The 72089-nt window shown below is 42.5% G+C and overlaps 4 protein-coding genes across 4 annotated transcripts in view; all 4 read right to left on the bottom strand.

The window, feature by feature from the left end:
* The window catches only part of LOC133136612 (CMP-N-acetylneuraminate-beta-galactosamide-alpha-2,3-sialyltransferase 1-like), a 17011-nt gene extending 7643 nt beyond the window's left edge, over positions 1-9368 (bottom strand). The window contains exons 1-3 of the mRNA XM_061254249.1: positions 9216-9368; positions 3335-3388; positions 3018-3073 (exon numbers count right to left, since the gene is read on the bottom strand). Of these exons, the coding sequence (XP_061110233.1) occupies positions 3018-3073; positions 3335-3388; positions 9216-9368 (263 nt within the window). The remainder of the gene's footprint in view (positions 1-3017; positions 3074-3334; positions 3389-9215) is intronic.
* Positions 9369-13267: 3899 nt separating this feature from the next.
* Positions 13268-27419, bottom strand: LOC133136611 (CMP-N-acetylneuraminate-beta-galactosamide-alpha-2,3-sialyltransferase 1-like). Its single transcript, XM_061254248.1, has 8 exons — positions 27267-27419; positions 23898-23908; positions 18801-18939; positions 17615-17805; positions 16551-16730; positions 16125-16170; positions 15846-15965; positions 13268-13438 (listed from the first exon to the last, which is right to left on the bottom strand). Exons 1-8 carry the CDS (start codon positions 27417-27419, stop codon positions 13268-13270), a joined length of 1011 nt encoding a protein of 336 aa, XP_061110232.1.
* A 9920-nt stretch (positions 27420-37339) lies between these two features.
* LOC133136609 (CMP-N-acetylneuraminate-beta-galactosamide-alpha-2,3-sialyltransferase 2-like) lies at positions 37340-56719 on the bottom strand. The gene is made up of 7 exons (XM_061254247.1): positions 56567-56719; positions 43422-43580; positions 42361-42551; positions 39929-40108; positions 39505-39550; positions 39229-39348; positions 37340-37510 (listed from the first exon to the last, which is right to left on the bottom strand). The coding sequence occupies exons 1-7, from the start codon at positions 56717-56719 to the stop codon at positions 37340-37342; spliced, it is 1020 nt and encodes a 339-aa protein (XP_061110231.1).
* A 3818-nt stretch (positions 56720-60537) lies between these two features.
* The window catches only part of LOC133136608 (CMP-N-acetylneuraminate-beta-galactosamide-alpha-2,3-sialyltransferase 1-like), a 28365-nt gene continuing 16813 nt past the window's right edge, over positions 60538-72089 (bottom strand). Inside the window, exons 3-6 of the mRNA XM_061254246.1 lie at positions 63775-63954; positions 63351-63396; positions 63070-63189; positions 60538-60708 (exon numbers count right to left, since the gene is read on the bottom strand). Of these exons, the coding sequence (XP_061110230.1) occupies positions 60538-60708; positions 63070-63189; positions 63351-63396; positions 63775-63954 (517 nt within the window). The remainder of the gene's footprint in view (positions 60709-63069; positions 63190-63350; positions 63397-63774; positions 63955-72089) is intronic.

Raw genomic sequence — 72089 nt, 5'->3', positions numbered from 1 at the left:
GGTCGCAGGGGGGCTGGAGCCTATCCCAGCATACATTGGGCGAAAGGCAGGAATACACCCTGGACAGGTCGCCAGTCTATCTCAGGGCACACACACCATTCACTCACACACTCATACCTACGGGCAATTTAGACTCTCCAATCAGCCTAACGTGCATGTCTTTGGACTGTGGGAGGAAACCGGAGTACCCGGAGGAAACCCACGCAGACACGGGGAGAACATGCAAACTCCGCACAGAGAGGCCCCGGCCGACGGGGATTCGAACCCAGGACCTCCTTGCTGTGAGGCGGCAGTGCTACCCACTGCACCACCATAAAAATATGTTCTTTTACATATTAGACACATAAAATAAGCCACGGCCATGCTTAAAAATTTTATTTATTTTTTTTAAAAGAAGAAAAATAACAAATTGAACGCCATATCTGGGTTAAGGGAGCTGCATCTTCACTGGGCATTGTAAGATGGAAATGAGGGTTTTTAAGAACAGGCTGTATAGACCTATGTTTGTTAATGGATTTGCGGCAAGATCCATAGCCTTATACGCGATTACGCGGATATATTGCAAAATACGACGTCTGCTGTCCAAATTCACTCTTTATTTAGTAAACTATACAAGGTGCATCTCAAAAAATTTGTATATGGTGGAAAAGTTTCTTTTTTTCTGTCATTTGTTTCAAAAAGTTAAACTTTCTTATATTCTAGATTCATTACACATAAAGTGAAATATTTCAAGCCTTTTTTTGTTTTAATCTTGACGATTACGTCTTACAGCTCCAGTATCTGAAAATATTACAATATTACATGAGACCAGTCAAAAAAAAGATTTATAATACAGAAATGTCGGTCTTCTGAAAAGTATGTTCATTTATGCTCTCAATACATGGTCGGGCAATCATGGGGAAAACTGCTGACGTGACAGTTGCCCAGTAGACACTCATTGACACCCTCCACAAGGAGGGTAAGCCATAGAAGGTCGTTGCTGAAAGGGCTGGCTGTTCGCAGAGTGTTGTATCAACGCATATTCATGGAAAGTTGACTGGAAGTTGCTTGAAGTCCAGTGTGTCCAAGTTTCCACAGTCAGTGATGATTTGGGGTGCCATGTCATCTGCTGGTGTTGGTCCACTGTGTTTTATCAAGTCCAGAGTCAACGCAGCAGATTACCAGGAGATTTTAGAGTACTTCATGCTTCCGTCTGCTGACAAGCTTTATGGAGATGCTGATTTCCTTTTCCAGCAGGACTTGGCATCTGCCCACAGTGCCAAATCTACTAGTAACTGGTTTGTTGACCATGGTATTACTGTGCTTGATTGACCTGAACCACATAGATAATCATCGAGATTCAAAATAATAAATAATTGAAATATTTCACTTTATGTGTAATGAATCTAGAATATGTGAAAGTTTCAATTAAACAGAAAAAAGTAACTTTTCCACGGTATTCTAATTTTTTTTAGATAAACATGTGTAGCGTATTAAATTGATATTCACAAAGTAGGGATTAGTAATAAGTGAATAGTGAGCCATTTCAGATACAGCCAATGGGTGCGTCCCATTATTCTGAAAATGCATACTTCACTCCACTTTGTCCCAAACGTTACGGTGCCCTGAGATGGAAGGGCTACGTATAAACACCGCTATAATTTCTACATGGGAACCCAAAGTGTATACAAAATACCCTTTAATAAAATCTGAAAATTTGCACTTTAATCACATGTTAATTGTGTGATTGCAAATCTAAAATTGTAGCAAATCAGAGGCAAAGAAATACATTCCGAGCCTTGAGAGATATAACCCATCACATTACATTACATTACATTACATTACAAGGCATTTAGCAGACGCTCTTATCCAGAGCGACGTACAACGAAGTGCAAATCAAACACAAGTATGAGTGCTAAGAGGACCTGAGAGCCCAGTACAGTTCCGAGTCTTAGTGTGTTTACAGATACAATCGGAACCCTTGAAGAATAACCCGATGTACAAGGAGGGGTTTTGAGAGACGCTATTAAACGACTAATCCTGTTATATCGGCCTCCTCCTCGTTCTCCTTATATAAAATAGTGTCAGAAGTAAAACTAAAAAAGAAATACTACAACAAAGTTAATCAAACCAGCGCCACCATTCATGTGAATAACTTACCTTGATGTCCGCTGCGGGAAAGGTGAAGTTACATTTCCATCGCCGATGAGGACTGAAAAAACAAAAGCATTTATGCATCTACACTACAGGTGCGTCCCAATAGACGGAAAGTGTATAGGCATACAGCACTCCTTTGCGCCACATTATTTCGCAGAAGTGGAGGAGTGGCCCTGGGGGAGTGGAGTAAAGGATGGTGGAGTGAAAGATTGTGGGACGCAGTCTAGCACTGAATGGAGGCGAGTCGCGCACATTAAACTATGAGAAGTTAACGAGCACACCTGCGGACGATGGCGTATGACAGGTGAACACAGCGATGCAGCTTACGCCGGCCGGCAAACGCAAATGATCGGCCGAAATGGATAAGCCGTTTATAAACGGTATAGAATTGCGTCAGGACTTGATAAGAAAAGGCGGGCCATATCAAGTTTGCGTTGGGAGGCGAAGCTGACGAAATTCTGTCAGGAAAAGGAAGGTGATTTTTTGAAAGGGCACGGTTCAACATGCGTGATGCTCACCACAGACAGTGGATAATATTAGCGGCACAGAGTCAGATGAATATGGATTTCTGGGTGACGTGTCAGCGCAAGGCAAAAGTGTATGGGCCCAAAAGGTAGAAATTAATGGGGAATATATTGAATTTAGTGGTCCATCCCCAGTGAGTCCACAGCAGCATGGAGCCCTGCGCCCTCCTTTTAAAGTCCTGTACGGTCCAGGGGATACTGTCCTTAATGTTCAGGGATGTTTCACAGCTCAACTGCAGATTTCACAGCTCAAACACAGAGCGTCAGAGCAGGACATGCATGTGGTGTCAGGTCTTTCAAAGCCACTTCTGGGTTCACCATGCCACTGAGTCACTGCAGCTAATTCAGCGCACTCACGTTGTGCCGGCTGCAGGGGAGGAGTTTGTGAAGGGCCATCCAACTGTGTTCAAGGGCTGGGGAAGATTGGAGAACCAGACACGATTTCACACTGTGTTCAAGGGCTGGGGAAGATTGGAGAACCAGACACGACTTCACACACTCTCTAACTGCAGCCAGGAGAGAGTCTGGCTGACGACAGAATGCACATGGGTCAGTACTGCGGCAGGTACAGAAGCCTCGGCCTTATCGGGTCAGAACGCATGGCGGGCTGATGGAGGAACCACATTCACCTGTGGGCAACACTGGAGCCAGAGCCCTCAGACATGCTGCGGCACCAAGCTCCTCAGACACACCAGGGGGCTGAGAATCCTGCAGGAGGGCACACCTCCCTGACCCGGAGAGGAGAGTCACTAAACCACCCCTTAAACTGCACTGCAGAGGAGAGTCACTAAACCACCCCTTCTCTGCACTGCAAAGGAGAATCACTAAACCACCCCTTAAACTGGACTGCAAAGGAGAGTCACTAAACCACCCCTTCTCTGCACTGCAAAGGAGAGTCACTAAACCACCCCTTAAACTGCACTGCAGAGGAGAGTCACTAAACCACCCCTTCTCTGCACTGCAAAGGAGAATCACTAAACCACCCCTTAAACTGGACTGCAAAGGAGAGTCACTAAACCACCCCTTCTCTGCACTGCAGAGGAGAGTCACTAAACCACCCCTTAAACTGCACTGCAGAGGAGAGTCACTAAACCACCCCTTCTCTGCACTGCAAAGGAGAATCACTAAACCACCCCTTAAACTGGACTGCAAAGGAGAGTCACTAAACCACCCCTTCTCTGCACTGCAAAGGAGAATCACTAAACCACCCCTTAAACTGGACTGCAGAGGAGAGTCACTGAACCACCCCTTAAACTGGACTGCAGAGGAGAGTCACTGAACCACCCCTTAAACTGGACTGCAGAGGAGAGTCACTGAACCACCCCTGAAACTGGACTGCAGAGGAGAGTCACTGAACCACCCCTTAAACTGGACTGCAGAGGAGAGTCAGTGAACCACCCCTTAAACTGGACTGCAGAGGAGAGTCACTAAACCACCCCTGAAACTGGACTGCAGAGGAGAGTCACTAAACCACCCCTGAAACTGGACTGCAGAGGAGAGTCACTAAACCACCCCTTAAACTGGACTGCAGAGGAGAGTCAGTGAACCACCCCTTAAACTGGACTGCAGAGGAGAGTCACTGAACCACCCCTGAAACTGGACTGCAAAGGAGAGTCACTAAACCACCCCTTAAACTGGACTGCAGAGGAGAGTGACTGAACCACCCCTTAAACTGGACTGCAGAGGAGAGTCACTAAACCACCCCTTAAACTGGACTGCAGAGGAGAGTCAGTGAACCACCCCTTAAACTGGACTGCAGAGGAGAGTCACTGAACCACCCCTGAAACTGGACTGCAAAGGAGAGTCACTAAACCACCCCTTAAACTGGACTGCAGAGGAGAGTGACTGAACCACCCCTTAAACTGGACTGCAGAGGAGAGTCACTAAACCACCCCTTAAACTGGACTGCAGAGGAGAGTCAGTGAACCACCCCTTAAACTGGACTGCAGAGGAGAGTCACTAAACCACCCCTGAAACTGGACTGCAAAGGAGAGTCACTAAACCACCCCTTCTCTGCACTGCAAAGGAGAATCACTAAACCACCCCTTAAACTGGACTGCAGAGGAGAGTCACTGAACCACCCCTTAAACTGGACTGCAGAGGAGAGTCACTGAACCACCCCTTAAACTGGACTGCAGAGGAGAGTCACTAAACCACCCCTGAAACTGGACTGCAGAGGAGAGTCACTAAACCACCCCTTAAACTGGACTGCAGAGGAGAGTCAGTGAACCACCCCTTAAACTGGACTGCAGAGGAGAGTCACTGAACCACCCCTTAAACTGGACTGCAAAGGAGAGTCACTAAACCACCCCTTAAACTGGACTGCAGAGGAGAGTGACTGAACCACCCCTTAAACTGGACTGCAGAGGAGAGTCACTAAACCACCCCTTAAACTGGACTGCAGAGGAGAGTCAGTGAACCACCCCTTAAACTGGACTGCAGAGGAGAGTCACTAAACCACCCCTGAAACTGGACTGCAAAGGAGAGTCACTAAACCACCCCTTAAACTGGACTGCAGAGGAGAGTGACTGAACCACCCCTTAAACTGGACTGCAGAGGAGAGTCACTAAACCACCCCTTAAACTGGACTGCAGAGGAGAGTCAGTGAACCACCCCTTAAACTGGACTGCAGAGGAGAGTCACTAAACCACCCCTTAAACTGGACTGCAGAGGAGGCGTCACTGAACCACCCCTTAAACTGGACTGCAAAGGAGAGTAACTAAACCACCCCTTAAACTGAACTGCAGAGGAGGCGTCACTAAACCACCCCCTGAACTGGACTTCAAAGGAGAGAGACCAGAGAGGCCTTAATCAGATACTGGGGCTTGTTTTCCTACCAACTGTGTTACTGTAAAAAAAGGAGGAGAAAGGAATGTTACAAAAGGTTGTGTAGTTCTTCTTTGCTTAACAGGGGAGATGTCCTGGGATGGGTTCATTCCAGGAGCTGTGAGAGATGAGCAGGGTGTATGAGGAGGGGGTTGTGGAGATGCTATTAAACAGCAAGTCCTGTTATATCGACCTCCTCATCATTCTCCTTACTGTATATTGTATTGTACCAGACATCTAGATTCAGGACAGTTTTGTGAAGTGTGTTTGGTCAACCCAATGTGGTGCACTCGGGTGAACCCTTTTGATTTATGATGATTCCATTACATTACATAAAATTATTGGCATTTGGTAGACGCTCTTATCCAGAGCGACGTACAGTTGATTAGACTAAGCAGGAGATAATCTGGAACAATGCAGGGTTAAGGGCCTTACTCAAGGGCCCAACGGCTGTGCAGATCTTATTGTGGCTAGACCAGGATTAGAACCACTGACTTTGCATGTCCCAGTCATTTACCTTAACCACTCCGCTACAGGCCGCCCTGATGACATCATAGAAATGTTCTTGTGTCAGGTCCATTGTTTCATGAGAAGTTTATTGTGTGTGATGATAATGTGGAAATGTTCCTGCATGAGATCCATTGTTTCATTAGCAGTTTAGTGTTTGTTTTGTACTCCAAATCAAAGAAAACACAATCTGCCTACAATGTCAACACTACCAAACAGAACATCCTCAATTGACTTCCTGAAGCGTGCCAGCCTTCAGAACAAGGAACCGAAATGACAGATGTTCCAATCAAAGTCTTTATTAACTTTGGGGCAGGTTAAGCAGGCGTAGGTTGATCGCAGGAAAACAAGTATATAGAAGACTAGACAGTTTGTAAACTATAATCCAGGCAGGGGTTCGGTTTCTAGTTCTGTCTGTTAGTTTATTCTTTTTTTTCTTGTAATTTATCATTTTTCATTATCATATCTGGTTTTCTGTTATCACCATTACTGTTCATTGCATTTCGTCTCCGCCGATGTTTTCGAGCCGTAGTCACTCCCCTGTCTGCGTGTTGCACTATTCGGGTGATTTCGGAGATTTACGGTTTCCCACGATTCCTCCCCAGTCTCGCATTTCCTTTCTTCCTGCTTTTCTCGCTACTTAATGTTGTATAGCACTATACTGACTAATAACTACTAATATAGATATTGTACAGTACTAACTGGGGCGTAGATTTAGGGGGGACAGGGGGGGACATGTCCCCCTCAATATTTAGAAGAGGTGAATTTGTCCCCCCAAAACATAATGAATGATAACCTCCTCCCTATTACAGGTATAAATAACAGCACAGAGGGTCTAAACGCTTAGATATCTTTCTTGCCTATTTTACAATTATTTCATACACCCCCACTGGACCATACCATCTTAACCTTGCTGGGTCTGCCGGCCTCGCTGACTCGCAGTTGCGATATGTCTACCGTTGCGGGAGCATGATAGTGTCGGAAATCAAGTGTAAGTAACTATCACGCTTGTTTTACCTTCAGTGTTTCTGAATGAGAGTATATGCGGATGAAACGCTAACGTTATCTAGTTTATAACTTGTGCCTGAAGTTATCTGAGGTGCGTTCAGCAAACAGGCGAACGTTTGCAAACAATTAAAGTTTTTTCCGTTAGCATTCTGTTCGCGGTGTTTGCAAACGGTCTGAAAGATTTGCGGCGAACAATGAGGAAGCTGGACTGAGGTAAATGTGAAGATAAATTGATGCAGAAGAGGAGTAAATTGGTTCATAAAAATTCACCAGAATGCAGGAAATTAAGTGAGAGATTTCCTGGGGGAGAACACCCAATGTTGAAATGAAACCTATGCCCCTGAGTACTAATATACTATATTAACACACTTACTGTCTGTCTAACTAATTAACTAACAGTCACTTATTTTGGGTATTTAGATTTATACACGTAACTTACTAACAATTATCTCCCATTTCTAGTCTGCTCTGTAACTCCGCCTCTCTGTTCTATCACTATGTAATGTCCACGTCCTAATCCGGAGCCGAATGTCTTTCATGTGGGTCTGTGGGCATCCAGTCCACGTTTTCGTTTCCTCTTTGTTATTATATCAGTACCCTATTATGTTCTCCGCATGTTGTCCGTTTGTTTAGCCCACCTCACTCCCGTGCCCCGCCTAGTTTGGTCTGGTCTTGGTATTTAAACACCTGTCTCTGCATTGTTCTTTGTCTGAACGTTGATCAATATCGGGTTGCCGATTCATAGTAAGCCTGTATTTTTTTTTGCTTGTTTGATTATTTGATTATTCGTTTTGGCCCTTTTTGTACTCCAGTTTGTGACTCTCAGATTATAGGCCCCTGCTTTGTTTTTTGACCATTATTTTGAATCTCGATTCTGGCATTGTTTGAACTCTGTTTACCTGGCTTGATTCTGGGATTGTTTGAACTCTGTTTACCTGGCTTGATTCTGGACTGATTAAAGAACAACATTTTTGCATACTCCCTGGTCTGTGTCTGGGTCCTCTGAACGGTACCTCACACATAAAATGAAAGAAAACCAAAACGTAGTCGTGGTCACAGGCAGAAGGTCGATAACAGTAAGGCAGTCCAAACAGGCAGATAAACAGAAACAAAATCCGGGATGTGAGATATAGCTCAAGTCTGGAGACATGGAACACTGGATGGAGTCAGGCCCTATGCCTGGAAGGTCGGGGTGTGATGGGAGATGGAGTCAGGCATTGAGAAGGTGGGGGGTGTGATGGGAGATGGAGTCAGGCATTGAGAAGGTGGGGGGTGTGATGGGAGATGGAGTCAGGCATTGAGAAGGTGGGGGGTGTGATGGGAGATGGAGTCAGGCATTGAGAAGGTGGGGGGTGTGATGGGAGATGGAGTCAGGCATTGAGAAGGTGGGGGGTGTGATGGGAGATGGAGTCAGGCATTTAGAAGGTGGGGGTGTGATGGGAGATGGAGTCAGGCATTGAGAAGGTGGGGGGTGTGATGGGAGATGGAGTCAGGCATTGAGAAGGTGGGGGGTGTGATGGGAGATGGAGTCAGGCATTGAGAAGGTGGGGGGTGTGATGGGAGATGGAGTCAGGCATTGAGAAGGTGGGGGGGGGTGATGGGAGATGGAGTCAGGCATTGAGAAGGTGGGGGGTGTGATGGGAGATGGAGTCAGGAATTGAGAAGGTGGGGGGTGTGATGGGAGATGGAGTCAGGCATTGAGAAGGTGGGGGGTGTGATGGGAGATGGAGTCAGGCATTGAGAAGGTGGGGGGTGTGATGGGAGATGGAGTCAGGAATTGAGAAGGTGGGGGGTGTGATGGGAGATGGAGTCAGGCATTGAGAAGGTGGGGGGTGTGATGGGAGATGGAGTCAGGCATTGAGAAGGTGGGGGGTGTGATGGGAGATGGAGTCAGGCATTGAGAAGGTGGGGGGTGTGATGGGAGATGGAGTCAGGCATTGAGAAGGTGGGGGGTGTGATGGGAGATGGAGTCAGGCATTGAGAAGGTGGGGGGTGTGATGGGAGATGGAGTCAGGCATTGAGAAGGTGGGGGGTGTGATGGGAGATGGAGTCAGGCATTGAGAAGGTGGGGGGTGTGATGGGAGATGGAGTCAGGCATTGAGAAGGTGGGGGGTGTGATGGGAGATGGAGTCAGGCATTGAGAAGGTGGGGGGTGTGATGGGAGATGGAGTCAGGACATGGGGGCCCCGAGGAGCAATGATGTGCATCCTCCACCCAGGGGAGCGAGGCCTCCCAGGAGGGCAGGGATTTCTCCACCAGGCAGCGCAGTGTCTTTGCCGACTCCTGGCTCGTCCGCTCAGTCTGGCCGGCGGTCTGGGGGTGAAAGCTAGACAGCAGCTGGGTCTTGGCCCCCAGAGCGGACAGCATGACCTCTAAAAGCGACTGGAGAACTGAGGGCCACGGCCCCTGGTCACCTCCAGGGGCAGGCCGTGCAGACGGAAGGCGTGGAGGAACAGGAGCTCCGCTGTCTCTTTCCAGGAGGGTAGTTTGGGGAGAGCAAACGAAGTGAACAAACTTCAAAAACTGGTCCACCATGATGAGGACCACGGACGCCTTGGTTTTGCCACAATGGCTTTTTATGTTTTTTTATGTTTTGGTCGAAGCTTTCTCTGTCAGAGAAACTTTTCTGGGCCTGAAAAACTCAAATTAGCGTTTCCCTAAAACTTTTTCCCTCCGTCTTGCGACCACAAACTTGCCAACTATTAATGGATGGGGAAATAATTCAGTACATCTTGTTTCAAAATGCATGAAATAAAGGTATATTTTAATGACAATCAAAATGGCAGAGATGCAGGTTGCTTAGCTTTGCAGTGGCATAGCTTTGTCAGATAGGCAAATGAGGGATTGTAACAGACATTTAAACCAGGAGTGCCCAAATTTTTGCACCCCACTGTAAAAATACTTGGAAATAAAAACTGAAATTCGGATACGAATCTCATGTACAGCTTCTGACCTCAAACCCAATTGTCTTCAGTGTATAATTGGGCTTGCTGTTCCAATCATTTTGGAGGGGACTGCATAAACACAACAAAACCAATGGTCACCATTTAAAATAAATTGTTACATTTGTGGTGTTAAATATGTCAAATATGTCAAATATGTCACGGTAGAGAATACTGGCTGTTGACAGTACGGCATGAAGCATTAAAAAGTTGTGGGGTTAGGGTCTGTGAATGTGGATTAAGCTTTCAGTCTAGAAACCCCACCCCTCATCTCCATCCTTGAGAACAATTATTTTCTTGCAGTTGTACTTGTACTCCCAAATGTTAACTCAAATTTTCTTGCAGAATATGAATATCATACTTTCTCTGTCACTCTCTCTTGCTCTCTCTCTATCTATTGGACTCTATCTATCTCTCCGACACACACTCAAAAAGAATACCCCTTGCTAGGTCATCACAACTGCTCTCCTTCATAATATTATGCCCACAGAGACAAACACAGCTTTTTATGAACTAGCCAGCTAAATTGCTTGTCATCACGCATGCACGCCATGACGTCACTTTCACGCTGACGTCTTTTTTTTAAGGTGCTGCTGCGCCGATGTTATTAATCTTGCAGAATGTGAAGTTGATTCATTTTGTAATGATGCTGATGAAACAATATCTGTATTTTGGGAAGGTATATATTGCCATGTTTTCTGGAATGATACAAAGAAACTTACAGATGGTACAATCGATTGTTTTTTTAAATTTGTGCTACTGTGTTTTCAAAAAATGAGAAGGTAAACATAAACCGTAAAATGTTTGTTATCAACCTTCTCTTAATTTGAGCAAAATCTCATATCCATTCCAGCGAATATGCTAATCAGAAACCACATTTTGTAGTATTTCAGGCCTTATTAAATCACACTTGCTTTATATAATGTGGTGTAAAGCATAGCCCCAGTTCTAAAGCCATTGAGACTGCGTGTAATGGCTATTTTCTAGCCATCCATTAAATTACATTAATCAACCTGTAATATGCTTATATCCTGTGATATTATATATATCTTTGTTGAGTTCAATAAAAAAGTGTTTTTATTTACAGATATTATTTTCTCAGAATCTTGCAATATATTTGGAGGCCCCACAAACTAAAACTGTCTACTCTTTACTTTATTGCTCAGGCAGGAAGCGTAATTGTTCAACACATGAACACGTTTTAGTTTACGGTAACATAATTCCCAAAATTAACGAGACACTCACATATACAATTATGTGCTACAGCACTTAGCCAATTTACAGTAAAAAGTTTGTTCGCCAACCCGGACGGAACAATATTCTCAGTGTTGTATAGCGCATTATCAATGTTTCTGCATGTTCACACTTCAGATTACATTCTTTGTTAAATTGCCCTTGTGTGGCATTCAACACACAAACATTAATTTGAAGGGAAGAACAATCAACCACAGAGTTTGGTCTATATTCTGGTGAACTATATTCGAGTCTCATCCTAAAACATAGACGTTCAACAAGATCTCCTTTTCTTTTTATTATTATTTCATTCATTTTTTAATCACAAACATTTATGTTCTTGAATTTCTTCTTTTCTTTTCTTTTTTTCAGTTTTAAGTAAGCTCTTGAAGTGGCCGCCTTAATTAACTGATGACGTCAGTTTTTACTTCAGGATAATGCTAATCAAGCTAATAGCAATTGCCGTTACATTGTTCAAAATAACTAGACACATTTATTATAATGGAACAATATGCACATATCCATACAGGATACGAATAGTCACTGCATCGGCGTCTGTGATATTAATTGATATAGACCACTTACTTACTTACACATTAGGAATTTCATTGATAAGGCACTTCACATATAGAGACATAGCCCTCACAGTTATTCACCGTGTGTACACCGGTCATACAGGCAAAATTATATATCTATTTAAAACTAAAAATGTCCCAATTTATTGATAGAACTTCATGATTTCATTTATCATTCATTCATTATCCTAACCCGCTTATCCTGAACAGGGTCGCAGGGGGGCTGGAGCCTATCCCAGCATACATTGGGCGAAAGGTAGGAATACACCCTGGACAGGTCGCCAGTCCATCGCAGGGCACACACACCATTCACTCACACACACACTCATACCTACAGGCAATTTAGACTCTCCAATCAGCCTAAACTGCATGTCTTCAGACTGTGGGAGGAAACCAGAGTACCCGGAGGAAACCCACGCAAATCGGCGGAAGGGGATTCAGAACCCAAGACTTCCTTGCTGTGAGGCGGCAGTGCTACCCACTGCAACATCCATGCCGCCATGATTTCATTTACTTGATTAAATTATTCCCTCAAAACAGAGCATGTTATAGATGAGCTGAAGTCAAAATGTACTTTTTCCCCTATTTAGTCAAACAAACACATGTTAAAGTATTCCAAACATTTTTATAAGACTGTTATACTTGTTTCCTTTTTTTTTTTTTCATCCACTTCTCTGATTTCACATCATTGTGGACCAGAGGGCGTGTATGTTGGTCAAAAATCTGTCAATTCTCCATTCCCCTCCAATCAGCATCCTTATCACCCAGCAGTGCGGTCCTCATTTCAAATCGGTCAATTTGACTCCCCGCCCTTCTAAAATTACCCATTTATACGTCATATTTCGGTTAACTTGTGTATATGTCATATCTAGTTTTACTTAATATATGTCATATCTATAAATGGTAAATGGTTGGCATTTACATAGCGCCTTTATCCAAAGCGCTGTACAATTGATGCTTCTCCATTCACCCATTCATACACGCACTCACACACCGACGGCGATTGGCTGCCATGCAAGGGACTTGCTCAGGGACACTTTGACACAGCCCGGGCGGGGGATCGAACGGGCAACCCTACGACTGCCAGACGACTGCTCTTACTGCCTGAGCCATGTCTAGTTTAACTCGTGTGTATGTCATATCTAGTTTTACTTGTGTATATGTCATATCTAGTTTTTCTTGTTTATATGTCATATATAGTTTTACTTGTTTATATGTCATATCTACTTTTACTTGTTTATATGTCATATATAGTTTTACTTGTTTATATGTCATACATAGTTTTTCTTATTTATATGTCATATATAGTTTTACTTGTTTATATGTCATACATAGTTTTTCTTATTTATATGTCATATATAGTTTTACTTGTTTATATGTCATATATAGTTTTACTTGTTTATATGTCATATCTAGTTTTACTTGTTTATATGTCATATATAGTTTTACTGGAAGCCAGTGCTGCTCTAACTTCAGCCTTTAAGGCCGTTCGGCAGTCCTGTTCATTTCACAGCCCTCATCTCCCTTCAAACAACTTCAATTTTTTTTCACAGGCAAGAAGCTTCATGACGATGGACTCATAGTCTCCAGCATGCACTCCGGTTGGCTTTGTACGTTTAAATTTGTTTTTCTCCCAGTAATGCTGCCAGGTTCCATCTTTGGATGCTCCAAATCCAAAAACATTCACCTGAGACCAAGAGGACGCAGATGGACAGTTTGATGTTAAATTGAGTAGATTTCATAGAGTCCAGTTGTTGGTAATGACTGTATTATCATCAACAATATCATTATGATTGTATATCCTACACCAGTGAGCACTTTATTATGTATTTTTAGACATATTTTTTGGACTTATTAAGTCTCCTGCTGCTGTAGCCTATCCACTTAGTGGTTTGATGCTTTGTGTGTTCAGAGACGCTCTTCTGCATACCACTGTTGCAATGTGTGGTTATATGTGTTACTGTCACCTTCCTGTCAGCTTTGACCGGTCTGGCCCTTCTCCTCTGATCTCTCTCATTAACAAGGCATTCCTGTCTGCAGAACTGCTGCCCACTGGATTTCTTTTGTTTTTTGCACCATTCTCTGCAAACTCTAAAGGCTGCTGTGCATGAGAGATACTGAAACCACCCTGTCTGTCACCAACAATCATTCCACAGTCAATCATTCTTAGATCACATTTCTGCATCATTCTGAAATTTGATCTGAAAAACAGCTGAACCACTTGACCATGTCTGCATGATTTTATGCATTTAGTTGCTGCCACATGATTGGCTGATTAAATATTTGCATTAAGAAGCTGGTGTACAGGTCTACCTAATAAAGTGCTCACTGAGTGTATGTGCATGGTGTGGAACTGGAACTTGATTTTGTGTGTGTGTTTTTAAAATAAATGAAAAGACGAGAACACAGATGCATACAAATGTCCATCATGGCATCTTATTTCCCACTACTGCACCTAAAACTTGTTAAACATGAATAAATAAATTACTGAAATGAAAAGCAAAACCAGGAGAGGAGGAAACAAAGGGAAGTTGGAGAAGCTTAGGGTTCTGAGTGAGGGGAATAGTGTTGGGAGAAGAGGCAGGTTTTTAGGGTACTGAGGGTAACAGTGTTGGGAGAAGAGGCAGGTTTATAGGGTACTGAGTGAGGGGAATCGTTTTGGGAGAAGAGGCAGGTTTTTAGGGTACTGAGGGTAACAGTGTTGGGAGAAGAGGCAGGTTTTTAGGGTACTGAGTGAGGAGAACAGTGTTGGGAGAAGAGGCAGGTTTTTAGGGTACTGAGGGTAACAGTGTTGGGAGAAGAGGCAGGTTTTTAGGGTACTGAGGGTAACAGTGTTGGGAGAAGAGGCAGGTTTTTAGGGTACTGAGGGTAACAGTGTTGGGAGAAAAGGCAGGTTTTTAGGGTACTGAGGGTAACAGTGTTGGGAGAAGAGGCAGGTTTTTAGGGTACTGAGGGTAACAGTGTTGGGAGAAGAGGCAGGTTTTTAGGGTACTGAGGGTAACAGTGTTGGGAGAAGAGGCAGGTTTTTAGGGTACTGAGGGTAACAGTGTTGGGAGAAGAGGCAGGTTTTTAGGGTACTGAGGGTAACAGTGTTGGGAGAAGAGGCAGGTTTTTAGGGTACTGAGGGTAACAGTGTTGGGAGAAGAGGCAGGTTTTTAGGGTCCTGAGGGTAACAGTGTTGGGAGAAGAGGCAGGTTTTTAGGGTACTGAGGGTAACAGCGTTGGGAGAAGAGGCAGGTTTTTAGGGTACTGAGGGTAACAGTGTTGGGAGAAGAGGCAGGTTTTTAAGGTACTGAGTGAGGGGAATAGTGTTGGGAGAAGAGGCAGGTTTTTAGGGTACTGAGTGAGGGGAATAGTGTTGGGAGAAGAGGCAGGTTTTTAGGGTACTGAGTGAGGGGAATAGTGTTGGGAGAAGAGGCAGGTTTTTAGGGTACTGAGTGAGGGTAACAGTGTTGGGAGAAGAGGCAGGTTTTTAGGGTACTGAGTGAGGGGAATAGTGTTGGGAGAAGAGGCAGGTTTTTAGGGTACTGAGTGAGGGGAATAGTGTTGGGAGAAGAGGCAGGTTTTTAGGGTACTGAGGGTAACAGTGTTGGGAGAAGAGGCAGGTTTTTAAGGTACTGAGTGAGGGAATAGAATTAGGAGAAGAGCCAGGTTTTGGGGGGCCACCAGAGTCCAGTGGGGAGGAGTGACTCAGTGAGGTAGGAGGGAGCCAAACCTTTTAGTGCTCTTTAGGGGGTGAGAAGGATTTAGTAATGAATATGTCAGGTGATGGGGAAGCAGTGCAGCTGACTGAGGGTGGGGGTGATGTGATTTCTTGGTATGTGTGAATATTCTGGCAGCAGAGTTTTGTATATATTACAGTTTATGGAGAGATTTATCCAGGAGATCACAGAAAAGGGCATTGCAGTAACGCGGACAGGGTTTGAGCGTCTTTGAGGGAAAGGGATGGGCAGTTGTGTAATGTTACAGAGATGGGAAAATGTAGTCTTCGTGATGGAGGTGATGCACTTTGCTTTTTCTTTTTTTCTTGGGTAAATTGGATAAAGCCAGTTTGTTTATTAGATAGTTTGTTAAAATGTGTAATATGTGCTTACCTCATCACATACGTGGATGGCGAACATCAAGGTTGAGAAGCCGGTGGAGGGATATTTCCCATGGCGTTCAAGCCAAACATCATAGACGTACTTTAAGAACGTGGGGTTGTATATTAACACCTGTGTTAAAATAAATCATAAAAGTCACAGAATGAGCACAAGAGACATACTACATGTGATATTTGTATATTCACACACTTGTACATACACACACACACACACACACACACACACACACAAAAGCATTTTGGAACAAAGTGCGACACAAGACTCTTTCACCTTATTCTTGTCTGCATTAATCTTGGCCATCACCGGCATCCGGGTGCTGTTGAAAACAGAGAGATGTCAATAGCCTGCTGGGTGGCACTTAGTCCAATGACGATCCACAAGATCACAGAGTCCACTAGTACCCCAGGGCAGGACACTTGGAGCATCCATGGCAGCACTGAACCAAGAGCTGATAAAGGAGCCCTTTTTCCCTTTCTTTGTGCATAGCTGTCTGTCTAGCTAATTTTAGCCCTCACCCGAACATTAAATGCAAAGCGTAATGATGAAAATGATGTTGCTTCTTTTTCATCCGAAAACAAAGTGAGTGAGCACTACAGCAGCTTCTGACAAGGGCTCCTGTTTCTCAGAGCTGCATTCAGCTTCTTAGATCAATGTTCAAACACAAATGCATTCCCAATGTAGCCCATGGCCACCTACCGTTTCACAGTGCCTGTGGTCAGAGCACTAGTGATCCACTCCAGATCCAAAGTCTTGAATGGTATCAGCAGCAGGCTCGTGTCCTTTTGCAGGTTTGTGGCACTTTCTGGGTACATGACACGATGGGTGGTTCTGTTCCCTACGTCCTTTTCATAGCCCAAAATGGGAGCTTTGTTCATTCTGCAGAGACAATATGTATCGCTTTTAGAGAACTGACTGCTATGTAAACTAGTCTTGACATTGATTTTAGACAATGCAATCATGATAGCTGCATTTTTGTGGCCCAAGTTTACCATACAACCAAGAAACATCATTATGGTTTCTGTAACGTGATGTGAGACTATACTATTGCCACAGAAAATACACTAACTGGTATTCAATTAACATTTCTATTGACTTAATAAATGCAAGCTTTGTAATTCAGGAGTTGGAAGAACACATGGTAGGACATTCTGGCTCAGCTTTTAATAGTTAATCAGGGTTAATCATATCCACTTTGCCCCCTTGTAGCTCAGTCGTTGATGTCCCAAATTATTGTTGCATTCATATTTATAGAAACAAAATACTGTGAAAAAATGAAAGCACAAAACTGCAATGCCAGATTGTTAAAGACGATTAAAAGTGAAAACAGCAGTTTAGATGTTTATCAGCCTCTTATTTGCAAAGCAGGGCAATAAAACTAGAACAGGCCATTCAGACCAGCAATGCTGACCTTATCCTACCACTAAAGTGTACCTACTGCTTAGTTTGCCTAACAGCTAAATGGTATCTAGCACCATATCAAGCCTGGTCTTGAAAACCCCCAGTATTTCTGCCTCCACTACATATCCACTTTTGGATTCTGTTTAAATCTTCCTGGATTACAATAGATTCCAAACTGTTAGCTAAACCTTCTAGTTTTGTATCATCTGCAAATTTAACTGACGTACTTTAAATGTCCCTGTCAAGGTAATTTATATGAATGAGGAAGAGCAGTGGTCCCAGCACCGATCCTTGTGGGACTCCACTTCCCACAATACCTCAGCCTGACCTGTTTTTAGGTCAGCTCAGGCTGAGTCTGTCACCTTATGATGAAGTCATTGGAGTCAATGAGGGCTCCGTAATCAGATCCCTTGAGGTTCCCAGAATTCCCTACTACAGCGCAAGTCCTGCAGCGATTGGGCCCTGAGTCGTTATAATGTCCCTCCCCAGGGACGACCTGGAATAGTTTCTGCACCACAGCACTGTAGTTGGCATTTTGCTTAGTCTGTAGCCTCTGGGGACACAATAAAGACACACAAGAGTGACTCTCAGCTGCTCAAGAGTCAATCAACAAGAGCAACGGTAGCTATGGGAGCAGAATAAAGCCTTTCTTAGGCAGATGGCAGGTTATGCTGTATTTACATGGTTTTTCTCCAATTACATTTGTCAACAGACCAAAACCAAAACACACACACCCACACACACACACATACACAGTTCAGTCAGAAGACTCATAATAAATGACTCCCTGTTGTAAGCCAGCCAAAACAGGGAGTGACTACCCCCCCCACCCATGGGGGTCTTTAGAAGCTCACAGTTGGATGCTGGGGTGGTGGTGGGAGAGCAACAAACTTCTGAAGACACGATTGCAATGCAAATGCAGTAACAAGCATGTAATACAAGCAACAGCAGCAGTGAAACAACAGCATGCCAAAAAGAGCAATGCAGCAGAATGAGCCAGGCAGCGCTATGGCTTTAGCATGCAGAAAGAGCCAGGCAGCGCTATGGCTTTAGCATGCAGAAAGAGCCAGGCAGCGCTATGGCTTTAGCATGCAGAATGAGCCAGGCAGCGCTATGGCTTTAGCATGCAGAATGAGCCAGACAGTGCTATGGCTTTAGCATGCAGAAAGAGCCAGGCAGCGCTATGGCTTTAGCATGCAGAAAGAGCCAGGCAGCGCTATGGCTTTAGCATGCAGAATGAGCCAGGCAGTGCTATGGCTTTAGCGTGCAGAATGAGGCAGGCAGCGCTATGGCTTTAGCATGCAGAATGAGCCAGGCAGCGCTATGGCCTTAGCATGCAGAATGAGCCAGGCAGTGCTATGGCTTTAGCGTGCAGAATGAGCCAGGCAGCGCTATGGCTTTAGCATGCAGAATGAGCCAGGCAGTGCTATGGCTTTAGCGTGCAGAATGAGCCAGGCAGTGCTATGGCGTTAGCGTGCAGAATGAGCCAGCAGGTCAGCTTTTGGATGATTTCCAGCATCATAGGTACTTTTTTGTGTGCGTGCTTACCTGCCACCATTTAAAGGTGTCGTCAGACAGCATGGCGTTCTTCTGTGACAAGAGTGGCGATATGGACGTGTTAAAGCGCTTCCTGAACCAGGGGTCTTCATCCTCAACAGAGATGCACTGGCGACAGGCACACAGTGCCCTGGAAACAGGTTTGTCGGACCACCGAGAGACAAGTTGTGATAAGTATGATGACGTATTGCTGGAGCTAAATAAAACTATGGTAGTAGCACAGAAGCAGAACAGCACAATCAAAAGCTTTCTTCTCGGATTCTTGAGGTCCACCATTTTGTAAATGATATGTGTTTACAGACTGGAAAGTTGCAAAAAGGAGGGAGAGCTTCCTCAATGGAGGGTTTGACTTCAGACGAGGGTTTGAAAGGATTGTATCAGAAACAAAGTGCATGACCTATTCAGGCAGGGAATGTTATCCTTTCAGAACAGTTCTCAGATGCACTCAAAAGCTAGATGCATGCAGTTTACACTTTGGGGGTTTTCTGCATGGTAAACTGCAAGTACGAGAGGTACTGACAGTCGTAGATTAGTAAGTAACTGACGTCTGAATAGGAGGGAAAATGTGACGGTTTGAAGTGCAAGCTTGTGCTTCCTGTTAGAGGGAGGGGTCCTGCTTTCTTCTTTTTGACTGAATGAGGTGGTAAAGAGATGGTGAAGCTGCTCTCTGCTGGAAATCACCCACCTAGAAAGAAAACAAAGGAGGACTGATTACACTCAACATATCTATGGTACATATCAGTAATGGGCCTGGAGCATTTCCCAACAGAGGGGATTGCTCTCCGTAGAATCCATTGGAACACATAAACAACTTAAATATTACCAGATTATTCAAAAAACTAAAATCCAACCTGAGACTGCTACACTTACACAAAATCTAATGTTTCTGCTTAAAAATCTGTCAAATGAACATGTACATGTAAGCTATTGTAAGTATTCACTGTTCTGCATGTAAATGAGAGGCTTAGCACAATAGACACATAGACAGCAAGGTTTATTTTGAGGGGACATAGTGCATTGAAGGTGAGTATAACAGTAGTAATTATCGATAAGTTTGGTTAATGTACTATCAATATTAATTTGTTCTGTATAAATTTATATCAATACATGTAGTCTGGTGCCACCAGGCACACACAAATAAAAAAATTAGTGTACTGTATAATACTGTGATCATATCGCGTACAGTTTATGTATATTACAAAACCAAATGTAGATACTTTGTATCTTATATTATTTGGTGTACCCCAAATATTACTTTGTCATAAAAGATGCCTTGGGTCCATACAATGCCCATACTACTTCTGATAAACTACCTACAAGGAGATAAAATAATAGGTAGATATTGCACATGATTATAGTTACATATTGCACATGATTATAAGTTGATATTGCAGTGATTAGAGGTAGATATTGTACATGATTATAAGTAGACATTGCACATGGTTATAGTTAGATATTACACGTGATTATAGGTAGATACTGCACATGATGAGTCGCGGTGGCGCAACAGGCTAAGACGCAGCAGACTTGCGGTTGCAGTTTGCTGCAGTTGCACACCGGGGTTCGATTCTCGGTCCTGCCAAAAGTTTGGCCGGCTCACGTGGGGCAGCAATAATTGGCTCGCTGCTCCAGAGGGAGGGACTTGGCAGGGTTATTAGATCGCCGCACAATAAGCACCTCGGGCGCCTCGGAATCACGGCAACGGGCACGAGACGAGACGGCTTGAAGAAGGCGTGTCGCTCTCATTCGGGCCGCCCAGGGATGGGGTACGGGCGGTACATCTAATACGACTACCTCCAATTGAATCAGACGAGGTACAATTGGCTACCAAATTGGGAGAAAAAGGGAAAAATCAGGAAAAATTTAAATAAAAAATAAAAAAAAGATATTGCACATGATTATAGGTTGGTATTGCAGTGACTATAGGGAGATATTGCACATGATAATGAGTTGAGATTGCACTCTTTAGGTTCAATCTCCCACACCAGGCAGGTTAGAGGTTCCTCATTTTATGAGAGTTCTACAGTCCCCTCCAAAAATATTTGAATAGCAATTTCTTTGTTTTTGCTATACACTGAAGACAATTGAGTTTGAGGTCAAAAGATGTAGATGAGATGACAGATCTGAAATTCAGCCTTTATTTCCTGGTATTTTTGTCTAGATTTGTTAAACAACTAAGAGCATCACCTTTTATATCAGACCACCCATTTGTGTTAGAAATGATAAACCAACATCAAGACCAGAGAGCTGTCTTTGGGAGAAAAGCAAGCCATTTTGAAGCTTAGAAAAGAGGGGAAATCCATTGCACAAGCATTGAGGATAGCTTGTACAACAACTTGGAATGACCTGAAAAAGAAAGAAACCACTGGTGTACTGAGTGTTGGTGCGTTTTGCTTGTTGTTGCGCTTTTATTGAAAACATCAGCTAATCAGAGAAAATAGTGAATTACACCCACCAGTAATGGTGCTTCTGGCAAATCGACCCTGATTGAAAAGATATTAAAATAATGTAAATAAAACATGACATGCCAAAGAAGGCGTATTGCTAGGTGGCGTAGCCACAAACCATATCACAAACCATGTATAAAAATTATATATACAGTTGGATAATTTAGTTTGTAAGTTTTTTAATGATATTAATGATGTTAGAGTGAAATTTATTTACACACACTCAAATTTCAGCCATGTTATATTATTTTTCATTAATGAACTTAATTACCATACACCTGAAGATAATTTGGGACAGCCTGAAAATAAAAAGATTTAAAGAAGGAAAAAATTATATTCAAAATGTTTTACTTTATTTTGTTGCAGTATTATCTTATACTTGATAATCAGTATCATGCATGACATTTGTATCATCTTAACAAATAAGGCCCAAATGCTACACTGTGTCCCTGTACCCTGTCTCCTGCCTACTTCCTGGGTGACCATCGCCACGCCCACGTCAATGAGTGAGTCGCAGAATAAATGTCATGTGACCACGAGCAATTTATATACACGGTATTTGAGGTGAAAATGCTGAATGACAATGATTAGCTAGTCAAGGCGAAAAACTCAAAATACTTAATGCGCCCCAAATTCTGAATCTGAATTCACCCTAATGTAGTGAATAGTAAACCAAGAAATAAACGTAATTTGTGATGAACGAGTAGGCTACATTCAGTCTATCGACTAAAAGCGGTAATAGCATTCTTCTAAACCAGTGTTTTTTGTATAGAAAGGTGTAGGGTGTGTTGTAGATATTTACTCCATAAAAATATGTTCTTTTACTTATTAGACAAAATAAGCCACGGCCATGCTTAAAATTTTTATTTATTTTTTTTAAAAGAAGGAAAATGACAAATTGAACGCCATATCTGGGTTAAGGGAGCTGCATCTTCACTGGGCATTGTAAGATGGAAATGAGGGTTTTTAAGAACAGGCTGCATAGACCTATGTTTGTTAATGGATTTGCGGCAAGATCCTGCAGTGCATAGCCTTATACGCGATTACGCGGATATATTGCAAAATACGACGTCTGCTGTCCAAATTCACTCTTTATTTAGTAAACTAAACTAAAGGTGCATCTCAAAAAATTTGTATATGGTGGAAAAGTTTCTTTTTTTCTGTCATTTGTTTCAAAAAGTTAAACTTTCTTATATTCTAGATTCATTACACATAAAGTGAAATATTTCAAGCCTTTTTTTGTTTTAATCTTGACGATTACGTCTTACAGCTCCAGTATCTGAAAATATTACAATATTACATGAGACCAGTCAAAAAAAAGATTTATAATACAGAAATGTCGATCTTCTGAAAAGTATGTTCATTTATGCTCTCAATACATGGTCGGGCAATCATGGGGAAAACTGCTGACGTGACAGTTGCCCAGTGGACACTCATTGACACCCTCCACAAGGAGGGTAAGCCATAGAAGGTCGTTGCTGAAAGGGCTGGCTGTTCGCAGAGTGTTGTATCAACGCATATTCATGGAAAGTTGACTGGAAGTTGCTTGAAGTCCAGTGTGTCCAAGTTTCCACAGTCAGTGATGATTTGGGGTGCCATGTCATCTGCTGGTGTTGGTCCACTGTGTTTTATCAAGTCCAGAGTCAACACAGCAGATTACCAGGAGATTTTAGAGCACTTCATGCTTCCGTCTGCTGACAAGCTTTATGGAGATGCTGATTTCCTTTTCCAGCAGGACTTGGCATCTGCCCACAGTGCCAAATCTACTAGTAACTGGTTTGCTGACCATGGTATTACTGTGCTTGATTGACCTGAACCACATAGATAATCATCGAGATTCAAAATAATAAATAATTGAAATATTTCACTTTATGTGTAATGAATCTAGAATATGTGAAAGTTTCAATTAAATAACAGAAAAAAGTAACTTTTCCACGGTATTCTAATTTTTTTTAGATAAACCTGTGTAGCGTATTAAATTGATATTCACAAAGTAGGGATTAGTAATAAGTGAATAGTGAGCCATTTCAGATACAGCCAATGGGTGCGTCCCATTATTCTGAAAATGCATACTTCACTCCACTTTGTCCCAAACGTTACGGTGCCCTGAGATGGAAGGGCTACGTATAAACACCGCTATAATTTCTACATGGGAACCCAAAGTGTATACAAAATACCCTTTAATAAAATCTGAAAATTTGCACTTTAATCACATGTTAATTGTGTGATTTCAAATCTAAAATTGTAGCAAATCAGAGGCAAAGAAATACATTCCGAGCCTTGAGAGATATAACCCATCACATTACATTACATTACATTACATTACAAGGCATTTAGCAGACGCTCTTATCCAGAGCGACGTACAACGAAGAGCAAATCAAACACAAGTATGAGTGCTAAGAGGACCTGAGAGCCCAGTACAGTTCCGAGTCTTAGTGTGTTTACAGATACAATCGGAACCCTTGAAGAATAACCCGATGTACAAGGAGGGGTTTGGAGAGACGCTATTAAACGACTAATCCTGTTATATCGGCCTCCTCCTCGTTCTCCTTATATAAAATAGTGTCAGAAGTAAAACTAAAAAAGAAATACTACAACAAAGTTAATCAAACCAGCGCCACCATTCATGTGAATAACTTACCTTGATGTCCGCTGCGGGAAAGGTGAAGTTACATTTCCACTGAAAAAACAAAAGCATTTATGCACCTACACTACAGGTGCGTCCCAATAGACGGAAAGTGTATAGGCATACAGCACTCCTTTGCGCCACATTATTTCGCAGAAGTGGAGGAGTGGCCCTGGGGGAGTGGAGTAAAGGATGGTGGAGTGAAAGATTGTGGGACGCAGTCTAGCACTGAATGGAGGCGAGTCGCGCACATTAAACTATGAGAAGTTAACGAGCACACCTGCGGACGATGGCGTATGACAGGTGAACACAGCGATGCAGCTTACGCCGGCCGGCAAACGCAAATGATCGGCCGAAATGGATAAGCCGTTTATAAACGGTATAGAATTGCGTCAGGACTTTCAATATTTAGAAGAGGTGAATTTGTCCCCCCAAAACATAATGAATGATAACCTCCTCCCCAGTACAGGTATAAATAACAGCACAGAGGGTCTAAACGCTTAGATATCTTTCTTGCCTATTTTACAATTATTTCATACACCCGCAGTTGCGATATGTCTACCGTTGCGGAAGCATGATAGTGTCATGAATCAAGTGTAAATAGCTATCACGCTTGTTTTACCTTCAGTGTTTCTGAATGAGAGTATATGCGGATGAAACGCTAACGTTATCTAGTTTATAACTTGTGCCTGAAGTTATCTGAGGTGCGTTCAGCAAACAGGCGAACGTTTGCAAACAATTAAAGTTTTTTCCGTTAGCATTCTGTTCGCTGTGTTTGCAAACGGTCTGAAAGATATGCGGCGAACAATGAGGAAGCTGGACTGAGGTAAATGTGAAGATAAATTGATGCAGAAGAGGAGTAAATTGGTTCATAAAAATTCACCAGAATGCAGGAAATTAAGTGAGAGATGCTCAAAATTTCCTGGGGGAGAACACCCAATGTTGAAATGAAACCTATGCCCTTGAGTACTAATATACTATATTAACACACTTACTGTCTGTCTAACTAATAAACTAACAGTCACTTATTTTGGGTATTTAGATTTATACACTTACTATAACTTACAAACAATTATCTCCCATTTCTAGTCTGCTCTGTAACTCCGCCTCTCTGTTCTATCACTATGTAATGTCCACGTCCTAATCCGGAGCCGAATGTCTTTCATGTGGGTTCGTTTCCTCTTTGTTATTATATCAGTACCCTATTATGTTCTCCGCATGTTGTCCATTTGTTTAGCCCACCTCACTCCCGTGCCCCGCCTAGTTTGGTCTGGTCTTGGTATTTAAACACCTGTCTCTGCATTGTTCTTTGTCTGAACGTTGATCAATATCGGGTTGCCAATTCATAGTAAGCCTGTATATTTGAGATTCAAGAACGACACGAGTTTGCCTCATCCTTCTGTTTTTTTTTTTGCTTGTTTGATTATTTGATTATTCGTTTTGGCCCTTTTTGTACTCCAGCTTGTGACTCTCAGATTGTAGGCCCCTGCTTTGTTTTTTGACCATTATTTTGAATCTCGATTCTGGCATTGTTTGAACTCTGTTTACCTGGCTTGATTCTGGGATTGTTTGAACTCTGTTTACCTGGCTTGATCCTGGACTGATTAAAGAACAACATTTTTGCATACTCCCTGGTCTGTGTCTGGGTCCTCTGAACGGTACCTCACACATAAAATTGAAGAAAACCAAAACGTAGTCGTGGTCACAGGCAGAAGGTCGATAACAGTAAGGCAGTCCAAACAGGCAGATAAACAGAAACAAAATCTGGGATGTGAGATATAGCTCAAGTCTGGAGACATGGAACACTGGATGGAGTCAGGCCCTATGCCTGGAAGGTGGGGGGTGTGATGGGAGACGGAGTCAGGCATTGAGAAGGTGGGGGGTGTGATGGGAGATGGAGTCAGGCATTGAGAAGGTGGGGGGTGTGATGGGAGATGGAGTCAGGCATTGAGAAGGTGGGGGGTGTGATGGGAGATGGAGTCAGGCATTGAGAAGGTGGGGGGTGTGATGGGAGATGGAGTCAGGCATTGAGAAGGTGGGGGGTGTGATGGGAGATGGAGTCAGGCATTGAGAAGGTGGGGGGTGTGATGGGAGATGGAGTCAGGCATTGAGAAGGTGGGGGGTGTGATGGGAGATGGAGTCAGGCATTGAGAAGGTGGGGGGTGTGATGGGAGATGGAGTCAGGCATTGAGAAGGTGGGGGGTGTGATGGGAGATGGAGTCAGGCATTGAGAAGGTGGGGGGTGTGATGGGAGATGGAGTCAGGCATTGAGAAGGTGGGGGGTGTGATGGGAGATGGAGTCAGGCATTGAGAAGTTGGGGGGTGTGATGGGAGATGGAGTCAGGCATTGAGAAGGTGGGGGGTGTGATGGGAGATGGAGTCAGGCATTGAGAAGGTGGGGGGTGTGATGGGAGATGGAGTCAGGCATTGAGAAGGTGGGGGGTGTGATGGGAGATGGAGTCAGGCATTGAGAAGGTGGGGGGTGTGATGGGAGATGGAGTCAGGCATTGAGAAGGTGGGGGGTGTGATGGGAGATGGAGTCAGGCATTGAGAAGGTGGGGGGTGTGATGGGAGATGGAGTCAGGCATTGAGAAGGTGGGGGGTGTGATGGGAGATGGAGTCAGGCATTGAGAAGGTGGGGGGTGTGATGGGAGATGGAGTCAGGCATTGAGAAGGTGGGGGGTGTGATGGGAGATGGAGTCAGGCATTGAGAAGGTGGGGGGTGTGATGGGAGATGGAGTCAGGCATTGAGAAGGTGGGGGGTGTGATGGGAGATGGAGTCAGGTATTGAGAAGGTGGGGGGTGTGATGGGAGATGGAGTCAGGCATTGAGAAGGTGGGGGGTGTGATGGGAGATGGAGTCAGGCATTGAGAAGGTGGGGGGTGTGATGGGAGATGGAGTCAGGCATTGAGAAGGTGGGGGGTGTGATGGGAGATGGAGTCAGGCATTGAGAAGGTGGGGGGTGTGATGGGAGATGGAGTCAGGTATTGAGAAGGTGGGGGGTGTGATGGGAGATGGAGTCAGGCATTGAGAAGGTGGGGGGTGTGATGGGAGATGGAGTCAGGCATTGAGAAGGTGGGGGGTGTGATGGGAGATGGAGTCAGGTATTGAGAAGGTGGGGGGTGTGATGGGAGATGGAGTCAGGCATTGAGAAGGTGGGGGGTGTGATGGGAGATGGAGTCAGGCATTGAGAAGGTGGGGGGTGTGATGGGAGATGGAGTCAGGCATTGAGAAGGTGGGGGGTGTGATGGGAGATGGAGTCAGGCATTGAGAAGGTGGGGGGTGTGATGGGAGATGGAGTCAGGCATTGAGAAGGTGGGGGGTGTGATGGGAGATGGAGTCAGGACATGGCGGCCCCGAGGAGCAATGATGTGCATCCTCCACCCAGGGGAGCGAGGCCTCCCAGGAGGGCAGGGATTTCTCCACCAGGCAGTGCAGTGTCTTTGCCGACTCCTGGCTCGTCCGCTCAGTCTGGCCGGCGGTCTGGGGGTGAAAGCTAGACAGCAGCTGGGTCTTGGCCTCCAGAGCGGACAGCATGACCTCTAAAAGCGACTGGAGAACTGAGGGCCACGGCCCCTGGTCACCTCCAGGGGCAGGCCGTGCAGACGGAAGGCGTGGAGGAACAGGAGCTCCGCTGTCTCTTTCCAGGAGGGTAGTTTGGGAACAGCAAACGAAGTGAACAAACTTCAAAAACTGGTCCACCATGATGAGGACCACGGACGCCTTGGTTTTGCCACAATGGCTTTTTATGTTTCGTTTTGGTCGAAGCTTTCTCTGTCAGAGAAACTTTTCTGGGCCTGAAAAACTCAAATTAGTGTTTCCCCAAAACTTTTTCCCTCCATCTTGCGACCACAAACTTGCCAACTATTAATGGATGGGGAAATAATTCAGTACATCTTGTTTCAAAATGCATACAATAAAGGTATATTTTAATGACAATCAAAATGGCAGAGATGCAGGTTGCTTAGCTTTGCAGTGGCATAGCTTTGTCAGATAGGCAAATGAGGGATTGTAACAGACATTTAAACCAGGAGTGCCCAAATCTTTGCACCCCACTGTAAAAATACTTGGAAATAAAAACTGAAATTCGGATACGAATCTCATGTACAGCTTCTGACCTCAAACCCAATTGTCTTCAGTGTATAATTGGGCTTGCTGTTCCAATCATTTTGGAGGGGACTGCATAAACACAACAAAACCAATTTAAAATAAATTGTTACATTTGTGGTGTTAAACATGTCAAATATGTCAAATATGTCACGGTAGAGAATACTGGCTGTTGACAGTACGGCATGAAGCATTAAAAAGTTGTGGGGTTAGGGTCTGTGAATGTGGATTAATCTTTCAGTCTAGAAACCCCACCCCTCATCTCTTGGTGAAGTTTTCAAACGCCACTCACACACAAGAACGAGTTGCCAGAATGAAAACAACCCCATTATTCTTGCAGAAATGCAACTACGGTATGCAACTATAAAAAAAAGTTTTTAAACCTCTTAAAAGCTTTCTATGAACTAGCCAGTTAAATTGCTTGTAATCACGCATGCACGCCATGACGTCACTTTCACGCTGACGTCTTTGGTTTTTTTTGAAGGTGCTGCTGCGCCGATGTTATTAATCTTGCAGAATGTAAAGTTGATTCATTTTGTAATGATGCTGATGAAACAATATCTGTATTTTGGGAAGGTATATATTGCCATGTTTTCTGGAATGATACAAAGACACTTACAGATGGTACAATCGATTGTTTTTTTTAATTTGTGCTACTGTGTTTTCAAAAAATGAGAAGGTAAACATAAACCATAAAATGTCTGTTATCAACCTTCTCTTAATTTGAGCAAAATCTCATATCCATTCCAGCGAATATGCTAATCAGAAACCACATTTTGTAGTATTTCAGGCCTTATTAAATCACACTCGCTTTATATAATGTGTAAAGCATAGCCCCAGTTCTAAAGCCATTGAGACTGCGTGTAATGGCTATTTTCTAGCCATCCATTAAATTACATCAATCAACCTGTAATATGCTTATATCCTGTGATATTATATATATCTTTGTTGAGTTCAATAAAAAAGTGTTTTTATTTACAGATATTATTTTCCCAGAATCTTGCAATATATTTGGAGGCCCCACAAACTAAAACTGTCTACTCTCTGTTCCGAATTCCGAATTCAGACTTTATTGCTCAGGAAGCGTAATTGTTCAACACATGAACACGTTTTAGTTTACGGTAACATAATTCCCAAAATTAACGAGACACTCACATATATAATTATGTGCTTCAGCACTTAGCCAATTTACAATAAAAAGTTCGTTCGCCAACCCGGACGGAACAATATTCTCAGTGTTGTATAGCGCATTATCAATGTTTCTGCATGTTCACACTTCAGATTACATTCTTTGTTAAATTGCCCTTGTGTGGCATTCAACACACAAACATTAATTTGAAGGGAAGAACATTTTACATTTACATTTTAGTCATTTGGCAGACAATCAGCCACAGAGTTTGGTCTATATTCTGGTGAACTATATTCGAGTCTCATCCTAAAACATAGACGTTCAACAAGATCTCCTTTTCTTTTTATTATTATTTCATTCATTTTTTAATTACAAACATTTATGTTCTTGAATTTCTTCTTTTCTTTTCTTTTTTTCAGTTTTAAGTAAGCTCTTGAAGTGGCCGCCTTAATTAACTGATTACGTCAGTTTTTACTTCAGGATAATGCTAATCAAGCTAATAGCAATTTCCGTTACATTGTTGGAAATAACTAGACACATTTATTATAACGGAACAATATGCATGTCCATACAGGATACGAATAGTCACTGCATCCTCGTCTGTGATATTAATTGATATAGACCACAGCTCCGTGAAGTTGGCAACAATTAGACTTCCTGTACAGAAGTTCCGGTTTCAACTTCCTGTGATTTTCCGTCAAAATAAGAGCTGCTGAGTAACGTTAAATAATCAGAACATAGTTACCGCGTTTGCTGCGCTTCCTCACATAATTACCATTGTTTAAATTAATTGCTGATAGAACTTATAAAAGTCAGCAAGCAACAAGCTTGCTATTTGACTAGTTACTATATTGTAGGCCAAGCATACAGTTCAATAACTGCTCATTTGCATACCTGCTTACTGTTTGAAAAAAATGTTGCCAAATATGAAGGGGCATACATTAAATCTATGTATAATATATATAAAATTATACATTTATTATCTAAAATCATGTTCCGAGCAATTGTTGCTGTGTTTCTAGTGTGGGGTGGCCATACGCTATTGACTGTCAATTCACAAGCAGCTCATTTGCATAGCTGATAACTCAAAAACTATGAATTGTTTCCAAATGAAAGGGGGTATACATTTGTTAGCTGGACCCATATCTTTAATATTCTATAGTCCTTTCTGTGAAATCCTGTTCCGAGCAATTGTTGCTGTGTTTCTAGTGTGAGGTGGCCATACGTTGCTAGTGACTGTCAGTTGCCACCCAACTCATTTGCGTAGCTGATAACTCAAAAACTATAAATTGTTTCAAAATGAAAGGGGGTATACATTTGTTAGCTGGACCCTTATCTTTAATATTCTACAGTCCTGTCTGTGAAATCCTATTCCGAGCAATTGTTGCTGTGTTTCTAGTGTGGGGTGGCCATACGTTGCTATTGACTGTCAGTTGCCACCCAACTCATTTGCATAGCTGATAACTCAAAAACTATGAATTGTTTCAAAATGAAAGGGGGTATACATTTGTTAGTTGGACCCATATCTTTAATATTAAACAGTCCTTTCTGTGAAATCCTGTTCACAGCAATTGTTGCTGTGTGTCAGGTGCAGGGTGGGCATTCATTGCTATAGACTGTCAATTCACAAGCTGCTCATTATAGACCTATATACCCAGGGATAAACCCAAACCATGCAACTTTACAAAGAAATTAAAGTCAAATCAACTTTATTTGTGTTGCACATTTCACGCTATATTTGTCAGTACATGCTTTAGAGCAGTGCTTCTCAACCAGGAATTTATTAATTGATTTATTTAATTTAGGGCATTTTTGGTGGTATGATTGGTTCAGTTATTAAATTAGTTGTTTCAGTTTCTGGTTACAACAAAAACCTTCCGGCAAGACTAGAGTTGAGAAACACAGCTTTAGCGCAAGCCCCAGCCTTTCCCCCCACAAAAGCAAGCCTAGGGCAACAGTGGCAAGGAAAAACTTCCAAGGTGGAGAAGGAAGAAACCTTGGGAGGAACCAGACTTAAGTGGGGGGTCCATTCTCCGCTGGCTGGCTTACGGGTGACAATGATGGTCAGATAAAACAATTAACAATGAATTATGAACAATTTGTTCATGTGATGGGTTTTGAATGTGTGTGAGATTGGCAGGGTGCAGATGAAGGAGGTGGCGGTCCTGGGGCAGTATGTGGGGGGTGTCTCAGCGCTGCAGTATGATTGTGATGAAGACAAGGGGGAAAAAAATGACAATATGGCAGTGGGAAGTAAGTAGGGACACAAATGGGACTTGGAAACAAACCGAGGCCTTAATTGTAAGGAGGATTTACTGTTGGGCTAATTCTAATGAGTATTTAATTTTAAGTTAAGTCATCCAGGACAACCTTTCGCATTTTACTTGGACTGCAATTTAACTGATTACTATCAAGTATTATACTTTTTGAAAACACAAACGTAAAGTCCACAGCTGCTCCCATCTAACTGACCTGGAAAGGAAGGACATTGGTGAGCATATTCAAAAACAAAATTTACTGGATGTAGTTTTCCTGTAATGCCAAAATACTGTAAAGATAAATACAGTGAGAGACGGTCAAGAACTGCTAATAAAGATGAGTTGTGGTGCTTCAGTGAGTCCATTAATACTGCTTTCAAAAATATTTTTCCCTCTAATATCCTGCAATGTTCCATTGTACTATGAATCATGGTCCAATGTAACAAATCTAAATTCACTGGAACAAGGACAAATTTAAATCTCCACCAATTTCTTTTTAAATTTGGTAAATTTGGCAAGACCTCAATTGTCTTGCAGTACAAACTATACAGTTCCTGGCTAACAAATGTAGAGGGGACTGCAAGTTTTATGTTTTCGGGTACTGTTCTGATTAAAAATGACAGGTATGTGTTTATAATGGAATCATTTAGCCAATTGTTTCCAGGATTTCACAGAAAAGACTGTAGAATATTAAAGATATGGGTATATAGAGTAAATGTATACCCCCTTTCATTTGGAAACTATTTCTAGTTTTTGAGTTATGAGCTATGCAAATGAGCTGGGTGGCAACTGACAGTCAATAGCAACGTATGGCCACAACACACTAGAAAAACAGCAACAATTGCTCGGAACAGGATTTTGCAGAAAGGTCTGTAGAATATTAAAGATATGGGTCCAGCTAACAAATGTATACCCCTTTCATTTTGAAATAATTTATAGTTTTTGAGTTATCAGCTATGCAAATGAGCTGGGTGGCAACTGACAGTCAATAGCAACGTATGGCCACCTCACACTAGAAACACAGCAACAATTGCTCGGAACAGGATTTTGCAGAAAGGACTGTAGAATATTAAAGATATGGGTCCAACTAACAAATGTATACCCCCTTTCATTTTGAAACAATTTATAGTTTTTGAGTTATGAGCTATGAAAATGAGCTGGGTGGCAATTGACAGTCTATGGCAACGTATGGCCTCCCCACACTAGAAACACAGCAACAATTGCTCGGAACAGGATTTTGCAGAAAGGACTGTAGAATATTAAAGATATGGGTCCAGCTAACAAATGTATACCCCCTTTCATTTGGAAACTATTTATAGTTTTTGAGTTATCAGCTATGCAAATGAGCTGGGTGGCAACTGACAGTCAATAGCAACGTATGGCCACCCCACACTAGAAACACAGCAACAATTGCTTGGAACAGGATTTTGCAGAAAGGACTGTTTCATTTTAAAGATATGGGTCCAGCTAACAAATGTATACCCCCTTTCATTTAGAAACAATTCATAGTTTTTGAGTTATGAGCTATGCAAATGAGTTGGGTGGCAACTGACAGTCTATGGCAATGCATGCCCATACCACACCTGACAGACAGCAACAACAGGTGGCAAACTGTTTTTATTGAAATTTGTGCACAATTTTATATTCTCTGCAAATACATCACAATCATATCCAACTGTATTAATTTAACAATTAAAATTGACAAAATTACAGTTCATAAATAATTTTATTCACCGAACTTTTATTTTGATAAATGCGAACCGGATGTCTCCAATTGTGGCCAGCAACATTTGCCAACTGCACGCAGCTATAGACCACTTACTTCCGATCTTAGGCTCCCCGTGCTTGAGAAACTGATATCCTTTGGAGTCATTCTGTAGTCAAACCTATATTTCCATCTTTATTAACCCAAAGGAAAGAAACCACAGTAAAAGCGTATGCCGTTCATAATGGTCGATGATAACTGTGGAGAGGCACCAAAGCGTGCTCTATTTAAAGTAGTGCCATAGTAGCGGTGGCCGTGTATGGGTAAATAGTATCGACTGTAGATCGGGTAAAAGATTATCGGATTCTTTAATACCTTTTTGAGGTAACGCGCCATCGCCCGAAAAAACCTAGGCTGCAATGGCATTACTTACACCTGAGCGCCTTACACCTGAGCTACCGGCATTTGACAGACGCCTGATAAAATAAATGGATATTTGAATTACAATCAAAATGGTAGATATGCAGGTTGCTTCACAGGTGTAAAAAGTATAATACCATACAGAATCTGGGCAACATGCAAATACATACAGACAGAGAATGGCATAGCTTTGTCAGATAGGCAAATGAAGGGGGCTGGTAGATGAAATGAAGGTTTAAGGTTGTTACGTTCCACGTATGTATGTCTGTCTGTTTCCCCCCCCCTTAAACTCTACAGATGAAGCCATCAACCATTTCCATTCGCTGTCCCTGCTGTCCATCATCATTGCCCTGGTCCCGCCTCCACCAATCACATCCCTCTGCTTATATAAACTGTGTTGGCTGCCCTATAGGGGGCGATGCTTAACTTGCCTATTCATTCCCTTCATAACCCTGTTGTGTGCATGCGTGTTCCTCCGTTCTCCTTCTCCTGTGAATGTGGTTGTCCGTGTGTAGGCCCTGGGGCAGGTAAGACAGAGGCCTCTATACACTGTTGCTGCACGTAGGGTGAACCCTTGTTTAGACACCTTAGGAAAGGGGTGATTGCCACCTATGTACTTTTGATTATAGAGTAGAGATATTATTTTGTTACAGTTAGTATGTATTTTGTTTTTAGCTCTTTGGTTTTGTTCATTTAATTGATTTGGCAACACCCAGGTCCCTTGGCCTCGTACCCGATGTGTCTTTGTCTTGTTTGAAAACTGTAAATAGCACCGCCACTGTACATTTTTGTAAATACACCTATTGCACCTCAAACCTGGTTTGTTCGATCATTTTCACTCCTCAAATACATCCTCCCGGTCATTTTTATTTAATTATAATTTTGTTGCGTACTCCCTCCTACCCCTGGACGCCTGAGAACGTAACAAAGGTTTCAAGGTGCGATGTCATTAAAATGACTTCACTCTTGTCTTACAAAGCCAGTGACACTCTCATGCATGTGTCACCATGGCAGCAGGTGCATACCTCTTCTTGAATCATGTCCTGGGTTAGCATATCAATCCTGCATAATCGTACATTACTTTTCCTGCATTTCAACCAAAAATGCTGGCTTCCTGTGTATCCTATTGAAGAGAGTGAGCATACAGTAGATTTGTCTGGTAGAGAATGGTGTATTCACCTAGTCCAAGAAAATTAATAGATACCAAGTCGGGACCAATTTTATCCTCAGTATATAGCCAAAGATATATGGATAAATATTAATAAATGAAAAATAATATGGTTTTTCTATATTCAGTGGAAACTGAACAGGGGGGAGAAAAAGGGAAGAATCAATATGACCCTCCATATTGTTTCCTTTAACCTGCAGGTAGAGACAGAGCACCAATGTATCTCAGCAGGTCCAGCAAACATAATCTATGTGGTTAATTTAACTGAGCTTGTTTCCTTCATGTTGCCAGAATGTCCAGACATCCCTTCTTAAGCACATGAAAAGCAAAGGTTTTGATTGTCACTTATGAAAGAATATCAGACATAACTACATAATTTAGTCACTGTAGATTTCTCCCTATCTGGAGATGGCAAATCAGCTAATTCAGAAACTTTGTAGACCAGGAACCATAGAACCTTCTGATCCTCAGGTGCGTGAGATTAGGCAGAGTCTAAACCCTCAGAGCAGAATATCTGTGTGATTAGGCTGAGTATAAACCCTCAGAGCAGAAAACCTGTGTGATTAGGCTGAGACTAAACCCTCAGAATACCTGTGTAATTAGGCTGAGTCTAAACCCTCAGAGCAGAATACCTGTGTGAGATTAGGCTGAGTCTAAACCCTCAGAGCAGAATACCTGTGTGAGATTAGGCTGAGTCTAAACCCTCAGAATATCTGTGTGTGATTAGGCTGAGACTAAACCCTCAGAATACCTGTGTAATTAGGCTGAGTCTAAACCCTCAGAGCAGAATACCTGTGTGAGATTAGGCTGAGTCTAAACCCTCAGAATATCTGTGTGTGATTAGGTTGAGTCTAAACCCTCAGAGCAGAATACCCTCTGAGCAGCTGTTCTTATTTTAAACAATCTTCAAATAAAATAAATTATTTATTAAATAAAAAATAATAATCGGGGCCTCTCTGTGTGGAGTTTGCATGTTCTCCCCTTGTTTGCGTGGGTTTCCTCCGGGTACTCCGGTTTCCTCCCACAGTCCAAAGACATGCAGGTTAGGCTGATTGGAGAGTCGAAATTTCCCATGGGTATGAATGTGTGAGTGAATGGTGTGTGTGCGCCCTGCGATGGACTGGCGACCTGTCCAGGGTGTATTCCTGCCTTTTGCCCAATGTATGCTGGGATAGGCTCCAGCCCCAACCCCCATCCCCAAAACCCAAACCTTACACATTAGGAATTTCATTGATAAGGCACTTCACATACAGAGACATAGCCCTCACAGATATTCACCATGTGTACACCAGTCATACAGGCAAAGTTATATATCCGTTTAAAACTAAAAATGTCCCAAGTTATTGATAGAACTTCATGATTTAATTTACTTGATTAAATTATTCCCTCAAAACAAAGCATATTAAAGATGAGCTGAAGTCAAAATGTACTTTTTCCCCAATTTAGTCAAACAAAGTAAAGCGTTAAAGTATTCCAAAAAAATGTATCTAGTTTTACTCATGTATATGTCATATCTAGTTTAACTTGTGTATGTCATATCTAGTTTAACTTGTGTATGTCATATCTAGTTTAACTTGTGTATGTCATATCTAGTTTAACTTGTGTACATGTCATATTTAGTTTTACTTGTGTACATGTCATATCTAGTTTTACTCGTGTATATGTCATATCTAGTTTAACTTGTGTATGTCATATCTAGTTTAACTTGTGTACATGTCATATCTAGTTTAACTTGTGTATGTCATATCTAGTTTAACTTGTGTATGTCATATCTAGTTTAACTTGTGTACATGTCATATATAGTTTTACTTGTGTATATGTCTTATCTAGTTTTACTTGTGTACGTCATATCTAGTTTAACTTGTGTACATGTCATATCTAGTTTTACTTGTTTATGTCATATCTAGTTTAACTTGTGTATGTCATATCTAGTTTTACTCGTGTACATGTCATATCTAGTTTTACTTGTGTACATCATATCTAGTTTAACTTGTGTACATGTCATATCTAGTTTAACTTGTGTATGTCATATCTAGTTTAACTTGTGTACATCATATCTAGTTTAACTTGTGTACATGTCATATCTAGTTTAACTTGTGTATGTCATATCTAGTTTAACTTGTGTACATGTCATATCTAGTTTAACTTGTGTACGTCATATCTAGTTTAACTTGTGTACATCATATCTAGTTTAACTTGTGTACATGTCATATCTAGTTTAACTTGTGTATGTCATATTGCGGAAGCCAGTGCTGCTAAGGGGGCGACATGGCTCAGGCAGTAAGAGCAGTCGTCTCATTGGCTCAGGCAGTAAGAGCAGTCGTCTCATTGGCTCAGGCAGTAAGAGCAGTCGTCTCATTGGCTCAGGCAGTAAGAGCAGTCGGCTGGCAGCCGGAGGGTTGCCAGTTCGATCCCCCACCCAGGCTGTGTCGAAGTGTCCCTGAGCAAGACACTTAACTCCCAAATGCTCTTGACGAGCTGGTCGGTGCCTTGCATGGCAGCCAATCGCCGTTGGTGTGTGAGTGTGTGTATGAATGGGTGGATGAGAAGCATCAATTGTACAGCGCTTTGGAAAAAGGCGCTATATAAATGCCAACCATTTACCATGCTCTAACTTCAGCCTTTAGGGCCGTTCGGCAGTCCTGTTCATTTCACAGCCAATGGTTACCCTCATCTCCCTTCAAACAACTTCATTTTATTTTTACAGGCCAGCAGCTTCATGGTGATGGACTCATAGTCTCCAGCATGCCCTCCGGTTGGCTTTGACTGGAGAAATTTCATTGTCTCCCAGTAATGCTGCCAGGTTCTGTCCTTGGACGCTCCAAATCCAAAAACATTCACCTGAGACCAAGAGGAAGCAGATGGGCAGTTGATGTTGAACTGAGTAGATTTTGTGAGGCCCAGGTTACAAACAGCTGTGGAGGCATTCACTATGAGGCTGAGGTTATAGAGGCATTCACTATGAGGCTGAGGTTATAGAGACATTCACTACGAGGCTGAGGTTATGTAGGCATTCAGTACGAGGCTGAGGTTATAGAGGCATTCACTATGAGGCTGAGGTTATGCAGGCATTCAGTACGAGGCTGAGGTTATAGAGGCATTCACTACGAGGCTGAGGTTATGTAGGCATTCACTATGAGGCTGAGGTTACAGGCAGCTGTGGAGGCATTCAGTATGAGGCTGAGGTTATATAGGCATTCACTATGAGGCTGAGGTTACAGGCAGCTGTGGAGGCATTCACTATGAGGCTGAGGTTATAGAGGCATTCACTATGAGGCTGAGGTTATAGAGGCATTCACTATGAGGCTGAGGTTATAGAGGCATTCCCTATGAGGCTGAGGTTATAGAGGCATTCACTATGAGGCTGAGGTTATAGAGGCATTCACTATGAGGCTGAGGTTATAGAGGCATTCCCTATGAGGCTGAGGTTATAGAGGCATTCACTATGAGGCTGAGGTTATAGAGGCATTCACTATGAGGCTGAGGTTAGAGAGGCATTCACTATGAGGCTGGGGTTATAGAGGCATTCACTATGAGGCTGAGGTTATAGAGGCATTCACTACGAGGCTGAGGTTATGTAGGCATTCAGTACGAGGCTGAGGTTATAGAGGCATTCACTACGAGGCTGAGGTTATGTAGGCATTCACTATGAGGCTGAGGTTATAGAGGCATTCACTATGAGGCTGAGGTTATAGAGGCATTCACTATGAGGCTGAGGTTATAGAGGCATTCACTATGAGGCTGAGGTTATAGAGGCATTCACTACGAGGCCGTCTATATCCAGACCAAGGCTGGGGATTAGCGAGGTCATTGTTTTTCGGTCCAGTAAGGATTACTTCTGATTTGTCACAGTTAAGTTTGGGATTAAATCCCAAAGGACAGTATTAAATCAGAAGCACCATGGAAACACTACATCTGTGGTCCTAACAAGACATTAAGAAGACTTATAAGTGATTCAGGAATGGTCAATGAAATTTGATGTTGCAAAAATTCTACCAGTGGATCATCAGGCTTAAAGTAAAAAAAGGTATCAGGGCATTTCACCAACACTAGATAGCAGTAGGCGGCACGGATGGTGCAGTGGGTAGCACTGCCGCCTCACAGCAAGGAGGTCCTGGGTTCGAATCCCCGTCGGCCGGGGCCTCTCTGTGCGGAGTTTGCATGTTCTCCCCGTGTCTGCGTGGGTTTCCTCCGGGTACTCCGGTTTCCTCCCACAGTCCAAAGACATGCAGGTTAGGCTGATTGGAGAGTCTAAATTGCCCGTAGGTATGAGTGTGTGAGTGTGTGAGTGAATGGTGTGTGTGCCCTGCGATGGACTGGCGACCTGTCCAGGGTGTACTCCTGCCTTTCGCCCAATGTATGCTGGGATAGGCTGCGACCCTGATCGGGATAAGCGGGTTCAGATAATGGATGGATGGATGGATAGATAGCAGTATACGCCAGCTCAAACGTACACTGCATCTGACACTGCACTTTGCTTTTGCTTTTTTTCTTGGGTAAATTGGATAAAGCCAGTTTGTTAATGATATAGTTTGTTAAAATGTGTAATATGTGCTTACCTCATCACATACGTGGATGGCGAACATCAAGGTTAAGAAGCCGGTGGAGGGATATTTCCCATGGCGTTCAAGCCACACATCATAGACGTACTTTAAGAACGTGGGGTTGTATATTAACACCTGTGTTGAATGAAATCATAAAAGTCACAGAATGAGCACATGAGACATACTACATGTTGTATTTGTATATTCACACACTTGTACGTACACACACACACACACACACACACACAAAAGAATCTTGTGTGAACAAAGTGCGACACAAGACTCTTTCACCTTATTCTTGTCTGCATTAATCTTGGCCATCACACGCATACGGGTGCTGTTGAAAACAGAGAGATGTCAATAGCCTGCTGGGTGGCACTTAGTCCAATGACAATCCACAAGATCACAGAGTCCACTAGTACCCCAGGGCAGGACACTTGGAGCATCCATGGCAGCACTGAACCAAGAGCTGATAAAGGAGCCCTTTTTCCCTTTCTTTGTGCATAACTGTCTGTCTAGCTCATTTTGCCCCTCACCCTAACATTAAATGCAAAGCGTAATGATGAAAACTGTTGCTTCTTTTTCATCCGAAAACAAAGTGAGTGAGCACCACAGCAGCTTCTGACGAGGGCTCTTGTTTCTCAAAGCTGCATTCAGCTTCTTAGATCAATGTTCAAACACAAATGCATTCCCAATGTAGCCCATGGCCACCTACCGTTTCACAGTGCCTGTGGTCAGAGCACTAGTAATCCACTCCAGATCCAAAGTCTTGAATGGTATCAGCAGCAGACTTGTGTCCTTTTGCAGGTTTGTGGCACTTTCTGGGTACATGACACGATGGGTGGTTCTGTTCCCTACATCCTTTTCATAGCCCAAAATGGGAGCTTTGTTCATTCTGCAGAGACAATATGTATCGCTTTTAGAGAACTGGCTGCTATGCAAACTAGTCTTGACATTGATTTTAGACAATGCAATCATGATAGCTGCATTTTTGTGGCCCAAGTTTACCATACAACCAAGAAACATCATTATGGTTTCTGTAACGTGATGTGAGAAATATGTTTCAACACTATTGGCACAGAAAATACACTAACTGGTATTCAATTAACATTTCTATTGACTTAATAAATGCAAGCTTTGTAATTCAGGAGTTCAGGGTGGAAGAACACATGGTAGGATAAGCTGCCTCAGCTTTTAATAGTTAATCAGGGTAAATCATATTTTATTTCTAGAAACAAAAAACTGTGACATAATAAAAGCACAAAATTGCAGTGCCAGATTGTTAAAGACGATTAAAGCCGAGAACAGCAGTTTAGATGTTTATCAGCCTCTTATTTGCAAAGCAGGGCAATAAAACTCCAGCCTCCCTCTCACCATGCTCATGGTTTACAACCCTCACCTCCCCACGGAGTCAGACAATAAAAGGCAACTTTTATTACATTTCTGGTCAACATATTTCCGGTTTAGTAGAAATACAAGTTTGTTTTGCTAATTGTTCGATACAGACATGTATGGAACCAAATATCCCACCTGGTGATGACGCTATGGCTGTTTTCTGACTCATTTTGAAGTTTATTTCATAATCCGTTCAGCCATTTTCTAGGAAATTATATATTAACCCAGCGCTATTTCTTATTGTTGCAGACATGCATTGCAAGGTCATTTCAGTACCAAACTAATGTAAAACATAGTAAGCTTCTTGTACAGGGCCTCCTACCCTTTCCAACAAGGTATAATGTGTCATATTCAGGTTATGGACAGTTTAGGAATATTGCTGAGTTTGCATAGCTGCAATGAATATACAGACATGAGTAATTAAAGGATTTGGACTTGCTATAGATTAACCTGTATTGTACTGGCGAACAGGGCTAGCATGGCTCTGGCTAACCTAATTTTGAAATAAATGTGATGTCCATTTAAAATGTGATGCAGGTTCGTTTGAAAGCATTAGGGTGAGTCATCCTTTTTGGGGGGCGTTTTGGACACTTCGGGCATGCTTTAAAAAAACATACTCACATACAATATTTTCTTTACATTTTCAATAAAAAAAACAGTTTTAAAAGAAAAATAAGCTTTTCTGATCATTCAAGTGTCTGGAGAAAAAGATATGTACATATATTTGGAGAGATTAGGGGACACTTGATGACACCTGGGTGCAGTTGTGGAATTTGAATGCCTGTCGATATTGTTACAAAATGTTGTACACCAAGTTAAAACCAAGTTTGTCCACAAATATAAAGTAGGTCTGGGTTGGTCCTTGACTTAGAAATTGAGGTATTCAGTGCTGAACTATAAAACATTAATAATAGTAATGAAAATTTTGTATTTCATGTATCTTTTGTGTACACTGTATGTGCACGCTCTGACTTAAATTTGTTACGACCCAAATTAAAATGTTACAGGCCTCTTCTTTCTAACCTTTAAATTTAAGTGTTAATAGTCAATAGTTTCAGATATTAATTAATTATATTGGACAAAAATAGGCGGAGGGCAAAGTGAAAAGGCGTCAATAATATGATTACAGTGCTGTTCTGTTTTTTGAACTATCCAAAAAACAATGCTGGGGCCTTCACTCCTGAAGAGCCGCAGGGTGTGCTGGCTTTCGTTATTACTTAGCATTCAACTGATCAATTAAACCACTTAATTTGTTTAAAACAGTTAAAATGTGGTTCAAATCCGGAGTATCCCAGTACCAACTGTGGCTGGTAGCTCCACGGGGCAAAATGCAAGTTGTGTTTACATTTCCCTAGGAGGTTTCAATCCATTAGGGCACTGATCTCAAACTTGAGAACAGGCCATTCAGACCAGCAATGCTGACCTTATCCTACCACTAAAGTGTACTTACTGCTTAGTTTGCCTAACAGCTAAATGGTATCTAGCGCCGTATAAAGCCTGGTCTTGAAAACCCCCAGTATTTCTGCCTCCACTACATATCCACTTTTGGATTCTGTTTAAATCTTCCTGGACTACAATAGATTTCAAACTGTTAGCTAAACCTTCTAGTTTTGTATCATCTGCAAATTTAACTGATGTACAGAAAGTCAGGGTACAGCTACAGTACTTTAAATGTCCCTGTCAAGGTAATTTATATGAATGAGAAAGAGCAGTGGTCCCTGTTTTTAGGTCAGCTCAGGCTGAGTCTGTCACCTTATGACGAAGTCATTGGAGTCAATGAGAACTCCATAATCAGATCCCTTGAGGTTCCCAGAATTCCCGACTACAGCGCAAGTCCTGCAGCGATTGGGCGCTGAGTCGTTATAATGTCCCTCCCCAGGGACGACCTGGAATAGTTTCTGCACCACAGCACTGTAGTTGGCATTTTTCTTAGTCTGTAGCCTCTGGGGACACAATAAAGACACACAAGAGTGTGTCAGGAGTCAGCTGCTCAAGAGTCAATCAACAAGAGCAACGGTAGCTATGGGAGCAGAAAAAAGCCTTTCTTAGGTAGATGGCAGGTTATGCTGTATTTACATGGTTTTACTCTGATTACATTTGTCAACAGACCAAAACCAAAACACACATACACACACATACACAGTTCAGTCAGAAGACTTCTGAAGAAACGATTACAATGCAAATGCAGTAACAGCATGTAATATAAGCAACAGCAGCATTGAAGCAACAGCATGCCAAAAAGAGCAATGCAGCAGAATGAGCCAGGCAGCGCTATGGCTTTAGCATGCAGAATGAGCCAGGCAGCGCTATGGCTTTAGCGTGCAGAAAGAGCCAGGCAGCGCTATGGCTTTAGCATGCAGAAAGAGCCAGGCAGCGCTATGGCTTTAGCATGCAGAATGAGCCAGGCAGTGCTATGGCTTTAGCATGCAGAATGAGCAAGACAGTGCTATGGCTTTAGCATGCAGAATGAGCCAGACAGTGCTATGGCTTTAGCATGCAGAATGAGCAAGACAGTGCTATGGCTTTAGCATGCAGAATGAGCCAGACAGTGCTATGGCTTTAGCATGCAGAATGAGCCAGGCAGTGCTATGGCTTTAGCATGCAGAATGAGGCAGGCAGCGCTATGGCTTTAGCGTGCAGAATGAGCCAGGCAGCGCTATGGCTTTAGCATGCAGAATGAGCCAGGCAGCGCTATGGCTTTAGCATGCAGAATGAGCCAGGCAGTGCTATGGCTTTAGCGTGCAGACTGAGCCAGCAGGTCAGCTTTTGGATGATTTCCAGCATCATAGGTACTTTTTTGTGTGCGTGCTTACCTGCCACCATTGAAAGGTGTCGTCAGACAGCATGGCGTTCTTCTGTGACAAGAGCGGCGATATGGACGTGTTAAAGTGCTTCCTGAACCAGGGGTCTTCATCCTCAACAGAGATGCACTGGCGGCAGGCACACAGTGCCCTGGAAACAGGTTTGTCGGACTGCCGGATGGCAAGTTGTGATAAGTATGATGACGTATTGCTGGAGCTAAATAAAACTATGGTAGTAGCACAGAAGCAGAACAGCACAATCAAAAGCTTTCTTCGTGGATTCTTGAGGTCCACCATTTTGTAAATGATATGTGTTTACAGACTGGAAAGTTGCAAAAAGGAGGGAGAGCTTCCTCAATGGAGGGTTTGACTTCAGACGAGGGTTTGAAAGGATTGTATCAGAAACAAAGTGCATGACCTATTCAGGCAGGGAATGTTATCCTTTCAGAACAGTTCTCAGATGCACTCAAAAGCTAGATGCATGCAGTTTACACTTCGGGGGTTTTCTGCATGGTAAACTGCAAGTACGAGAGGTACTGACAGTCGTAGATTAGTAAGTAACTGACGTCTGAATAGGAGGGAAAATGTGACGGTTTGAAGTGCAAGCTTGTGCTTCCTGTTAGAGGGAGGGGTCCTGCTTTCTTCTTTTTGACTGAATGAGGTGGTAAAGAGATGGTGAAGCTGCTCTCTGCTGGAAATCACCCACCTAGAAAGAAAACAAAGGAGGACTGATTACACTCAACATATCTATGGTACATATCAGTAATGGGCCTGGAGCATTTCCCAACAGAAGGGATTGCTCTCCGTAGAATCCATTGGAACACATAAACAACTTAAATATTACCAGATTATTCAAAAAACTAAAATCCAACCTGAGACTGCTACACTTAAGGAAAATCTAATGTTTCTGCTTAAAAATCTGTCAAATGAATATGTACATGTAAGCTATTGTAAGTATTCACTGTTCTGCATGTAAATGAGCGGCTTAGCACAATAGACACATAGACAGCAAGGTTTATTTTGAGGGGACATAGTGCATTGAAGGTGAGTATAACAGTAGTAATTATCGATAAGTTTGGTTAATGTACTATCAATATTAATTTGTTCTGTATAAATTTATATCAATACATGTAGTCTGGTGCAACCAGGCACACACAAATAAAAAAATTAGTGTACTGTATAATACTGTGATCATATCGCGTACAGTTTATGTATATTACAAAACCAAATGTAGATACTTTGTATCTTATATTATTTGTTGTACCCAAATATTACTTTGTCATAAAAGATGCCTTGGGTCCATACAATGCCCATACTACTTCTGATAAACTACCTACAAGGAGATAAAATAATAGGTAGATATTGCACATGATTATAGTTACATATTACACGTGATTATAGGTAGATATTACACGTGATTATAGGTAGATATTGATTATAAGTTGATATTACACGTGATTATAGGTAGATATTGATTATAAGTTGATATCACACGTGATTATAGGTAGATATTGCACATGATTATAGTTACATATTGCACATGATTATAGGTAGATATTACACGTGATTATAGGTAGATATTACACATGATTATAGGTAGATATTGATTATAAGTTGATATTACACGTGATTATAGGTAGATATTGCACATGATTATAGCTACATATTGATTATAAGTTGATATTACACGTGATTATAGGTAGATATTACACGTGATTATAGCTACATATTGATTATAAGTTGATATTACACGTGATTATAGGTAGATATTACACGTGATTATAGCTACATATTGATTATAAGTTGATATTACACGTGATTATAGGTAGATATTGCACATGATTATAGCTACATATTGATTATAAGTTGATATTACACGTGATTATAGGTAGATATTACACGTGATTATAGCTACATATTGATTATAAGTTGATATTACACGTGATTATAGGTAGATATTACACATGATTATAACTACATATTGATTATAAGTTGATATTACACATGATTATAGTTACATATTGCACATGATTATAGGTAGATATTACACGTGATTATAGGTAGATATTACACATGATTATAGCTACATATTGATTATAAGTTGATATTACACATGATTATAGTTACATATTGCACATGATTATAGTTAGATATTACACGTGATTATAGGTAGATATTGCACATGATTATAGTTACATATTACACGTGATTATAGGTAGATATTACACGTGATTATAGGTAGATATTGATTATAAGTTGATATTACACGTGATTATAGGTAGATATTGATTATAAGTTGATATTACACGTGATTATAGGTAGATATTGCACATGATTATAGTTACATATTACACGTGATTATAGGTAGATATTACACGTGATTATAGGTAGATATTGCACATGATTATAGTTACATATTGATTATAAGTTGATATTACACGTGATTATAGGTAGATACTGCACATGATGAGCCGCGGTGGCGTAACAGGCTAAGACGCAGCAGACTTGCGGTTGCAGTTTGCTGCAGTTGCACACCGGGGTTCGATTCTCGGTCCTGCCAAAAGCCAAGTTTGACCGGCTCACGTGGGGCAGCAATAATTGGCTCGCTGCTCCAGAGGGAGGGACTTGGCAGGGTTATTAGATCGCCGCACAATAAGCACCTCGGGTGCCTCGGAATCACGGCAACGGGCACGAGACGAGACGGCTTGAAGAAGGCGTGTCGCTCTCATTCGGGCCGCCCAGGGATGGGGTACGGGCGGTACATCTAATACGACTACCTCCAATTGAATCAGACGAGGTACAATTGGCTACCAAATTGGGAGAAAAAGGGAAAAATCTGGAAAAATTTTAATAAAAAATAAAAAAAAGATATTGCACATGATTATAGGTTGGTATTGCAGTGACTATAGGGAGATATTGCACATGATAATGAGTTGATATTGCACGTGATTGCACTCTTTAGGTTCAATCTCCCACACCAGGCAGGTTAGAGGTTCCTCATTTTATGAGAGTTCTACAGTCCCCTCCAAAAATATTTGAATAGCAATTTCTTTGTTTTTGCTATACACTGAAGACAATTGAGTTTGAGGTCAAAAGATGTAGATGAGATGACAGATCTGAAATTCAGCCTTTATTTCCTGGTATTTTTGTCTAGATTTGTTAAACAACTAAGAACATCACCTTTTATATCAGACCACCCATTTGTGTTAGAAATGATAAACCAACATCAAGACCAGAGAGCTGTCTTTGGGAGAAAAGCAAGCCATTTTGAAGCTTAGAAAAGAGGGGAAATCCATTGCACAAGCATTGAGGATAGCTTGTACAACAACTTGGAATGACCTGAAAAAGAAAGAAACCACTGGTGTACTGAGTGTTGGTGCGTTTTGCTTGTTGTTGCGCTTTTATTGAAAACATCAGCTAATCAGAGAAAATAGTGAATTACACCCACCAGTAATGGTGCTTCTGGCAAATCGACCCTGATTGAAAAGATATTAAAATAATGTAAATGAAACATGACATGCCAAAGAAGGCGTATTGCTAGGTGGCGTAGCCACAAACCATATCACAAACCATGTATAAAAATTATATATACAGTTGGATAATTTAGTTTGTAAGTTTTTAATGATATTAATGATGTTAGAGTGACATTTATTTACACACACTCAAATTTCAGCCATGTTATATTATTTTTCATTCATGAACTTAATTACCATACACGTGAAGATAATTTGGGACAGCCTGAAAATAAAAAGATTTAAAGAAGGAAAAAATTATATTCAAAATGTTTTACTTTATTTTGTTGCAGTAATATCTTATACTTGATAATCAGTATCATGCATGACATTTGTATCATCTTAACAAATAAGGCCCAAATGCTACACTGTGTCCCTGTACCCTGTCTCCTGCCAACTTCCTGGGTGACCATCGCCACGCCCACTTCAATGAGTGAGTCACAGAATAAATGTCATGTGACCACGAGCAATTTATATACACGGTATTTGAGGTGAAAATGCTGAATGACAATGATTAGCTAGTCAAGGCGAAAAACTCAAAATACTTAATGCGCCCCAAATTCTGAAAGTGAATTCACCCTAATGTAGTGAATAGTAAACCAAGAAATACACGTAATTTGTGATGAACGAGTAGGCTACATTCAGTCTATCGACTAAAAGCGGTAATAGCATTCTTCTGAACCAGTGTTTTTTGTATAGAAAGGTGTAGGGTGTGTTGTAGATATTTAGAAGAAAAATGACAAATTGAACGCCATATCTGGGTTAAGGGAGCTGCATCTTCACTGGGCATTGTAAGATGGAAATGAGGGTTTTTAAGAACAGGCTGCATAGACCTATGTTTGATAATGGATTTGCGGCAAGATCCTGCAGTGCATAGCCTTATACGCGATTACGCGGATATATTGCAAAATACGACGTCTGCTGTCCAAATTCACTCTTTATTTAGTAAACTATACAAGGTGCATCTCAAAAAATTTGTATATCGTGGAAAAGTTTCTTTTTTTCTGTCATTTGTTTCAAAAAGTTAAACTTTCTTATATTCTAGATTCATTACACATAAAGTGAAATATTTCAAGCCTTTTTTTGTTTTAATCTTGACGATTACGTCTTACAGCTCCAGTATCTGAAAATATTACAATATTACATGAGACCAGTCAAAAAAAAGATTTATAATACAGAAATGTCGATCTTCTGAAAAGTATGTTCATTTATGCTCTCAATACATGGTCGGGCAATCATGGGGAAAACTGCTGACGTGACAGTTGCCCAGTAGACACTCATTGACACCCTCCACAAGGAGGGTAAGCCATAGAAGGTCGTTGCTGAAAGGGCTGGCTGTTCGCAGAGTGTTGTATCAACGCATATTCATGGAAAGTTGACTGGAAGTTGCTTGAAGTCCAGTGTGTCCAAGTTTCCACAGTCAGTGATGATTTGGGGTGCCATGTCATCTGCTGGTGTTGGTCCATTGTGTTTTATCAAGTCCAGAGTCAATGCAGCCTCTACCAGGAGATTTTAGAGCAATTCATGCTTCCGTCTGCTGACAAGCTTTATGGAGATGCTGATTTCCTTTTCCAGCAGGACTTGGCATCTGCCCACAGTGCCAAATCTACTAGTAACTGGTTTGCTGACCATGGTATTACTGTGCTTGATTGACCTGAACCACATAGATAATCATCGAGATTCAAAATAATAAATAATTGAAATATTTCACTTTATGTGTAATGAATCTAGAATATGTGAAAGTTTCAATTAAATAACAGAAAAAAGTAACTTTTCCACGATATTCTAATTTTTTTTAGATAAACCTGTGTAGCGTATTAAATTGATATTCACAAAGTAGGGATTAGTAATAAGTGAATAGTGAGCCATTTCAGATACAGCCAATGGGTGCGTCCCATTATTCTGAAAATGCATACTTCACTCCACTTTGTCCCAAACGTTACGGTGCCCTGAGATGGAAGGGCTACGTATAAACACCGCTATAATTTCTACATGGGAACCCAAAGTGTATACAAAATACCCTTTAATAAAATCTGAAAATTTGCACTTTAATCACATGTTAATTGTGTGATTTCAAATCTAAAATTGTAGCAAATCAGAGGCAAAGAAATACATTCCGAGCCTTGAGAGATATAACCCATCACATTACATTACATTACATTACATTACAAGGCATTTAGCAGACGCTCTTATCCAGAGCGACGTACAACGAAGAGCAAATCAAACACAAGTATGAGTGCTAAGAGGACCTGAGAGCCCAGTACAGTTCCGAGTCTTAGTGTAAACATACAGATACAATCGGAACCCTTGAAGAATAACCCGATGTACAAGGAGGGGTTTGGAGAGACGCTATTAAACGACTAATCCTGTTATATCGGCCTCCTCCTCGTTCTCCTTATATAAAATAGTGTCAGAAGTAAAACTAAAAAAGAAATACTACAACAAAGTTAATCAAACCAGCGCCACCATTCATGTGAATAACTTACCTTGATGTCCGCTGCGGGAAAGGTGAAGTTACATTTCCATCGCCGATGAGGACTGAAAAAACAAAAGCATTTATGCACCTACACTACAGGTGCGTCCCAATAGACGGAAAGTGTACAGGCATACAGCACTCCTTTGCTCCACATTATTTCGCAGAAGTGGAGGAGTGGCCCTGGGGCAGTGGAGTAAAGGATGGTGGAGTGAAAGATTGTGGGACGCAGTCTAGCACTGAATGGGGGCGAGTCGCGCACATTAAACTATGAGAAGTTAACGAGCACACCTGCGGACGATGGCGTATGACAGGTGAACACAGCGATGCAGCTTACGCCGGCCGGCAAACGCAAATGATCGGCCGAAATGGATAAGCCGTTTATAAACGGTATAGAATTGCGTCAGGACTTGATAAGAAAAGGCGGGCCATATCAAGTTTGCGTTGGGAGGCGAAGCTGACGAAATTCTGTCAGGAAAAGGAAGGTGATTTTTTGAAAGGGCACGGTTCAACATGCGTGATGCTCACCACAGACAGTGGATAATATTAGCGGCACAGAGTCAGATGAATATGGATTTCTGGGTGACGTGTCAGCGCAAGGCAAAAGTGTATGGGCCCAAAAGGTAGAAATTAATGGGGAATATATTGAATTTAGTGGTCCATCCCCAGTGAGTCCACAGCAGCATGGAGCCCTGCGCCCTCCTTTTAAAGTCCTGTACAGTCCAGGGGATACTGTCCTTAATGTTCAGGGATGTTTCACAGCTCAACTGCAGATTTCACAGCTCAAACACAGAGCGTCAGAGCAGGACATGCATGTGGTGTCAGGTCTTTCAAAGCCACTTCTGGGTTCACCATGCCACTGAGTCGCTGCAGCTAATTCAGCGCACTCACGTTGTGCCGGCTGCAGGGGAGGAGTTTGTGAAGGGCCATCCAACTGTGTTCAAGGGCTGGGGAAGATTGGAGAACCAGACACGACTTCACACACTCTCTAACTGCAGCCAGGAGAGAGTCTGGCTGACGACAGAATGCACATGGGTCAGTACTGCGGCAGGTACAGACGCCTCGGCCTAATCGGGTCAGAATGCATGGCGGGCTGATGGAGGAACCACATTCACCTGTGGGCAACACTGGAGCCAGAGCCCTCAGACATGCTGCGGCACCAAGCTCCTCAGACACACCAGGGGGCTGAGAATCCTGCAGGAGGGCACACCTCCCTGACCCGGAGAGGAGAGTCACTAAACCACCCCTTAAACTGCACTGCAGAGGAGAGTCACTAAACCACCCCTTAAACTGCACTGCAAAGGAGAATCACTAAACCACCCCTTAAACTGGACTGCAGAGGAGAGTCACTAAACCACCCCTTCTCTGCACTGCAAAGGAGAATCACTAAACCACCCCTTAAACTGGACTGCAAAGGAGAGTCACTAAACCACCCCTTCTCTGCACTGCAAAGGAGAATCACTAAACCACCCCTTAAACTGGACTGCAGAGGAGAGTCACTGAACCACCCCTTAAACTGGACTGCAGAGGAGAGTCACTGAACCACCCCTTAAACTGGACTGCAGAGGAGAGTCACTGAACCACCCCTGAAACTGGACTGCAGAGGAGAGTCACTGAACCACCCCTTAAACTGGACTGCAGAGGAGAGTCAGTGAACCACCCCTTAAACTGGACTGCAGAGGAGAGTCACTAAACCACCCCTGAAACTGGACTGCAGAGGAGAGTCACTAAACCACCCCTGAAACTGGACTGCAGAGGAGAGTCACTAAACCACCCCTTAAACTGGACTGCAGAGGAGAGTCAGTGAACCACCCCTTAAACTGGACTGCAGAGGAGAGTCACTGAACCACCCCTGAAACTGGACTGCAAAGGAGAGTCACTAAACCACCCCTTAAACTGGACTGCAGAGGAGAGTGACTGAACCACCCCTTAAACTGGACTGCAGAGGAGAGTCACTAAACCACCCCTTAAACTGGACTGCAGAGGAGAGTCAGTGAACCACCCCTTAAACTGGACTGCAGAGGAGAGTCACTGAACCACCCCTGAAACTGGACTGCAAAGGAGAGTCACTAAACCACCCCTTAAACTGGACTGCAGAGGAGAGTGACTGAACCACCCCTTAAACTGGACTGCAGAGGAGAGTCACTAAACCACCCCTTAAACTGGACTGCAGAGGAGAGTCAGTGAACCACCCCTTAAACTGGACTGCAGAGGAGAGTCACTAAACCACCCCTGAAACTGGACTGCAAAGGAGAGTCACTAAACCACCCCTTCTCTGCACTGCAAAGGAGAATCACTAAACCACCCCTTAAACTGGACTGCAGAGGAGAGTCACTGAACCACCCCTTAAACTGGACTGCAGAGGAGAGTCACTGAACCACCCCTTAAACTGGACTGCAGAGGAGAGTCACTAAACCACCCCTGAAACTGGACTGCAGAGGAGAGTCACTAAACCACCCCTTAAACTGGACTGCAGAGGAGAGTCAGTGAACCACCCCTTAAACTGGACTGCAGAGGAGAGTCACTGAACCACCCCTTAAACTGGACTGCAAAGGAGAGTCACTAAACCACCCCTTAAACTGGACTGCAGAGGAGAGTGACTGAACCACCCCTTAAACTGGACTGCAGAGGAGAGTCACTAAACCACCCCTTAAACTGGACTGCAGAGGAGAGTCAGTGAACCACCCCTTAAACTGGACTGCAGAGGAGAGTCACTAAACCACCCCTGAAACTGGACTGCAAAGGAGAGTCACTAAACCACCCCTTAAACTGGACTGCAGAGGAGAGTGACTGAACCACCCCTTAAACTGGACTGCAGAGGAGAGTCACTAAACCACCCCTTAAACTGGACTGCAGAGGAGAGTCAGTGAACCACCCCTTAAACTGGACTGCAGAGGAGAGTCACTAAACCACCCCTTAAACTGGACTGCAGAGGAGGCGTCACTGAACCACCCCTTAAACTGGACTGCAAAGGAGAGTAACTAAACCACCCCTTAAACTGAACTGCAGAGGAGGCGTCACTAAACCACCCCCTGAACTGGACTTCAAAGGAGAGAGACCAGAGAGGCCTTAATCAGATACTGGGGCTTGTTTTCCTACCAACTGTGTTACTGTAAAAAAAGGAGGAGAAAGGAATGTTACAAAAGGTTGTGTAGTTCTTCTTTGCTTAACAGGGGAGATGTCCTGGGATGGGTTCATTCCAGGAGCTGTGAGAGATGAGCAGGGTGTATGAGGAGGGGGTTGTGGAGATGCTATTAAACAGCAAGTCCTGTTATATCGACCTCCTCATCATTCTCCTTACTGTATATTGTATTGTACCAGACATCTAGATTCAGGACAGTTTTGTGAAGTGTGTTTGGTCAACCCAATGTGGTGCACTCGGGTGAACCCTTTTGATTTATGATGATTCCATTACATTACATAAAATTATTGGCATTTGGTAGACGCTCTTATCCAGAGCGACGTACAGTTGATTAGACTAAGCAGGAGATAATCTGGAGCAATGCAGGGTTAAGGGCCTTACTCAAGGGCCCAACGGCTGTGCAGATCTTATTGTGGCTAGACCAGGATTAGAACCACTGACTTTGCATGTCCCAGTCATTTACCTTAACCACTCCGCTACAGGCCGCCCTGATGACATCATAGAAATGTTCTTGTGTCAGGTCCATTGTTTCATGAGAAGTTTATTGTGTGTGATGATAATGTGGAAATGTTCCTGCATGAGATCCATTGTTTCATTAGCAGTTTAGTGTTTGTTTTGTACTCCAAATCAAAGAAAACACAATCTGCCTACAATGTCAACACTACCAAACAGAACATCCTCAATTGACTTCCTGAAGCGTGCCAGCCTTCAGAACAAGGAACCGAAATGACAGATGTTCCAATCAAAGTCTTTATTAACTTTGGGGCAGGTTAAGCAGGCGTAGGTTGATCGCAGGAAAACAAGTATATAGAAGACTAGACAGTTTGTAAACTATAATCCAGGCAGGGGTTCGGTTTCTAGTTCTGTCTGTTAGTTTATTCTTTTTTTTCTTGTAATTTATCATTTTTCATTATCATATCTGGTTTTCTGTTATCACCATTACTGTTCATTGCATTTCGTCTCCGCCGATGTTTTCGAGCCGTAGTCACTCCCCTGTCTGCGTGTTGCACTATTCGGGTGATTTCGGAGATTTACGGTTTCCCACGATTCCTCCCCAGTCTCGCATTTCCTTTCTTCCTGCTTTTCTCGCTACTTAATGTTGTATAGCACTATACTGACTAATAACTACTAATATAGATATTGTACAGTACTAACTGGGGCGTAGATTTAGGGGGGACAGGGGGGGACATGTCCCCCTCAATATTTAGAAGAGGTGAATTTGTCCCCCCAAAACATAATGAATGATAACCTCCTCCCTATTACAGGTATAAATAACAGCACAGAGGGTCTAAACGCTTAGATATCTTTCTTGCCTATTTTACAATTATTTCATACACCCCCACTGGACCATACCATCTTAACCTTGCTGGGTCTGCCGGCCTCGCTGACTCGCAGTTGCGATATGTCTACCGTTGCGGGAGCATGATAGTGTCGGAAATCAAGTGTAAGTAACTATCACGCTTGTTTTACCTTCAGTGTTTCTGAATGAGAGTATATGCGGATGAAACGCTAACGTTATCTAGTTTATAACTTGTGCCTGAAGTTATCTGAGGTGCGTTCAGCAAACAGGCGAACGTTTGCAAACAATTAAAGTTTTTTCCGTTAGCATTCTGTTCGCGGTGTTTGCAAACGGTCTGAAAGATTTGCGGCGAACAATGAGGAAGCTGGACTGAGGTAAATGTGAAGATAAATTGATGCAGAAGAGGAGTAAATTGGTTCATAAAAATTCACCAGAATGCAGGAAATTAAGTGAGAGATTTCCTGGGGGAGAACACCCAATGTTGAAATGAAACCTATGCCCCTGAGTACTAATATACTATATTAACACACTTACTGTCTGTCTAACTAATTAACTAACAGTCACTTATTTTGGGTATTTAGATTTATACACGTAACTTACTAACAATTATCTCCCATTTCTGGGGCGGCCTGTAGCATAGTGGTTAAGGTAAATGACTGGGACACGCAAGATTGGTGGTTCTAATCCCGGTGTAGCCATAATAAGATCCGCACAGCCGTTGAGCCCTTGAGCAAGGCCCTTAACCCTGCATTGCTCCAGGGGAGGATTGTCTCCTGCTTAGTCTAATCAACTGTACGTCACTCTGGATAAGAGTGTCTGCCAAATGCCAATAATGTAATGTAATGTAAATTTCTAGTCTGCTCTGTAACTCCGCCTCTCTGTTCTATCACTATGTAATGTCCACGTCCTAATCCGGAGCCGAATGTCTTTCATGTGGGTCTGTGGGCATCCAGTCCACGTTTTCGTTTCCTCTTTGTTATTATATCAGTACCCTATTATGTTCTCCGCATGTTGTCCGTTTGTTTAGCCCACCTCACTCCCGTGCCCCGCCTAGTTTGGTCTGGTCTTGGTATTTAAACACCTGTCTCTGCATTGTTCTTTGTCTGAACGTTGATCAATATCGGGTTGCCGATTCATAGTAAGCCTGTATTTTTTTTTGCTTGTTTGATTATTTGATTATTCGTTTTGGCCCTTTTTGTACTCCAGTTTGTGACTCTCAGATTATAGGCCCCTGCTTTGTTTTTTGACCATTATTTTGAATCTCGATTCTGGCATTGTTTGAACTCTGTTTACCTGGCTTGATTCTGGGATTGTTTGAACTCTGTTTACCTGGCTTGATTCTGGACTGATTAAAGAACAACATTTTTGCATACTCCCTGGTCTGTGTCTGGGTCCTCTGAACGGTACCTCACACATAAAATGAAAGAAAACCAAAACGTAGTCGTGGTCACAGGCAGAAGGTCGATAACAGTAAGGCAGTCCAAACAGGCAGATAAACAGAAACAAAATCCGGGATGTGAGATATAGCTCAAGTCTGGAGACATGGAACACTGGATGGAGTCAGGCCCTATGCCTGGAAGGTCGGGGTGTGATGGGAGATGGAGTCAGGCATTGAGAAGGTGGGGGGTGTGATGGGAGATGGAGTCAGGCATTGAGAAGGTGGGGGGTGTGATGGGAGATGGAGTCAGGCATTGAGAAGGTGGGGGGTGTGATGGGAGATGGAGTCAGGCATTGAGAAGGTGGGGGGTGTGATGGGAGATGGAGTCAGGCATTGAGAAGGTGGGGGGTGTGATGGGAGATGGAGTCAGGCATTTAGAAGGTGGGGGTGTGATGGGAGATGGAGTCAGGCATTGAGAAGGTGGGGGGTGTGATGGGAGATGGAGTCAGGCATTGAGAAGGTGGGGGGTGTGATGGGAGATGGAGTCAGGCATTGAGAAGGTGGGGGGTGTGATGGGAGATGGAGTCAGGCATTGAGAAGGTGGGGGGGGGGGTGATGGGAGATGGAGTCAGGCATTGAGAAGGTGGGGGGTGTGATGGGAGATGGAGTCAGGAATTGAGAAGGTGGGGGGTGTGATGGGAGATGGAGTCAGGCATTGAGAAGGTGGGGGGTGTGATGGGAGATGGAGTCAGGCATTGAGAAGGTGGGGGGTGTGATGGGAGATGGAGTCAGGAATTGAGAAGGTGGGGGGTGTGATGGGAGATGGAGTCAGGCATTGAGAAGGTGGGGGGTGTGATGGGAGATGGAGTCAGGCATTGAGAAGGTGGGGGGTGTGATGGGAGATGGAGTCAGGCATTGAGAAGGTGGGGGGTGTGATGGGAGATGGAGTCAGGCATTGAGAAGGTGGGGGGTGTGATGGGAGATGGAGTCAGGCATTGAGAAGGTGGGGGGTGTGATGGGAGATGGAGTCAGGCATTGAGAAGGTGGGGGGTGTGATGGGAGATGGAGTCAGGCATTGAGAAGGTGGGGGGTGTGATGGGAGATGGAGTCAGGCATTGAGAAGGTGGGGGGTGTGATGGGAGATGGAGTCAGGCATTGAGAAGGTGGGGGGTGTGATGGGAGATGGAGTCAGGCATTGAGAAGGTGGGGGGTGTGATGGGAGATGGAGTCAGGCATTGAGAAGGTGGGGGGTGTGATGGGAGATGGAGTCAGGCATTGAGAAGGTGGGGGGTGTGATGGGAGATGGAGTCAGGACATGGGGGCCCCGAGGAGCAATGATGTGCATCCTCCACCCAGGGGAGCGAGGCCTCCCAGGAGGGCAGGGACTTCTCCACCAGGCAGCGCAGTGTCTTTGCCGGCTCCTGGCTCGTCCGCTCAGTCTGGCCGGCGGTCTGGGGGTGAAAGCTAGACAGCAGCTGGGTCTTGGCCCCCAGAGCGGACAGCATGACCTCTAAAAGCGACTGGAGAACTGAGGGCCACGGCCCCTGGTCACCTCCAGGGGCAGGCCGTGCAGACGGAAGGCGTGGAGGAACAGGAGCTCCGCTGTCTCTTTCCAGGAGGGTAGTTTGGGGAGAGCAAACGAAGTGAACAAACTTCAAAAACTGGTCCACCATGATGAGGACCACGGACGCCTTGGTTTTGCCACAATGGCTTTTTATGTTTTTTTATGTTTTGGTCGAAGCTTTCTCTGTCAGAGAAACTTTTCTGGGCCTGAAAAACTCAAATTAGCGTTTCCCTAAAACTTTTTCCCTCCGTCTTGCGACCACAAACTTGCCAACTATTAATGGATGGGGAAATAATTCAGTACATCTTGTTTCAAAATGCATGAAATAAAGGTATATTTTAATGACAATCAAAATGGCAGAGATGCAGGTTGCTTAGCTTTGCAGTGGCATAGCTTTGTCAGATAGGCAAATGAGGGATTGTAACAGACATTTAAACCAGGAGTGCCCAAATTTTTGCACCCCACTGTAAAAATACTTGGAAATAAAAACTGAAATTCGGATACGAATCTCATGTACAGCTTCTGACCTCAAACCCAATTGTCTTCAGTGTATAATTGGGCTTGCTGTTCCAATCATTTTGGAGGGGACTGCATAAACACAACAAAACCAATGGTCACCATTTAAAATAAATTGTTACATTTGTGGTGTTAAATATGTCAAATATGTCAAATATGTCACGGTAGAGAATACTGGCTGTTGACAGTACGGCATGAAGCATTAAAAAGTTGTGGGGTTAGGGTCTGTGAATGTGGATTAAGCTTTCAGTCTAGAAACCCCACCCCTCATCTCCATCCTTGAGAACAATTATTTTCTTGCAGTTGTACTTGTACTCCCAAATGTTAACTCAAATTTTCTTGCAGAATATGAATATCATACTTTCTCTGTCACTCTCTCTTGCTCTCTCTCTATCTATTGGACTCTATCTATCTCTCCGACACACACTCAAAAAGAATACCCCTTGCTAGGTCATCACAACTGCTCTCCTTCATAATATTATGCCCACAGAGACAAACACAGCTTTTTATGAACTAGCCAGCTAAATTGCTTGTCACCACGCATGCACGCCATGACGTCACTTTCACGCTGACGTCTTTTTTTTAAGGTGCTGCTGCGCCGATGTTATTAATCTTGCAGAATGTGAAGTTGATTCATTTTGTAATGATGCTGATGAAACAATATCTGTATTTTGGGAAGGTATATATTGCCATGTTTTCTGGAATGATACAAAGAAACTTACAGATGGTACAATCGATTGTTTTTTTAAATTTGTGCTACTGTGTTTTCAAAAAATGAGAAGGTAAACATAAACCGTAAAATGTTTGTTATCAACCTTCTCTTAATTTGAGCAAAATCTCATATCCATTCCAGCGAATATGCTAATCAGAAACCACATTTTGTAGTATTTCAGGCCTTATTAAATCACACTTGCTTTATATAATGTGGTGTAAAGCATAGCCCCAGTTCTAAAGCCATTGAGACTGCGTGTAATGGCTATTTTCTAGCCATCCATTAAATTACATTAATCAACCTGTAATATGCTTATATCCTGTGATATTATATATATCTTTGTTGAGTTCAATAAAAAAGTGTTTTTATTTACAGATATTATTTTCTCAGAATCTTGCAATATATTTGGAGGCCCCACAAACTAAAACTGTCTACTCTTTACTTTATTGCTCAGGCAGGAAGCGTAATTGTTCAACACATGAACACGTTTTAGTTTACGGTAACATAATTCCCAAAATTAACGAGACACTCACATATACAATTATGTGCTACAGCACTTAGCCAATTTACAGTAAAAAGTTTGTTCGCCAACCCGGACGGAACAATATTCTCAGTGTTGTATAGCGCATTATCAATGTTTCTGCATGTTCACACTTCAGATTACATTCTTTGTTAAATTGCCCTTGTGTGGCATTCAACACACAAACATTAATTTGAAGGGAAGAACAATCAACCACAGAGTTTGGTCTATATTCTGGTGAACTATATTCGAGTCTCATCCTAAAACATAGACGTTCAACAAGATCTCCTTTTCTTTTTATTATTATTTCATTCATTTTTTAATCACAAACATTTATGTTCTTGAATTTCTTCTTTTCTTTTCTTTTTTTCAGTTTTAAGTAAGCTCTTGAAGTGGCCGCCTTAATTAACTGATGACGTCAGTTTTTACTTCAGGATAATGCTAATCAAGCTAATAGCAATTGCCGTTACATTGTTCAAAATAACTAGACACATTTATTATAATGGAACAATATGCACATATCCATACAGGATACGAATAGTCACTGCATCGGCGTCTGTGATATTAATTGATATAGACCACTTACTTACTTACACATTAGGAATTTCATTGATAAGGCACTTCACATATAGAGACATAGCCCTCACAGTTATTCACCGTGTGTACACCGGTCATACAGGCAAAATTATATATCTATTTAAAACTAAAAATGTCCCAATTTATTGATAGAACTTCATGATTTCATTTATCATTCATTCATTATCCTAACCCGCTTATCCTGAACAGGGTCGCAGGGGGGCTGGAGCCTATCCCAGCATACATTGGGCGAAAGGTAGGAATACACCCTGGACAGGTCGCCAGTCCATCGCAGGGCACACACACCATTCACTCACACACACACTCATACCTACAGGCAATTTAGACTCTCCAATCAGCCTAAACTGCATGTCTTCAGACTGTGGGAGGAAACCAGAGTACCCGGAGGAAACCCACGCAAATCGGCGGAAGGGGATTCAGAACCCAAGACTTCCTTGCTGTGAGGCGGCAGTGCTACCCACTGCAACATCCATGCCGCCATGATTTCATTTACTTGATTAAATTATTCCCTCAAAACAGAGCATGTTATAGATGAGCTGAAGTCAAAATGTACTTTTTCCCCTATTTAGTCAAACAAACACATGTTAAAGTATTCCAAACATTTTTATAAGACTGTTATACTTGTTTCCTTTTTTTTTTTTTCATCCACTTCTCTGATTTCACATCATTGTGGACCAGAGGGCGTGTATGTTGGTCAAAAATCTGTCAATTCTCCATTCCCCTCCAATCAGCATCCTTATCACCCAGCAGTGCGGTCCTCATTTCAAATCGGTCAATTTGACTCCCCGCCCTTCTAAAATTACCCATTTATACGTCATATTTCGGTTAACTTGTGTATATGTCATATCTAGTTTTACTTAATATATGTCATATCTATAAATGGTAAATGGTTGGCATTTACATAGCGCCTTTATCCAAAGCGCTGTACAATTGATGCTTCTCCATTCACCCATTCATACACACACTCACACACCGACGGCGATTGGCTGCCATGCAAGGGACTTGCTCAGGGACACTTTGACACAGCCCGGGCGGGGGATCGAACGGGCAACCCTACGACTGCCAGACGACTGCTCTTACTGCCTGAGCCATGTCTAGTTTAACTCGTGTGTATGTCATATCTAGTTTTACTTGTGTATATGTCATATCTAGTTTTTCTTGTTTATATGTCATATATAGTTTTACTTGTTTATATGTCATATCTACTTTTACTTGTTTATATGTCATATATAGTTTTACTTGTTTATATGTCATACATAGTTTTTCTTATTTATATGTCATATCTAGTTTTACTTGTTTATATGTCATATCTAGTTTTACTTGTTTATATGTCATATATAGTTTTACTGGAAGCCAGTGCTGCTCTAACTTCAGCCTTTAAGGCCGTTCGGCAGTCCTGTTCATTTCACAGCCCTCATCTCCCTTCAAACAACTTCAATTTTTTTTCACAGGCAAGAAGCTTCATGACGATGGACTCATAGTCTCCAGCATGCACTCCGGTTGGCTTTGTACGTTTAAATTTGTTTTTCTCCCAGTAATGCTGCCAGGTTCCATCTTTGGATGCTCCAAATCCAAAAACATTCACCTGAGACCAAGAGGACGCAGATGGACAGTTTGATGTTAAATTGAGTAGATTTCATAGAGTCCAGTTGTTGGTAATGACTGTATTATCATCAACAATATCATTATGATTGTATATCCTACACCAGTGAGCACTTTATTATGTAATTTTAGACATATTTTTTAGACTTATTAAGTCTCCTGCTGCTGTAGCCTATCCACTTAGTGGTTTGATGCTTTGTGTGTTCAGAGACGCTCTTCTGCATACCACTGTTGCAATGTGTGGTTATATGTGTTACTGTCACCTTCCTGTCAGCTTTGACCGGTCTGGCCCTTCTCCTCTGATCTCTCTCATTAACAAGGCATTCCTGTCTGCAGAACTGCTGCCCACTGGATTTCTTTTGTTTTTTGCACCATTCTCTGCAAACTCTAAAGGCTGCTGTGCATGAGAGATACTCAAACCACCCTGTCTGTCACCAACAATCATTCCACAGTCAATCATTCTTAGATCACATTTCTGCATCATTCTGAAATTTGATCTGAAAAACAGCTGAACCACTTGACCATGTCTGCATGATTTTATGCATTTAGTTGCTGCCACATGATTGGCTGATTAAATATTTGCATTAAGAAGCTGGTGTACAGTTCTACCTAATAAAGTGCTCACTGAGTGTATGTGCATGGGTGTGGAACTGGAACTTGATTTTGTGTGTGTGTTTTTAAAAGAAATGAAAAGACGAGAACACAGATGCATACAAATGTCCATGATGGCATCTTATTTCCCACTACTGCACCTAAAACTTGTTAAACATGAATAAATAAATTACTGAAATGAAAAGCAAAACCAGGAGAGGAGGAAACAAAGGGAAGTTGGAGAAGCTTAGGGTTCTGAGTGAGGGGAATAGTGTTGGGAGAAGAGGCAGGTTTTTAGGGTACTGAGGGTAACAGTGTTGGGAGAAGAGGCAGGTTTATAGGGTACTGAGTGAGGGGAATCGTTTTGGGAGAAGAGGCAGGTTTTTAGGGTACTGAGGGTAACAGTGTTGGGAGAAGAGGCAGGTTTTTAGGGTACTGAGGGTAACAGTGTTGGGAGAAGAGGCAGGTTTTTAGGGTACTGAGGGTAACAGTGTTGGGAGAAGAGGCAGGTTTTTAGGGTACTGAGGGTAACAGTGTTGGGAGAAAAGGCAGGTTTTTAGGGTACTGAGGGTAACAGTGTTGGGAGAAGAGGCAGGTTTTTAGGGTACTGAGGGTAACAGTGTTGGGAGAAGAGGCAGGTTTTTAGGGTACTGAGGGTAACAGTGTTGGGAGAAGAGGCAGGTTTTTAGGGTACTGAGGGTAACAGTGTTGGGAGAAGAGGCAGGTTTTTAGGGTACTGAGGGTAACAGTGTTGGGAGAAGAGGCAGGTTTTTAGGGTACTGAGGGTAACAGTGTTGGGAGAAGAGGCAGGTTTTTAGGGTCCTGAGGGTAACAGTGTTGGGAGAAGAGGCAGGTTTTTAGGGTACTGAGGGTAACAGCGTTGGGAGAAGAGGCAGGTTTTTAGGGTACTGAGGGTAACAGTGTTGGGAGAAGAGGCAGGTTTTTAAGGTACTGAGTGAGGGGAATAGTGTTGGGAGAAGAGGCAGGTTTTTAGGGTACTGAGTGAGGGGAATAGTGTTGGGAGAAGAGGCAGGTTTTTAGGGTACTGAGTGAGGGGAATAGTGTTGGGAGAAGAGGCAGGTTTTTAGGGTACTGAGTGAGGGGAATAGTGTTGGGAGAAGAGGCAGGTTTTTAGGGTACTGAGTGAGGGGAATAGTGTTGGGAGAAGAGGCAGGTTTTTAGGGTACTGAGTGAGGGGAATAGTGTTGGGAGAAGAGGCAGGTTTTTAGGGTACTGAGGGTAACAGTGTTGGGAGAAGAGGCAGGTTTTTAAGGTACTGAGTGAGGGAATAGTATTAGGAGAAGAGCCAGGTTTTGGGGGGCCACCAGAGTCCAGTGGGTAAGAGTGACTCAGTGAGGTAGGAGGGAGCCAAACCTTTTAGTGCTCTTTAGGGGGTGAGAAGGATTTAGTAATGAATATGTCAGGTGATGGGGAAGCAGTGCAGCTGACTGAGGGTGGGGGTGATGTGATTTCTTGGTATGTGTGAATATTCTGGCAGCAGAGTTTTGTATATATTACAGTTTATGGAGAGATTTATCCAGGAGATCACAGAAAAGGGCATTGCAGTAACGCGGACAGGGTTTGAGCGTCTTTGAGGGAAAGGGATGGGCAGTTGTGCAATGTTACAGAGATGGGAAAATGTAGTCTTCGTGATGGAGGTGATGCACTTTGCTTTTTCTTTTTTTCTTGGGTAAATTGGATAAAGCCAGTTTGTTTATTAGATAGTTTGTTAAAATGTGTAATATGTGCTTACCTCATCACATACGTGGATGGCGAACATCAAGGTTGAGAAGCCGGTGGAGGGATATTTCCCATGGCGTTCAAGCCAAACATCATAGACGTACTTTAAGAACGTGGGGTTGTATATTAACACCTGTGTTTAAATAAATCATAAAAGTCACAGAATGAGCACAAGAGACATACTACATGTGATATTTGTATATTCACACACTTGTACATACACACACACACACACACACACACACACAGACACAAAAGCATCTTGGAACAAAGTGCGACACAAGACTCTTTCACCTTATTCTTGTCTGCATTAATCTTGGCCATCACCGGCATCCGGGTGCTGTTGAAAACAGAGAGATGTCAATAGCCTGCTGGGTGGCACTTAGTCCAATGACGATCCACAAGATCACAGAGTCCACTAGTACCCCAGGGCAGGACACTTGGAGCATCCATGGCAGCACTGAACCAAGAGCTGATAAAGGAGCCCTTTTTCCCTTTCTTTGTGCATAACTGTCTGTCTAGCTAATTTTAGCCCTCACCCGAACATTAAATGCAAAGCGTAATGATGAAAACTGTTGCTTCTTTTTCATCCGAAAACAAAGTGAGTGAGCACTACAGCAGCTTCTGACAAGGGCTCCTGTTTCTCAGAGCTGCATTCAGCTTCTTAGATCAATGTTCAAACACAAATGCATTCCCAATGTAGCCCATGGCCACCTACCGTTTCACAGTGCCTGTGGTCAGAGCACTAGTGATCCACTCCAGATCCAAAGTCTTGAATGGTATCAGCAGCAGGCTCGTGTCCTTTTGCAGGTTTGTGGCACTTTCTGGGTACATGACACGATGGGTGGTTCTGTTCCCTACGTCCTTTTCATAGCCCAAAATGGGAGCTTTGTTCATTCTGCAGAGACAATATGTATCGCTCTTAGAGAACTGACTGCTATGTAAACTAGTCTTGACATTGATTTTAGACAATGCAATCATGATAGCTGCATTTTTGTGGCCCAAGTTTACCATACAACCAAGAAACATCATTATGGTTTCTGTAACGTGATGTGAGACTATACTATTGCCACAGAAAATACACTAACTGGTATTCAATTAACATTTCTATTGAATTCAGGAGTTGGAAGAACACATGGTAGGACATTCTGGCTCAGCTTTTAATAGTTAATCAGGGTTAATCATATCCACTTTGCCCCCTTGTAGCTCAGTCGTTGATGTCCCAAATTATTGTTGCATTCATATTTATAGAAACAAAATACTGTGAAAAAATGAAAGCACAAAACTGCAATGCCAGATTGTTAAAGACGATTAAAAGTGAGAACAGCAGTTTAGATGTTTATCAGCCTCTTATTTGCAAAGCAGGGCAATAAAACTAGAACAGGCCATTCAGACCAGCAATGCTGACCTTATCCTACCACTAAAGTGTACCTACTGCTTAGTTTGCCTAACAGCTAAATGGTATCTAGCACCATATCAAGCCTGGTCTTGAAAACCCCCAGTATTTCTGCCTCCACTACATATCCACTTTTGGATTCTGTTTAAATCTTCCTGGATTACAATAGATTCCAAACTGTTAGCTAAACCTTCTAGTTTTGTATCATCTGCAAATTTAACTGACGTACTTTAAATGTCCCTGTCAAGGTCATTTATATGAATGAGGAAGAGCAGTGGTCCCAGCACCGATCCTTGTGGGACTCCACTTCCCACAATACCTCAGCCTGACCTGTTTTTAGGTCAGCTCAGGCTGAGTCTGTCACCTTATGATGAAGTCATTGGAGTCAATGAGGGCTCCGTAATCAGATCCCTTGAGGTTCCCAGAATTCCCTACTACAGCGCAAGTCCTGCAGCGATTGGGCCCTGAGTCGTTATAATGTCCCTCCCCAGGGACGACCTGGAATAGTTTCTGCACCACAGCACTGTAGTTGGCATTTTGCTTAGTCTGTAGCCTCTGGGGACACAATAAAGACACACAAGAGTGACTCTCAGCTGCTCAAGAGTCAATCAACAAGAGCAACGGTAGCTATGGGAGCAGAATAAAGCCTTTCTTAGGCAGATGGCAGGTTATGCTGTATTTACATGGTTTTTCTCCAATTACATTTGTCAACAGACCAAAACCAAAACACACACACCCACACACACACACATACACAGTTCAGTCAGAAGACTCATAATAAATGACTCCCTGTTGTAAGCCAGCCAAAACAGGGAGTGACTACCCCCCCCACCCATGGGGGTCTTTAGAAGCTCACAGTTGGATGCTGGGGTGGTGGTGGGAGAGCAACAAACTTCTGAAGACACGATTGCAATGCAAATGCAGTAACAAGCATGTAATACAAGCAACAGCAGCAGTGAAACAACAGCATGCCAAAAAGAGCAATGCAGCAGAATGAGCCAGGCAGCGCTATGGCTTTAGCATGCAGAATGAGCCAGGCAGTGCTATGGCTTTAGCATGCAGAATGAGCCAGGCAGTGCTATGGCTTTAGCATGCAGAAAGAGCCAGGCAGCGCTATGGCTTTAGCATGCAGAATGAGCCAGGCAGTGCTATGGCTTTAGCGTGCAGAATGAGGCAGGCAGCGCTATGGCTTTAGCGTGCAGAAAGAGCCAGGCAGCGCTATGGCTTTAGCATGCAGAAAGAGCCAGGCAGCGCTATGGCTTTAGCATGCAGAAAGAGCCAGGCAGCGCTATGGCTTTAGCATGCAGAATGAGCCAGGCAGTGCTATGGCTTTAGCGTGCAGAATGAGGCAGGCAGCCCTATGGCTTTAGCATGCAGAATGAGCCAGGCAGCGCTATGGCTTTAGCATGCAGAATGAGCCAGGCAGCGCTATGGCTTTAGCGTGCAGAATGAGGCAGGCAGCGCTATGGCTTTAGCATGCAGAATGAGGCAGGCAGCGCTATGGCCTTAGCATGCAGAATGAGCCAGGCAGTGCTATGGCTTTAGCGTGCAGAATGAGCCAGGCAGTGCTATGGCGTTAGCGTGCAGAATGAGCCAGGCAGCGCTATGGCTTTAGTGTGCAGAATGAGCCAGGCAGCGCTATGGCCTTAGCATGCAGAATGAGCCAGGCAGCGCTATGGCCTTAGCATGCAGAATGAGCCAGGCAGTGCTATGGCTTTAGCATGCAGAATGAGCCAGGCAGCGCTATGGCTTTAGCATGCAGAATGAGCCAGGCAGTGCTATGGCTTTAGCGTGCAGAATGAGCCAGGCAGTGCTATGGCTTTAGCGTGCAGAATGAGCCAGCAGGTCAGCTTTTGGATGATTTCCAGCATCATAGGTACTTTTTTGTGTGCGTGCTTACCTGCCACCATTTAAAGGTGTCGTCAGACAGCATGGCGTTCTTCTGTGACAAGAGTGGCGATATGGACGTGTTAAAGCGCTTCCTGAACCAGGGGTCTTCATCCTCAACAGAGATGCACTGGCGGCAGGCACACAGTGCCCTGGAAACGGGTTTGTCGGACCACCGAGAGACAAGTTGTGATAAGTATGATGACGTATTGCTGGAGCTAAATAAAACTATGGTAGTAGCACAGAAGCAGAACAGCACAATCAAAAGCTTTCTTCTCGGATTCTTGAGGTCCACCATTTTGTAAATGATATGTGTTTACAGACTGGAAAGTTGCAAAAAGGAGGGAGAGCTTCCTCAATGGAGGGTTTGACTTCAGACGAGGGTTTGAAAGGATTGTATCAGAAACAAAGTGCATGACCTATTCAGGCAGGGAATGTTATCCTTTCAGAACAGTTCTCAGATGCACTCAAAAGCTAGATGCATGCAGTTTACACTTTGGGGGTTTTCTGCATGGTAAACTGCAAGTACGAGAGGTACTGACAGTCGTAGATTAGTAAGTAACTGACGTCTGAATAGGAGGGAAAATGTGACGGTTTGAAGTGCAAGCTTGTGCTTCCTGTTAGAGGGAGGGGTCCTGCTTTCTTCTTTTTGACTGAATGAGGTGGTAAAGAGATGGTGAAGCTGCTCTCTGCTGGAAATCACCCACCTAGAAAGAAAACACAGGAGGACTGATTACACTCAACATATCTATGGTACATATCAGTAATGGGCCTGGAGCATTTCCCAACAGAGGGGATTGCTCTCCGTAGAATCCATTGGAACACATAAACAACTTAAATATTACCAGATTATTCAAAAAACTAAAATCCAACCTGAGACTGCTACACTTAAGGAAAATCTAATGTTTCTGCTTAAAAATCTGTCAAATGAACATGTACATGTAAGCTATTGTAAGTATTCACTGTTCTGCATGTAAATGAGAGGCTTAGCACAATAGACACATAGACAGCAAGGTTTATTTTGAGGGGACATAGTGCATTGAAGGTGAGTATAACAGTAGTAATTATCGATAAGTTTGGTTAATGTACAATCAATATTAATTTGTTCTGTATAAATCTATATCAATACATGTAGTCTGGTGCAACCAGGCACACACAAATAAAAAAATTAGTGTACTGTATAATACTGTGATCATATCGCGTACAGTTTATGTATATTACAAAACCAAATGTAGATACTTTGTATCTTATATTATTTGGTGTACCCCAAATATTACTTTGTCATAAAAGATGCCTTGGGTCCATACAATGCCCATACTACTTCTGATAAACTACCTACAAGGAGATAAAATAATAGGTAGATATTGCACATGATTATAGTTACATATTGCACATGATTATAAGTTGATATTGCAGTGATTAGAGGTAGATATTGTACATGATTATAAGTAGACATTGCACATGGTTATAGTTAGATATTACACGTGATTATAGGTAGATATTGCACATGATTATAGTTAGATATTACACGTGATTATAAGTAGACATTGCACATGGTTATAGTTAGATATTACACGTGATTATAGGTAGATATTACACATGATTATAGTTACATATTACACGTGATTATAGGTAGATATTACACGTGATTATAGGTAGATATTGATTATAAGTTGATATTACACGTGATTATAGGTAGATATTGCACATGATTATAGTTACATATTGATTATAAGTTGATATTACACGTGATTATAGGTAGATACTGCACATGATGAGCCGCGGTGGCGTAACAGGCTAAGACGCAGCAGACTTGCGGTTGCAGTTTGCTGCAGTTGCACACCCGGGTTCGATTCTCGGTCCTGCCAAAAGCCAAGTTTGGCCGGCTCACGTGGGGCAGCAATAATTGGCTCGCTGCTCCAGAGGGAGGGACTTGGCAGGGTTATTAGATCGCCGCACAATAAGCACCTCGGGCGCCTCGGAATCACGGCAACGGGCACGAGACGAGACGGCTTGAAGAAGGCGTGTCGCTCTCATTCGGGCCGCCCAGGGATGGGGTACGGGCGGTACATCTAATACGACTACCTCCAATTGAATCAGACGAGGTACAATTGGCTACCAAATTGGGAGAAAAAGGGAAAAATCAAAAAAAAAAAAAAAAGATATTGCACATGATTATAGGGAGATATTGCACATGATAATGAGTTGATATTGCACGTGATTATAGGTTGATATTGCACGTGATTGCACTCTTTAGGTTCAATCTCCCACACCAGGCAGGTTAGAGGTTCCTCATTTTATGAGAGTTCTACAGTCCCCTCCAAAAATATTTGAACAGCAATTTCTTAGTTTTTGCTATACACTGAAGACAATTGAGTTTGAGGTCAAAAGATGTAGATGAGATGACAGATCTGAATTTCAGCCTTTATTTCCTGGTATTTTTGTCTAGATTTGTTAAACAACTAAGAACATCACCTTTTATATCAGACCACCCATTTGTGTTAGAAATGATAAACCAACATCAAGACCAGAGAGCTGTCTTTGGGAGAAAGGCAAGCTATTTTGAAGCTTAGAAAAGAGGGGAAATCCATTGCACAAGCATTGAGGATAGCTTGTACAACAACTTGGAATGACCTGAAAAAGAAAGAAACCACTGGTGTACTGAGTGTTGGTGCGTTTTGCTTGTTGTTGCGCTTTTATTGAAAACATCAGCTAATCAGAGAAAATAGTGAATTACACCCACCAGTAATGGTGCTTCTGGCAAATCGACCCTGATTGAAAAGATATTAAAATAATGTAAATGAAACATGACATGCCAAAGAAGGCGTATTGCTAGGTGGCGTAGCCACAAACCATATCACAAACCATGTATAAAAATTATATATACAGTTGGATAATTTAGTTTGTAAGTTTTTAATGATATTAATGATGTTAGAGTGACATTTATTTACACACACTCAAATTTCAGCCATGTTATATTATTTTTCATTCATGAACTTAATTACCATACACGTGAAGATAATTTGGGACAGCCTGAAAATAAAAAGATTTAAAGAAGGAAAAAATTATATTCAAAATGTTTTACTTTATTTTGTTGCAGTAATATCTTATACTTGATAATCAGTATCATGCATGACATTTGAATCATCTTAACAAATAAGGCCCAAATGCTACACTGTGTCCCGGTACCCTGTCTCCTGCCAACTTCCTGGGTGACCATCGCCACGCCCACTTCAATGAGTGAGTCACAGAATAAATGTCATGTGACCACGAGCAATTTATATACACGGTATTTGAGGTGAAAATGCTGAATGACAATGATTAGCTAGTCAAGGCGAAAAACTCAAAATACTTAATGCGTCCCAAATTCTGAATCTGAATTCACCCTAATGTAGTGAATAGTAAACCAAGAAATAAACGTAATTTGTGATGAACGAGTAGGCTACATTCAGTCTATCGACTAAAAGCGGTAATAGCATTCTTCTAAACCAGTGTTTTTTGTATAGAAAGGTGTAGGGTGTGTTGTAGATATTTACTCCATAAAAATATGTTCTTTTACATATTAGACACATAAAATAAGCCACGGCCATGCTTAAAAATTTTATTTATTTTTTTTAAAAGAAGAAAAATGACAAATTGAACGCCATATCTGGGTTAAGGGAGCTGCATCTTCACTGGGCATTGTAAGATGGAAATGAGGGTTTTTAAGAACAGGCTGTATAGACCTATGTTTGTTAATGGATTTGCGGCAAGATCCTGCAGTGCATAGCCTTATACGCGATTACGCGGATATATTGCAAAATACGACGTCTGCTGTCCAAATTCACTCTTTATTTAGTTAACTATACAAGGTGCATCTCAAAAAATTTGTATATGGTGGAAAAGTTTCTTTTTTTCGGTCATTTGTTTCAAAAAGTTAAACTTTCTTATATTCTAGATTCATTACACATAAAGTGAAATATTTCAAGCCTTTTTTTGTTTTAATCTTGACGATTACGTCTTACAGCTCCAGTATCTGAAAATATTACAATATTACATGAGACCAGTCAAAAAAAAGATTTATAATACAGAAATGTCGATCTTCTGAAAAGTATGTTCATTTATGCTCTCAATACATGGTCGGGCAATCATGGGGAAAACTGCTGACGTGACAGTTGCCCAGTGGACACTCATTGACACCCTCCACAAGGAGGGTAAGCCATAGAAGGTCGTTGCTGAAAGGGCTGGCTGTTCGCAGAGTGTTGTATCAACGCATATTCATGGAAAGTTGACTGGAAGTTGCTTGAAGTCCAGTGTGTCCAAGTTTCCACAGTCAGTGATGATTTGGGGTGCCATGTCATCTGCTGGTGTTGGTCCACTGTGTTTTATCAAGTCCAGAGTCAACACAGCAGATTACCAGGAGATTTTAGAGCACTTCATGCTTCCGTCTGCTGACAAGCTTTATGGAGATGCTGATTTCCTTTTCCAGCAGGACTTGGCATCTGCCCACAGTGCCAAATCTACTAGTAACTGGTTTGCTGACCATGGTATTACTGTGCTTGATTGACCTGAACCACATAGATAATCATCGAGATTCAAAATAATAAATAATTGAAATATTTCACTTTATGTGTAATGAATCTAGAATATGTGAAAGTTTCAATTAAATAACAGAAAAAAGTAACTTTTCCACGGTATTCTAATTTTTTTTAGATAAACCTGTGTAGCGTATTAAATTGATATTCACAAAGTAGGGATTAGTAATAAGTGAATAGTGAGCCATTTCAGATACAGCCAATGGGTGCGTCCCATTATTCTGAAAATGCATACTTCACTCCACTTTGTCCCAAACGTTACGGTGCCCTGAGATGGAAGGGCTACGTATAAACACCGCTATAATTTCTACATGGGAACCCAAAGTGTATACAAAATACCCTTTAATAAAATCTGAAAATTTGCACTTTAATCACATGTTAATTGTGTGATTTCAAATCTAAAATTGTAGCAAATCAGAGGCAAAGAAATACATTCCGAGCCTTGAGAGATATAACCCATCACATCACATTACATTACATTACATTACAAGGCATTTAGCAGACGCTCTTATCCAGAGCGACGTACAACGAAGAGCAAATCAAACACAAGTATGAGTGCTAAGAGGACCTGAGAGCCCAGTACAGTTCCGAGTCTTAGTGTGTTTACAGATACAATCGGAACCCTTGAAGAATAACCCGATGTACAAGGAGGGGTTTGGAGAGACGCTATTAAACGACTAATCCTGTTATATCGGCCTCCTCCTCGTTCTCCTTATATAAAATAGTGTCAGAAGTAAAACTAAAAAAGAAATACTACAACAAAGTTAATCAAACCAGCGCCACCATTCATGTGAATAACTTACCTTGATGTCCGCTGCGGGAAAGGTGAAGTTACATTTCCATCGACGATGAGGACTGAAAAAACAAAAGCATTTATGCACCTACACTACAGGTGCGTCCCAATAGACGGAAAGTGTATAGGCATACAGCACTCCTTTGCGCCACATTATTTCGCAGAAGTGGAGGAGTGGCCCTGGGGGAGTGGAGTAAAGGATGGTGGAGTGAAAGATTGTGGGACGCAGTCTAGCACTGAATGGGGGCGAGTCGCGCACATTAAACTATGAGAAGTTAACGAGCACACCTGCGGACGATGGCGTATGACAGGTGAACACAGCGATGCAGCTTACGCCGGCCGGCAAACGCAAATGATCGGCCGAAATGGATAAGCCGTTTATA

This window comes from Conger conger, chromosome 9, assembly GCF_963514075.1.
Source record: "Conger conger chromosome 9, fConCon1.1, whole genome shotgun sequence".
Lineage (NCBI taxonomy): Eukaryota > Metazoa > Chordata > Actinopteri > Anguilliformes > Congridae > Conger > Conger conger.
The sequence above is the reverse complement of the archived record's forward strand: the minus strand, read 5'-3'. Positions and strand labels throughout refer to the sequence as shown.

Bases quoted from the DNA above. Each gene is read 5' to 3' on its own strand.
- LOC133136609 (XM_061254247.1), bottom strand. From the start codon at position 56,719: ATGCTGTCCGCTCTGGGGGCCAAGACCCAGCTGCTGTCTAGCTTTCAC. The intron at 43,581-56,566 runs GTGGAGGATGCA...GCCATCCGGCAG, and splicing joins GGGAGGCCTCGCTCCCCTGG to TCCGACAAACCTGTTTCCAG. The intron at 39,349-39,504 runs GTGAAAGAGTCT...CATTCAACACAG, and splicing joins TTAATGCAGACAAGAATAAG to GTGTTAATATACAACCCCAC.
- LOC133136611 (XM_061254248.1), bottom strand. From the start codon at position 27,419: ATGCTGTCCGCTCTGGAGGCCAAGACCCAGCTGCTGTCTAGCTTTCAC. The intron at 16,171-16,550 runs GTAGGTGGCCAT...TGTTTTCAACAG, and splicing joins ACCACAGGCACTGTGAAACG to CACCCGGATGCCGGTGATGG. The intron at 15,966-16,124 runs GTGAAAGAGTCT...ATTTTAACACAG, and splicing joins TTAATGCAGACAAGAATAAG to GTGTTAATATACAACCCCAC.